The following is a 72,089-nucleotide window of genomic DNA, read 5'->3' as shown; positions in this document are numbered from 1 at the left end:
GCATAGTATAGACGTTGAGGAAAAATAGTGGAATGTGCTCTAGATAACTGTGTTATTTTCTGCAGAAGTGAGACCTGGCTGAGAGAAGTGATGGCAGTCTGAACTGGATGAAGAAGAAAAGCGGTGAGTCAGTGTGTTACCTGTACACTTACACTATATATTGTATACTATGATGCAAATACCAGATAACCACATTATCTCAATACTAAGCACAAAGTTGTGCCAAGCTAAACCCCAAAGGGGGAAGAAAAAAACAACTCCATATAATAATGAAAAAACTTACAGGAAATGGAGTAATTAGGTTTAAAAAAGAGTATTTAATTATGAGCATATATAGTAAAATTGGGTAAAAAGCACACAAAAATAAAGTTGAAACAGGATGATGTGAAAGATCACTAGTGCCACACACCCCACTATTGGCAGAAATAGGTAAAATCGGAAAGCGTTCTATCGCTAAAGTGCAGACGTTATATGACCATGTGGTCTTTCAGGTAGATATATGTAAAATGACACTTACCAACAACTGGCAACAGCTAAGGTAGATGGCACAAGGATGATCCAGCAGAGCCCCCATATTGTATACTATGTACAGAGCTCCTGTGTATAATGTCACTAGTGATCACGGTATTAGCTGTACACTGACACTATATACAGATCTCCTGTTTATAATGTCACTGGTAATCACTGTATTACCTGTACACTGACACTATATACAGAGCTTCTGTGTATAATGTCACTAGTGATCACGGTATTAACCGGAACACTGACACTATATACAGAGCTCCTGTGTATAATGTCACTGGGGATCCCTGTGAAAAAGATCCATGTAGGATCGAAACGCGTAGCTGGATCATTAGTGCCTTCTCTGTGCATACTGTTATCCACAAGGAATTATGCCTACTATGATATTTTAACTATTGGACAATAAAGAAAAATTTTTTTAAGTAGCTGGAACATTTACTCTTTGTATGCTGTGGATCCCTGTATTACCTGTACACTGATACTATATGCAGAGCTCCTGTGTATAATGTCACCGGTGATCACTGTATTACCTCTACATGGACACTGTATACTAAGTACAGATCTCCTGTGTATAATGGCACTCATGGTGATATTCGTATTGTGGTTTCTTTTATTAATGATCAGTATTGTAGTATTCGGTCACTGTGGTGGTAACATGTGATCTGGTCATGTGTGCGGTGGTATTTGTCCCTTGTATGTGATATTATTGACCATTATACCTAAAATTGTATTGGATATGGAGAAAGTGTTGGAGGAAGAGCTGTTGAAGTTGCAGTAGCAGTTTATCTCCGTTGAGGGCAGTGCCCCTATGTCCTGAAGCCAAGGCTGTTATAGACTGTTGAGGTTGGAATAAAAGGAACTGTTACATTTCTGGGCCAGAAGAGGCCGAAGTTTAAACGAGTGACTGTTTATAAGACTGTTTTCCTTTGTTTTGTTGTGCCTTTTTGTTGTGCCTTTTTCTGTTGACATAGCGGAAGACGATGCTTTCGGTAGGTCATTGACATCTCAGCCAACCCGGATTGCGCCATTGTGGACTGTGTCACAACTGGAGTTTATCTAAGTATTGGCCTAAGGGCATATTGTTATTAAAGGACCTGAACACTCTGTTTCCGGGGTCCTTACCGAGAAGGACTGGTATTCTTGAAAGGTTTTATGGATATGGACTGTCACACTTGTTGTTCCAGGGCCCATAACTGAAAAGGGATAGCTCTATGAAAGAGACATCAAGGACAACTCACCATCAGTGTTTTATATTATTATTATTTATTTATATAGCACCATTAATTCCATGGTGCTGTACATGAGAAAGGGGTTACATACAGGGTTATAGATATCATTTACAGTACACAAATTTACGATGACAGACTTGTACACAGGGTAGAGGACCCTGTCCTTGCGGACTTACATTCTACGGGATATTGGGGAAGAGACAGAAGGTCGGGGGTGTGGCAGCTCTGGTGGTGGTGAGGTGGCAGCTCTGGTGGTTGGTGAGGCGGCAGCTCTGGTGGTTGGTGAGGCGGCAGCACAGGTGGTTGGTGAGGCGGCAGCACGGGTGGTTGATTTGACATTCGACACAGGATATCGTGCAGTAGCACGAATGTGTTCTATTATGCAACATGTGGCTGTTCTAAAATTTATATAGGACTTACATCCAGGGAGTTGAGAATACGTGTACGGGAGCATGTGCTGGACTTTTGTGCGGCCAAGACAACGACCGACCCTTCCCTCCTTAAGACGATCCCACGACACTATAGACAGTATCATAATAGTGATCCCCTCATCATTTCAAGTGAGAGGGATTGATATTATTCATTTAGGGATCAGGGAGGGAGATTATAAGAAAATATTGGCACAAGTCGAAGCCAAGTGGATTGTTTTATTGGATACTATGACTCCTAGGGGCCTAAATGAGTCATTGTCATTTGTGTCATTCTTATAGATGTTTGCAGTTTGGAATCTACCCTACGTGTGTTTCCGCTTCTCTGGGATTTTCCTTACCTGTCTTTGTCCCCTTATTTCTCCCTCTTCCTCCATATGGTGTTGGTTTGTACCCTTGTTTTTAATTTCATTTTAATTGTTTTTAATCATTTGACTGTTTCTATAATTCTTACAGCAGGACTGATCTTGTGGTCAGATTCTCTTTATGACGGACTTTGGAAGGATGGACTTACCATGTGTTTGAATATTCACTCTATTGGCCAATGACGATACCAACATCCGCATAGCTACATAAGAGATCCAACGGCATTTTCAATATTTGGACAATTATATATGTGATCCAGTTATTACGTTATTATTATACTGTATACCTGGTACTATTGCGATATATTTATGGTATTATACCTTTGAAGTTGCGCTAGAAGGATTGAATGTAACGACATGTTATTTGCTATCTTAGTACGGTCATAGGTTGAGGTAATGGTGGTTGTGTGCATGCGTGCCGCGTCTCTGGTTTCCTGGTGGATGGTGACGTGTCTTCTTGTTTTGCTCACACGTGCGGGGATATTTTCTCTCCCCGCGTGTGCGCAGTAATACGTGGCGCCGAGCCGTGCCATTCAGGACCTGTGGGATGCGGTGTGCATGCGCCGCTCAGAAACCGCCGTGATTGGCTTTGCCGATACCATGTGACATACCTGCAGCGCCCCAGAGATCTGGTCGTTGCAGTATGACACTCTGCCGCTAAGGGGAGTGATAGTACGTCTGATGGCACTGAAGGAATTCTACTGACCAGGTATCACCAGCACACATTACACTTCACACTCCGGCCACTAGGGGGAGAAAAAGGCTTTATTTATTGGGCCACTCCTCACACTGGTAAAACTAGGGGTTGGGGAGGAAGTTAGTCAGAAGCTGACTGGGTTGGATTCAGGCAACATCCCGTGGCAGGGGGTGTTGCAGGGAGAAGATTCTGGGGGGTGCCTGTCAGGCGTGGGAACCTGGCAGGTGCCTAGCGAACAGAACGTTACGGAACTGCGCCTGCACACCCCGCGGCGGTATCCTAAGAAAGAGACACGAAGCGAAGGATATTGTGGAACAGTGAGAAACGAGATCAAGCACAAAGGAGAACCAGTAGGAGCCGTGCCCCGAGAACGGCAACACCTTACTGAGGCGCGTAGCCGGTGGCCGGAACACCGAGGAAGTAACTGACTCTATGCCTTACTTCAAACTCCACAGGACAGTTAATTATAGGTTTGCTGTCTACCTTAAATTTCCTACGAAGACATAGGGGGCAACGCGTGGAGAGGGGCGTCTCTAGGGTCCCGGAAAAGCTCCGAGCCTTCCCGTCATACGGGTGCGTCCTAGCCATAACATACCTGGGGGACGAGAAACTAGTAACATCTGGAACGAAATAGAAAGAGAATGAACTAGAAAGAACGAACGAACGAACTAGAACAGCAGTTGTGAGGACTATACCCAGGGCCGGCGTTAGGGGCAGGCACACCAGGCAGCTGCCTGGGGCCCCCACTCCCCCAGGGGCCCCCAGCTAGCGGCAAGTCACGCAGCCGCTATGGGGCCCCTGTGAGGCAGGGGGGCCCGCCTGCCGCCAGCGCCGACTCCCCCGCCGCATTGAACTATACCGGCGTCTGCCGGTACAGTTCAAAGCAATGATGGAGGAGAGAGTGTCACCTGACGCTCCCTCCCCCATCATTCCCCGCTCTGCCTCTGACACAGCAGGCGCGCGTCATCGCGTACTCACTGTGTCCCAGGCAGTGCCGCCGACACAGGAGCAGGAAGCAGCGCGGGCTCGGGGAGAGGTGAGGAGCTTGTGTTTTTGTTGTTGTTTTTTTCTGGTCTGTGCGGCCATTCTCGGGAGGAGAGAGGCGGGGAGGGAAGGGGGGATGTGAGCTGTGCTGTATACTACTGGGAGCTGTGCTGTATACTACTGGGGGCTCTGCTGTATACTACTGGGGGCTGTGCTGTATACTACTGGGGGCTGTGCTGTATACTACTGGGGGCTCTGCTGTATACTACTGGGGGCTGTGCTGTATACTACTGGGGGCTCTGCTGTATACTACTGGGGGCTCTGCTGTATACTACTGGGGGCTCTGCTGTATACTACTGTGGGCAGTGCTGTATACTACTGGTGGCTGTGCTGTATACTACTGGGGGCTGTGCTGTATACTACTGGGGGCTCTGCTGTATACTACTGGGGGCTCTGCTGTATACTACTGTGGGCAGTGCTGTATACTACTGGGGGCTGTGCTGTATACTACTGGGGGCTGTGCTGTATACTACTGGGGGCTGTGCTGTATACTACTGGGGGCTCTGCTGTATACTACTGTGGGCTCTGCTGTATACTACTGGGGGCTCTGCTGTATACTACTGGGGGCTCTGCTGTATACTACTGTGGGCAGTGCTGTATACTACTGGGGGCTGTGCTGTATACTACTGGGGGCTGTGCTGTATACTACTGTGGGCTCTGCTGTATACTACTGGGGGCTCTGCTGTATACTACTGGGGGCTGTGCTGTATACTACTGGGGGCTGTGCTGTATACTACTGGGGGCTCTGCTGTATACTACTGGGGGCTGTGCTGTATACTACTGGGGGCTGTGCAGTATACTACTGGGGGCTCTGCTGTATACCACTGTGGGCTCTGCTGTATACCACTGTGGGCTGTGCTGTATACCACTGTGGGCTCTGCTGTATACTACTGTGGGCTCTGCTGTATACTACTGGGGGCTCTGCTGTATACTACTGGGGGCTCTGCTGTATACTACTGGGGGCTGTGCTGTATACTACTGGGGGCTGTGCAGTATACTACTGGGGGCTCTGCTGTATACCACTGTGGGCTCTGCTGTATACCACTGTGGGCTGTGCTGTATACCACTGTGGGCTCTGCTGTATACCACTGTGGGCTCTGCTGTATACTACTGTGGGCTCTGCTGTATACTACTGTGGGCTCTGCTGTATACTACTGTGGGCAGTGCTGTATACTATTGGGGGCTCTGCTGTATACCACTGTGGGCTCTGCTGTATACTACTGTGGGCTCTGCTGTATACCACTGTGGGCTCTGCTGTATACTACTGTGGGCTCTGCTGTATACTACTGTGGGCTGTGCTGTATACTACTGTGGGCTGTGCTGTATACCACTGTGGGCTCTACTGTATACCACTGTGGGCTCTGCTGTATACTACTGTGGGCTCTGCTGTATACTACTGGGGGCTCTGCTGTATACTACTGTGGGCTCTGCTGTATACTACTGTGGGCAGTGCTGTATACTGCTGGGGGCTCTGCTGTATACTATTGGGGGCTCTGCTGTATACCACTGTGGGCTGTGCTGTATACCACTGTGGGCTCTGCTGTATACTACTGTGGGCTCTGCTGTATACTACTGTGGGCTCTGCTGTATACTACTGTGGGCTCTGCTGTATACCACTGTGGGCTCTGCTGTATACTACTGGGGGCTCTGCTGTATACTACTGGGGGCAGTGCTGTATACTATTGGGGGCTCTGCTGTATACTGCTGTGGGCTCTGCTGTAGACTACTGGGGGCTCTGCTGTATACCACTGTTGGCTGTGCTGTATACTATATGGAGGTCTATGGGGCACATTATATTATATGGAGGACTATGGGGGTGTATTATACTAAACAAGCAAAATGCAGCATATTCATTGGGTGATTGGATTGTTTATGCCGGAATAAAAATCCTTGTTCTCAGCAGCACATCGCCAGTGTAAACAGTAGATGTGCTGCTGATAACATGATACTGTACGGTGATCTGTTAGTGATCTATTAGTGATGGTTCTGTCCCCTTCATTCTTTCTCAGATGGTGGAAAGAGGCCGGGAAACAAGCGTCCAACGACTTCAGTATTGTCGATCACACTCGTTTAGCGGCCTGAGATCAGTGCATATAAATACAACCGAAATGCTTCTGTGTGATGTGCAATATGTTAGCATTTGGGGCCCCATTTTAAACTTTGCCTAGGGCCCCACTTTGCCTAAAACCGGCCCTGACTATACCGAATGCTCAGCAGGGTAGCACTACAACACACAGGCGCTATTGGTAGGCAACGATTTCCACCTGCAAAGGGAACTCTGGAAGTGCCCATCGGACCGGCCGGTCTCAGATAGCCCTGTTAACCGTGCTCTGGATTGCGGATCCTGAAGTCTTAAGTAAAGAGGTAAAGAGACTGCAACCTTGTGTCCTCATTATTGTCTGCACCTCACACCATCGCCATCTACATCACTGGGAAGCCCTGGGAATATACTTCACCTGTGGGAAGGTATACCATCTAGCTGCCATTCCATCACCCCAGCGGGCCCCAAGCAGCGTCGGTCATCCTGACCGAACACCACAGGTGGCGTCACGAAACCTTGACAGACTTCTATCACCTTTTATTGGACGCCCCTTGGCAGGGTTACGGACCGGGTCCAGCCACCGTGACAACCCCAGAACTGAGGCAGAAAGGACCGGTACCGAGTAACCTGTGGCCCTGTGTCTGGGGGCGATCCATACCATGTGACCATAAAAGGTCCTTGCTGTTACACTTTGGCATTCCCCTTGATAAAGCGGTGTAGGGAACACGCGAAACGCGCATCGGGGTCGTCTGGGGGTCGCCTAACACCCTATCCGGGGTCCTTGTTCTTCTGCCTGTGGTAAGTCCTCTCCTTGTAGAATTGTGTTTGGATGCAGTGACATCCCTTGTGAGAGAGAGGATCTTATCCTTTTGCTGTGATGCACTTTTGCATAAGCACTTTGAATGATTATGGATATATCTGCACAGTCGGGCAGTTGCAATGAGTGACCCATTTACCTTTCTGTCTCTTTTTTCTGCATTTTGTTTCATGTTTTATTAATTACTTTGTGGTGATTGTTGATTATTAGGTTTATTTATTAATTGTACCTGATTACTCTCGTTCCTCTTGTTTATATATTGATCTTTGAGTGGGTACTTATTTTTTGTTTTTCTGATGGGTTACTCATAGCCCGATTTTAAGACATAAATATGTCACTGAGGTATGTGTATCTATGGAGTTTATCTAAGTATCCAAGCATCCTCACCAACCGTTACACCGATGCCTCTACCTTGTGCCAGTCATTACACTGGCTACCCATCCACTCCAGAATCCAGTACAAAACTACTACCCTCATCCACAAAGCACTCCATGGCTCAGCACCACCCTACATCTCCTCCCTGGTATCAGTCTACCACACTACCCATGCCCTCCGCTCCGCTAATGACCTCAGGTTAGCATCCTCAATAATCAGAACCTCCCACTCCCGTCTCCAAGACTTTACACGTGCTGCGCCGATTCTTTGGAATGCACTACCTAGGTTAATACGATTAATCCCCACAGTTTTAAGCGTACCCTAAAAACTCATTTGTTCAGACTGGCCTACCGCCTCAATGCATTAACCTAACGATCCCTGTGTGGCCTATTTATAAAAAAAAAAAAGCAATCAGGTTCCTCGCATCATGTTCTCATTCACTTTATGCAGTTAATAGCCCTCTGTGTCTGTACTGCTACATACTTAGGCAGTTAACTGGTTCATGCAGCTTTACATGAACACCCGAGCCTTACACTATGGCCGGTCCGAATAACTAAAGCAATTGTTATCATCCACCTCTCGTGTCTCCCCTTTTCCTCATAGTCTGTAAGCTTGCGAGCAGGGCCCTCATTCCTCCTGGTATCTGTTTTGAACTGTATTTCTGTTATGCTGTAATGTCTATTGTCTGTACAACTCCCCTCTATAATTTGTAAAGCGCTGCGGAATATGTTGGCGCTATATAAATAAAAATTATTATTATTATTATTATAAGTATTGGCCTAAGGGCATATTGTTATTAAAGTACCTGAACACTCTGTTTCCGGGGTCCTTACTGAGAAGGAGCGGTATTCTTGAAAGGTTTTATGGATATGGACTGTCACACTTGTTGTTCCAGGGCCCATAACTGAAAAGGGATGGCTGTAAGAAAGAGACATCAAGGACAACTCGCCATCAGTGTTTTATATTATTATTATTATTTATTTATATAGCACCATTAATTCCATGGTGCTGTACATGAGAAAGGGGTTACATACAGGGTTATATATATCATTTACAGTACACAATTTTACGATGACAGACTGGTACAGAGGGGAGAGGACCCTGTCCTTGCGGACTTACATTCTACGGGATATTGGGGAAGAGACAGAAGGTCGGGGGTTCGGCAGCTCTGGTGGTTGGTGAGGTGGCAGCTCTGGTGGTTGGTGAGGTGGCAGCACGGGTGGTTGGTGAGGCGGCAGCACAGGTGGTTGGTGAGGCGGCAGCTCGGGTGGTTGGTGAGGTGGAAGAATGGTTATTGCAGGCTGTAGGCTTTCCTGAAGAGATGGGTTTTCAGGTTCCGTCTGAAGGATCCGAGGGTGGTGGATAATCGGATGTGTTGAGATGTGGAATTCCAGAGAATGTGGGATATTCGAAAGAAATCTTGGAGGCGGTTGTGTGAGGAACGAATAAGTGTGGAGGAGAGTAGGAGGTCTTGGGAGGATCGAAGATTACGTGAGGGAAGATAGTGGGAGATTAGTTCAGAGATATAGGGAGGGGACAGGTTGTGGATGGCTTTGTAGATCAGTGTTAGTAGTTTGAACTGGATTAGTTGGGGAATTGGGAACCAGTGGAGGGATTTGCAGAGGGGAGAAGCAGGGGAGTAGCGAGGAGAGAGGTGGATTAGCTGGGCAGCAGAGTTGAGGACAGACTGGAGGGGTGCAAGGAAGTTAGCGGGGAGGCCACAGAGGAGGGTGTTGCAGTAATCAAGGCGGGAGATGATGAGGGCATGCACAATAGTTTTAGTAGATTGTGGGGTGTGGAAGGGACGGATTCTGGCAATATTTTTGAGTTGCAGGTGACAGGAGGTGGCAAGAGTTTGGACGTGCGGTTTGAAGGACAGGGCAGAGTCGAGAGTTACCCCGAGGCAGCGGATTTCAGGTGCGTGAGAGAGCGTGATGCCGTTTACCATAATAGATAGATCAGGTAGGGGATACGCGAGATGGGGGAAAGATGATGAGTTTGGCTTTGTCTATATTGAGTTTTAGGAAGCGAGAGTTGAAGGAGGAGGATATGGCTGCTAGACACTCCAGGGTTCTGGACAGCAGAGAGGTGACATCTGGGCCAGAGAGGTAGATCTGGAATGAGGCAATCCAGGACAGGGCAAGGCCTTGATGCCAAGGGAAGAAAGAATCTGTAGCAGTAGGCAGTGGTCGACTGTGTCAAAAACAGAGGACAGGTAGAGAAGGAGGAGGATGGAGAACTGTCTGTTAGCTTTGCCTGTAAGTCATTAGTAATTTCGGTCAGAGCAGTTTTGGTGGAGTGGTGGGGGTGGAAGCCAGATTGGAGGTTGTCAAGGAGAGAGTTAGATGAGAGGTGGGAGGAAAGTTGAGCATGGACATGCTGCTCAAGGAGTTTGGAAGCAAACGGGAGCAGTGATATGGGGCAATAGCTGGGCATAGCAGTTGGGTCAAGGTTAGCTTTTTTGAGGATGGGTGTGATGGTGGCATGTTGAAAGGCAGAGGGGAAGGTACCAGAAGATAACCATAGGTTGAAGAGATGGGTTAGGGCTGGAATGAGCATGTTAGTGAGGTTGGGGAGCAGGTGGGAAGGGATGGGGTCAAGTGCCCAGGTGGTGAGGTGCGATTTGGAAAGGAGGTGAGTAAGTTCTCCTTCAGTGATGTTGGAGAGGGAAGTTATTAGGGAAGGGCAGAGGTCTGGTATATGGAGTGATTGGGGTGATGGAACAGTAAAGGTTTGCCTTGTTTGGTTGATCTTGTTTTTGAAGTAGGTGGCAAAGTCCTCAGAAGAGATGAGGGTAGTTGGAGGTGACAGTGTTGGGCGGAGGAGAGAGTTAAATGTGCTGAACAGTTGTTTTGGGTTCTAGGATAGCGAAGATACAAGGTTAGTGAAATAGCTCAGTTTAGCAGACCCCCAAGAGTTAAATGTGTTTATATACAGTGGGGCAAAAAAGTATTTAGTCAGTCAGCAATAGTGCAAGTTCCACCACTTAAAAAGATGAGAGGTGTCTGTAATTTACATCATAGGTAGACCTCAACTATGGGAGACAAACTGAGAAAAAAAAATCCAGAGAATCACATTGTCTGTTTTTTTAACATTTTATTTGCATATTATGGTGGAAAATAAGTATTTGGTCAGAAACAAACAATCAAGATTTCTGGCTCTCACAGACCTGTAACTTCTTCTTTAAGAGTCTCCTCTTTCCTCCACTCATTACCTGTAGTAATGGCACCTATTTAAACTTGTTATCAGTATAAAAAGACACCTGTGCACACCCTCAAACAGTCTGACTCCAAACTCCACTATGGTGAAGACCAAAGAGCTGTCAAAGGACACCAGAAACAAAATTGTAGCCCTGCACCAGGCTGGGAAGACTGAATCTGCAATAGCCAACCAGCTTGGAGTGAAGAAATCAACAGTGGGAGCAATAATTAGAAAATGGAAGACATACAAGACCACTGATAATCTCTCTCGATCTTGGGCTCCACGCAAAATCCCACCCCGTGGGGTCAGAATGATCACAAGAACGGTGAGCAAAAATCCCAGAACCACGCGGGGGGACCTAGTGAATGAACTGCAGAGAGCTGGGACCAATGTAACAAGGCCTACCATAAGTAACACACTACGCCACCATGGACTCAGATCCTGCAGTGCCAGACGTGTCCCACTGCTTAAGCCAGTACATGTCCGGGCCCGTCTGAAGTTTGCTAGAGAGCATTTGGATGATCCAGAGGAGTTTTGGGAGAATGTCCTATGGTCTGATGAAACCAAACTGCCACTGTTTGGTAGAAACACAACTTGTCGTGTTTGGAGGAAAAAGAATACTGAGTTGCATCCATCAAGCACCATACCTACTGTAAAGCATGGTGGTGGAAACATCATGCTTTGGGGCTGTTTCTCTGCAAAGGTGCCAAGACGACTGATCCGGGTACATGAAAGAATGAATGGGGCCATGTATCGTGAGATTTTGAGTGCAAACCTCCTTCCATCAGCAAGGGCATTGAAGATGAAACGTGGCTGGGTCTTTCAACATGACAATGATCCAAAGCAGACCGCCAGGGCAACGAAGGAGGGGCTTCGTAAGAAGCATTTCAAGGTCCTGGAGTGGCCTAGCCAGTCTCCAGATCTCAACCCTATAGAAAACCTTTGGAGGGAGTTGAAAGTCCGTGTTGCCAAGCGAAAAGCCAAAAACATCACTGCTCTAGAGGAGATCTGCATGGAGGAATGGGAAAACATACCAACAACAGTGTGTGGCAACCTTGTGAAGACTTACAGAAAACGTTTAACCTCTGTCATTGCCAACAAAGGATATATTACAAAGTATTGAGATGAAATTTTGTTTCTGACCAAATACTTATTTTCCACCATAATATGCAAATAAAATGTTAAAAAAAACAGACAATGTGATTTTCTGGATTTTTTTTTCTCAGTTTGTCTCCCATAGTTGAGGTCTACCTATGATGTAAATTACAGACGCCTCTCATCTTTTTAAGTGGTGGAACTTGCACTATTGCTGACTGACTAAATACTTTTTTGCCCCACTGTACTTGTACATGGTATCGGTAGAATGCCTCCATGGGGCTGCAGTTAGATGGGACAGGGTTAACTATAGTGGCCAACCCAGATGGGATGGGAGAACTGAGTGTTAGAGGCAGATGCAGAAAGTGACAGTTCAGTTAATGCGAAGGTAGGAGTGCATATACAGTAGGAATAGTGGGTTGCTAAGGACAACGTGAGCTCAATATTCGGGACAGCAGATTGTCATAGATACCTTTCATGTGATTCTGTCTAATGACCAACGGTAACCTTGAGATGGACATTGGGGGCCAGGGGCACACTCAGCTTGCGAAGCTAGATAGAAAGATGGACTCAGACTACATGTGGTGGAAGATATCTCAATCCAGAAATTCTGCTAGAGGTGAGGAAGATCTCCAAGGGCTAGGATAACCAGAAAGAGTGATATGCCACACCTATCCCGAGAACTAGGGCTAAAGTTGAATCCGGTACCTGTGGGAAAGATGTCAACCCATTGGGCCTTATCCTTTAAACCTGCTTGCAAATATTTTGTGAGCAGGTTTCGTGATGCAGTAACGGACCGGAGGCAGAGCAAGGGTTAACGGTTTTACTTCTAACAGGCGTATGCTCCATGCAGGGAGGAGGATGGGGGAACAGGGATATCAAGGAATAAGGGATAGGCAGTTTGGGGAAATGCAAGGGACAACAATAACAACAAGGTTCACGGTATAACTTATCCGGTCCTGATGACGTCCAGTATGCAATGTCCACAGGATGGACAATGGCACTAACAACGGTTAGCTTGTAGTATGTCTGGTGTAGTCCTTATGACGTCGATGAGCAGGGTCCCGGCATCGATGGTTAGTCTCCAGTGTCTTCCGCGGGTTCTTTGGTCCGGGATCCAGCAAAGGAAGAATAGCACAGTTAACAGAGTCGTCAGAACCTAACGTAGCTCGGCAGACATGGACCGTGGGATGAGGACACAGTTCATGGTAGCAACCCCAGTCTTTCTTAAGCAATGCACGCGCGGTACTCACGGCCCCTTGTGTTTTGGGAACCAACGGGCACTCAGCACATCTCTGATTACAGTCTCTGTGAGTACCACCTGGAACGCTGTGGCACGGGCCTTTACTGCTGCGGTGCTCAAGGGACGGACCACTCTCTTCCTTCTCCTTGCTGTGCGCTGAATGTTCCTGCGAAGTCTGACCACTTCAGTACACACTCACCCTCTTTCCCCTTAGCTATGCCCCCTACAGTCAAGTGCAAAGGTCGGTCCAGTCCCCTAAGCTTTCCCCCGGACAACAGAGGAGATGGCCCAGACAATTCCGGACCCAGCGCAAGAGAGGTACCCCTCGTCCAGTTCTTCTTCTTATACTCCCTCTCTCCTTTTGCTCGCCATTCCACGGACGAGAGTTCTTGTACTAGTTGTTGACACTCTTCAGTCTTCTGGATGATCTGTTGTCAATAAATTGGTCTTGATTGTATCTTTTGGGGGGTATTCCAGCTGTCATTCGTTCACTACGTCGTAAATCAGATGAAGTAGTGGAATCTAGTTGGGTAGTAAAGTCAGGTTGTACTGAAGAAGACAGGGACACGCCCACACCTAGCGGAGCAGCCATTTCGGTAGCCTCAGGTACTTGGTCTTCTTCTTCATCAGAATCAACAGCTGGAGAAAGAGGTATTTCAGGAACACTCTGATCAGGATCTCTTAACAAGCAAGGATGTAGCATATTCCGATGTATTACTCGAGTAGGAGCATCTTCCTCTCCCTCAGGTTGGACCTCATAGACAGTGCCTTCTGAGCTGATTCTTCCTTTCACCCAATACAGAATTTTCTTCCACCAGTACTCCAACTTACCCTGTGGGCGTTTGTCCCGTACTAGCACACGATCTCCAGCCTGGAGAGCTGTCCCTCGCAGAGGAGCTGTTTCTGAGTGCTCAAGCTCCTGAAACTTGGTCCAATCGAGTCGATGCAGCGTCTGCAGACGATGGCGATGTTCTCGAACCCAGGTGGACACCCCCGTCTGTGGGTAGTCCTCCTCTGGGTCCAAACCCAGCTCAGTGATCTCTCTCCCTGGCCGCCCAAATAGTAGGAAGTAGGGTGTGTATCCAGTTCTATGATGTACTCGGTTGATGTACACCCAAACTAATTCAGCCACGAACTCAGGCCAGCGAACTTTTCTGTCATCCTCCAGTGTTCTCAACATCTAGTAAAACAAACTGCGGGGGCACCACAGGATATATACATCGGATCCAACCTCGGCCTGTAATAGAAATGATACACAAATATCCAAGAAGAAAGTATAGGCCATAAAGAGGGGATCACCACAAACACATGGATCTTAAATAGACATTTTTATTGGGTACAAAAAAACTCTCAAAGGACATTAAAAACATTAAAACAGTCACACATGTGACATGACAAAAAGTTACATAAGCTCATAATAAAGCTTAAGGCCAGAACCATAACTCAAATGTGTGCAAAGAAAGTGTGCGGTATCCAAATAAATGACCACTCACGGTGGCTTTGTTTGCCCCTGACGAAGCCACCATAAGTGGCGACACACGTCGGGTCTCTCCTGCCTTACCTAACTCTATGTGTGTTATCTCCATCAGCGCCATATCTGCCTCGTGATATCTTCCAGGGACAGCCTCCTTACCGAATGCTCAGGTTTATATCTTGTTTACGCTGTGGGGGATCTCCCACTTAGTTCCTTTGTTTATTGGCATTTATTCTTGGCTTATTCAGGATCCCTTGCCCGGTGCCTAGCATTTGGTAAGCTTTCTATTTCTTCATTTGGACTTGGCACGCCCATTATAATTGAGGATACATTTTGGGTGTTTACGGCATTTATAGTGTGTGGGATGTTAGTCATCAACTGCTGGTAGCAGGTCATTTATTTGGATACCGCACACTTTCTTTGCACACATTTGAGTTATGGTTCTGGCCTTAAGCTGTATTATAAGCTTATGTAACTTTTTGTCATATCAAATTTGTGACTGTTTTAATGTTTTTAATGTTCTTTGAGTGTTTCTTTTTTGTACCCAATAAAAATGTCTATTTAAGATCCATGTGTTTGTGGTGATCCCCTCTTTATGGCCTATACTTTCTTCTTGTATATTTGGATTCTCAACATCTGAATCAAAGTTCGATTGAACCGTTCACAGGCTCCATTTCCTTGTGGGTGATATGGTTTCATCCGAAATTTCTCAATGTGATACATAAGCTATAACTCTTCCATCACTCGTCCCTGGAAACAGGCACCTTGATCAGAGTAAATTATTTTCGGGCAGCCAAACACTTGGATGAAATTTCTGCAAATGGCTTGTGCCGCTGATTCTGCAGTCTGATCCCGGGTCGGAGTCACCACACAAGATTTGGTAAAGTGGTCAGTCATCACTAGACAATGCTCATATCCAAGGTGGGCCGGGGGCCTATGGTCAGGTAATTTATCATCAACACTTCCAAGGGAGCAGAAGTCACGATGGTTTGCGTGGGCGCTCTCTGTTCTGGGGGTTTAGCCAACTCACAATTCCTACACTGCCGGAAGTCCTTCACAAACAGTTGATAGTATCCAGTAAGCCCCAGGAAAGCTTGAACATCCTTTATGGTTTTCGGGGTGGGCCAGTTCTGTACTGCTGCGATTTTCTCATGAGACAACCAAACCCCTTCAGCAGAGATGACATGTCACAGGTATTCGATCTGAGTGCGGAGAAGATGATACCTCCGAGGCTTCACTTTCAGGCCGTGCTTCTGTAGACGACTCAACAACTGTTCCAGCCTTTGCAGATGTTCTTCAAAAGTGGCTGCGTAAACGATGATATCGTCCAGGTAGATGAGAGTGGCCTCAAAGTTTAAGTCGCTTAGACACCTCTCCATTAGTAGCTGAAAGGTCCCGGGGGCATTGGCAAGGCCAAACGGCATCTTGTTGAATTCAAATAACCCCATAGGCAGTATGAAGGCAGTCTTTGCTCGGACATGGGCACCTGCCAGTATCCACTGGCCAAATCCAATGAAGAGAAGTACTTCACATTTCCTAGTGCAGATGATTCTTCAATTCTTGATAGGGGATACGAGTATCGCACGGTGCAGGCATTCAATTTCCGATAGTCCACACAGAAGTGCAAAGTTCCATTTTTTTTCCGCACCAGGACAAATAGGAGCAGCCCATGGGCTTTGGCTCTCCCAGATAACGCCACTCTGTAGCATTTGTGTCAACATTCCCTTTACCTCCTGCTATACATTTGCGGTGGGATCTGTCGATCGTGTTCTCTAACGGGTGTGGTGTTTCCAGTCGGGATCTCGTGGGTTATTGCTGTGGTGCACCCGAAATAATCGTCGTGTCGGGCAAATACGTTCTGATTCCGCCCCAGCAGGGCCTCCACCCGTTGCCCCTGTTGCAGTGTGAGCTCTGTGAGTTAAGCCCGCATTTGCTCTAAAATTCGGCGTCTCTCTTGCAGATGTTAGGGTCCAGTTCAGAGGACACGTCTACGGCCACTGTCCAGGGATCTCCCTTTTTCACTGTCAGCTGGATGGCTTTTGATGGTATCAGCTCTTCCGGCATACCTAGAATTTGTGTTACTTCACTCGGGTGGGAACTTAAGACTTTCCTCTCCGAGTTTGACACAGCGCACTGGTACATTACCATCATGGACCGTGGACACAGCGACAGGCAGGTATAGTTATATTGTTGTTTTTTTTATTGCAGTAGATCGAGGGCGTCGTATGGATTAGCTGTATAATAAAGATGGCAAACTGTGTTTAGTGTTTTTTTCATTAAAACACTTTATTCTGGCTGTGTTTTTATTTAACCTATAACAACTATAGGATTAGTAATGGACAGGTGTCTTATTGACCCCTCTCCATTACTAAGCCGGGTTTGATGTCACCTTACAATACAAAGGTGACATCAGCCCCTAAAGTATTACTCCACTTGCCACCGCTACAGGGCAAGTGGGAAGAGCGAATCTAAGTGCCGGAATTGGCGCATCTTAGAGATGCGACTTTTCTGGGGTGGCTGAGTGCTGATGTTTCTAGCCAAGGGAGGGCAATATCCATGGCCCCTTCCTATGCTATGACTATCTGCTCACAGCTGTCTGCATAGCCTTTGCTGGGTATTAATAATGGGGGGACCCCACATCATTTTTTTTTGGGGGGGATCGCCCATTTTAATAGCCAGTAAAGGCTAAGTATACAACTGTGAGCTGATATTAATAGCCTGGGAAGCTCCATGGGTATTACCCCCTTCTCAGGCTATAAACATCTGCCTCTACTCGCTGGCTTTCCCTCTGCTGGTTCCAAACATTGCGTGGGAGCCCACACCATTTTTCCCCCAAAAAGAATCATTAGTTTGCACACACACTGTACTAATTGTATTGGTCACTGACATCTATATATCTACCTATTCTTCATCTATTTAGTGTATGTAAACAATGTCTTCTCTCCTGTCGGCTCCTGCAGTGATTTTACAGAGGCCGGCAAATGAATTACCAGCTTTTCTTCTATCTTTCTGTGCAATATAAATACATATATATGTATGTGTGTCACTGACATGTATATATACGGATATGTGTTCTATGTGTATACATGTATTCTAGCTTTTGTATTATAACATGTCAGTGTGATTTTACTGCAGGCGGATATGAATTGCCAGCTTTTCAAAGGACACCGGTGCGTAAAAATCGCACAGCACTCGCATGGTATGATTGCTGTGTGATTTTTTTTCTCGCACCCATTGATTTCTATTGCGGGATGCAATCCGATTTTTGATGACAATGGCAGCATGCTGCGATTTTTTTCTTGCCCGATCGTGATCCGATCTGAAAAAAAAAAAACGCAGATGAACACACCATCATAGATTAACATTGGTCCAAATTCAATCTGATTTTTTTGAATTTGTCCGATTTCATTGCAAGTGGGCAAGAGCCCTTAGACCTGGAGTCAGCAATGTCAGGACAAGGTGTAGGGTGACAGCAGATCATGATAGCACTGTTCTTCATTAAGTTTCAGCTCTATCAATGCCTACATGTACTACACTGCAGTATATCCAGAGCCCCGCAGCGGAGTATTAATATCTATCATATACTGTATCACAAGGAGCATCTTATTTCTTGTAGATGGAAGGTTTCATAAAACAAAATTCAATATAGAGTGAACTACTCTTATGAGAGCCATCATGTCTCCCCACGTGCACATTGCTTCCCCAACTTCTATGACGCTGACGGGTCTTAAGGATTCCTGCTGTTAATTTTTTTTTTTTTGCACTAAACAGTTTTGTAAAATTCTACCAGACTTTTGTAGATTTTAATCTTGTACTAAATAGTTTACAAAGGATTTTCAGGTTAGTTTTCCACTAAATACAGTGAGCGAGGATGCTGCCATTACTCCTGTGGAGTTTACATGGAGCTGCAAATGTACAGTGACTGCTAAATAAGGCTAGGTTCCCACGATGTGTGCTTTGTAAGTTTTTGATGTTGCAGAATTTCTGCACCAATTAGGCTACGTTCACATTAGCGTTGTGCGCCGCTGCGTCGGCGACGCAACGCACGCAAAAACGCGGCAAAACGCACGCAAAAACGCTGCGTTTTGCGACGCATGCGTCGCTTTTTGCCGAAATTTGGACGCAAGAAAAATGCAACTTGTTGTGTTTTCTTGGTCCGACGCATGCGGCAAAAAAGACGCATGCGTCGCACAACGCAACAAAAAAAACCGCATGCGTCCCCCATGTTAAATATAGGGGCGCATGACGCATGCGTCGCCGCTGCGTCGCCCGACGCAAACTAGCATAATGCTAATCTGAACGTTACCTTAGTTAAATTCCAGTAGGTCACTTGTGCCTTCTCATTACATTTTTGAGTGTGTTTTCTTCACATTATTTTTTATTATTATTATTATTATTATTATGTTTTTGACTCTTGTTGGTAAGTAAAGTTTGGATATTTCCTTGCATTTGACTTTATCGAAGTTTTATCAACTATATATTTATCAACTATATATTATATGCTTGGATAATGTTTTTTTTTTTTTTAACCTGCAGATTTTTCTTATGCCATTCAAGTCTATGGGAAAAAATCCAGAAATAAAATAAATATTTACTGCAAGAGAAATTGACATGTGGATTTAAAAAATGCATCGCAGGTCAGTGTGTGCACAGTGGGCAGGAGATTTCTATAAATCCTATCCACTTTGCTGGAACTGTGAGACGCTGCATCTTTTACTCAGCAAAAAATATGAAGTTTCAAGAATACATCATGGGAATGTAACCTAACACGTTATCACCGCGGTCGTGAACGTGAGGAGTAACAGAGGCTCGCCTCCTAATTCTAGAGACTATGGGAGTTCCAGGTGTGGCACTCCTAGAAATAGATTTAATCTCCTATTCTGTAGATCGTTAATGTATTTGATGGAAAACATCTTTCAATATTTGACCCGAATATTATTTGCAGATTAGAGAAGAACAAATTCAAAGTCAGCAAAATGGTTGGAAACCAAACATTATTTTGCTGGATTATTTTGACAGCCAGGAAGGTGTCATCTGTCTAACCACCACAGCTCCTTGGTGATATTGATGAACAAATGTGCTGGGATAAGGTGTTATCGGAGCATGCTCGGGTGCTAACCGAGTGTCTTAAAAAATATGCTCGAGTCCCCGCGGCTGCATGTCTCGCGGCTGTTAGGCAGTCCCTGCATGTGATGCGGTTGTTGAACAGCCACGAAACATGCAGCTGCGGGGACTCCAACATGGTTTGCAAGCCGAAGTCACTGAGTTAGCATCCACACATGCTTGGATAACACCTTATCCCAGCATGTTCACTCATCACTACTTAGTGGTCCTTCCAGTCTTTGGATCGTCCCGTGCCAACTATGCCTCATGCAGTCAGGTGACCACAAATCCTATTCAGTGTCGAGATATCTGAAGACCAGAGAGGTTGGGCAAAGCACCAGGCATGGAGATGCAGTGGCAGGATAGGTGTATATAAGCTTTTAACCCCTTCAATGTATATTATGAGATCTGAAGAATTCCCAGAGAATTATATAAATGAAAACTACCACCTGAAAGAACATTTAGACTGAAAGTATGTCCTAAAAGAGTTTTTGGAGATTCGCTCTACTGCCGATATTACAGTTTTTACCCTTGGACAAGTACAGCTCGGCTCACATCTGCATCAGAGACTCCGTTCTGAGACTCATTTGCCAGAAAAGATACTGTACGACGTGTTGTAAGATGACGGACCCTGTTAGAAGTCATTGGGGTCCATCAAATGTCATTGGTGTCTATTGTGTGATGGATCTCAAATCTTGTCATTTTCGATTTTCTACTCCTATGACAGAATAGAAAGCCAAAAACGGCAACGCCGATGTGACACCAGCGTAACGTAATGACGGCCATCTAGTCTCCAATACAGAACAGTAAAAGCAGTGAACAGACAGATGTAGTCACCGGTTACCTAAGGTGGCGGTGTTGGCAAGTACCAATCTTTTCCATTCCGGTTTGAGACTTATTCAATGAAGTTGTAAGTTGGTCACTCAAGATGGCGAGTCATTGGCACCAAATATTTTGGTCTAAGGCCATAATCACATCAATGACTTATTTTTCCATGTCTGCAAATTATGGAGCAGTTTTTATCAGTGAGCTGGATCCACTTTCAATCTCTTTGCTCCGTGCCTCTGTTTTGCTACCAAACATATGTTGCCATCCATATGTCAACTCTTAGGTACCCCAAGTATTTCCTTGGAAAAACTGATAGCACGCTGTTCATTTCTTTGTGCAGTCCATTTTTTCCCCTCCATCAACTCATTAATTTAAAAAGGGGTTGTCCAGAATTGGGATACAAGTATGTGACTTACATACTTCCGGCCACATTCCAACTAGACGTGTGCAGCCTTGCTCAATGCACGATTCTAGTCGGCACATGACCACATGTATGTAAATCAGCTCTCGTAGCCGGCAAATCCTAACAGCGCATAGAGTGGCTGCAGACTCGTACCCCAAGCGTGGACAACCTCTTTAATTGGCAAGTTTTGTCCTCCAAACCAGCGACAGTAGGATTTTTTTTATGCAGACCAAGAATTGAACATGAAAACGCTCACTGTAAAGACAATATAGTTAAAGTCAAATTTCCTGAAATTGAGGTTTTACGCGGCTCTAAAAAAACAAACAAAAAAAAACACACCAACATTTCAGAAAATGTATATAAAATGTATAATGTAGATACAAATCATACATAGCAGACGTATCAGAAATGGAGCCTAGAAGTCAGACTTGTACCAACTTACCTATAAACCACATACATTTCCCACATTACACTGTAACAAATAAGATTTTAACTTTTACACGTGATTTTTAAAACAATATCCCTGAAGCAGAAACGTAAACCCTTTCTCTATTATTCTCTTCTGTGTCAATACAAAAAAGGCACTTTTTAAAATATCTAAATATATAAAATGTATTTACAAAGAGTTCCGGGATCTATACATTCAGAAATATATACAGACAGTGGAGGAGTGCTGGGAGAGCGAGGTTTGCTGGCCGGGCATTTTAATGGAAAATATCCCACCACTCCATGATGTTAACATTGGGGTTTAAAAAGATTGTATGGGATTAGGAAGAGAAGCATCTGGTACTGCATTTCAATCAGATGTAGTACTTTGTTGGCAAGGGAACCCCCCTCCCGCCTCCCCAAAAAAAAAATTATATATAAAAAAAAAACAACAACAAAAATTATCTAATGACATACAACCATTTCATAATGTGAATTTTTGGATTTTAACCGCTCAATGCTGCCACTGGCAAAAAAAAATAAAAATCACTGACTGATGACTTGTAGGTGGCGGATCGGCAAATTTCACACATCTAGTGCAAAATAGTTTCAGTTATTAAACAAAGAATAAAAATAAAATAGGATTTGCAGATGCGATGTGTGAACTCGACCGAGGAAACGGTTAATAATACAAAGGCTTTGAGCAAAATCGATAGATGAGAGCACAATGAAAGTATAGATCTGGTTACTGGGGGACATCAATTACTTGTATGTGATCAGACTTTTTTTTTTTTTTTTTTGAGGTTTCAACATTTTTCACACACACAAAAAAAAAAAAATCTGGCAAATAGCTTACATAGAAAATCATTTTCCTTTTGTACAATGTGCGTAATTGCTAAGCCTAGCACAAATTTCCTGCCTAAAAATAAACTAAAAAAAAAAAAAAAAAAAAGAAAAAAACGCACTGGCCCAGGGAACCAACGTGGCATCTGTGGTATCCTAGGCAAGCAGCCGTTTTCTATTCATGGACCCTTCATCCAGTGGTGTCTTGTTATATAAATTATGGTCCCTTCAATTGGCACCACACATCTAGAGAACAAAAAATTAAAACCTCACCAATATCCACATGCATACTAGACTTCTATATATTATATATGTAATCCGCTCATGTGTATATACACCTATACAAACAAGTTACAAAAAAATATATATATATTGCACTTCTTATGTACATAGTCGTTGGGTTTTCCAGACAAATCCCAATTTTTGTTCTTCACATACAAGGGCAATTTTAGGGTATTTTCTTAAAGGACGTAAAGCCCTTTTTTTTTGCAGTAGGCTCTTCTTTGCCCAATTTGACCTTGTCCTTGACCGAACACCTCAAACCTGTACGAAACGGTCACATCTTGATATAGTCATGTGGCTCAGTCTTGGATCAGGTTACACAAAAAAACATCTTTTTTTTGGTCTTCTAACATTTGCCGAGATTGACAGGTCTGGCTCATTGCTGGTGAAGTCCAAACTAAGGAAGGTGGGGCGAGGGCGGACATTTTGTAGATGGGTCTAGTTTCCTACAAGAGAAGCCGACCCATTCTAGAACATCGCGCCTTCATGTCCAGTCTAAGGGCACTGGGGTGGAATGGGGTAAAAGGTTAGATTTCAGTGAGCGTCAGCTTGTACGATCCTCCGGACTCTTCGATCTGGAGCTGGAACGTGTCTTCATTTGAATAATGTCGAATTATGTTGTCATCCATGTTAACCAAGATTCTGGGAGAAAAAAAAAAAAAAAAAAAGTGAGGACGATAATAAATAATAATACGTGAAAGTGATAACCAGTACAAAATCGAGAACACCTCAATTTATTCGAAAAGTCATTGCCTATTGAAACGATAAAATTGTGAACTTTACATTTTGAAGGTTTTCTTTAAAGTAATTAAGTCCAGTTATATTTTAGAGCAGATGGATATACATTTCTTTGGAGAAAATTATTTATTCTACCTGTTAATTTTCATATACTGTGATGAGCAGCTTAACTATGCACCGCCCACTGGACTAGAAGCCAAGAATGAGACGAGGTTTAAGACCGCCCACTTGACTTCTGAGCTGAGAATGAACAGGTGTTTGTGGGAAAAGATTCAGGACAACTCGTATGAATTCATACAAATATGTACATCAAGCTGCTCAGCTTATCTTGTTCTAACACATGTTACCTGCAGATTGGACAATACTTTCAATAGGACGGGATCTTTTTAAGCAAACAGGATCTGAACTGCATATTCCTTATTGTCATAGCAGTTTGACTTTTTTTTTTTGAAAAATCGCTTTTTATTATGGAGGTCCTTAAGTGCCCAAACTGCTGAGGTCCCAATAACTCAGCAGCAAGTGTTTGATTTATCAGCAGCGCCCCCACAGGAGAAGTAAAGTATTACATACTTGCATAACATGTATACAAGGTTGTGTGTAGCTCTCAATTTATATAATAACATGGGAAAGGATCAGGATTCTGAACGGTTTTATTATTCAACCATCACCTTTCTCCAAAAATAACTCTCCCAATTGATTCACAAAAGAAATGTTGAACAAATGTTATACCAGAGCAAACAGCATCTCCGACCATCTCAAATCTCCTCAAGCACACTGGGACACTTACCCCTTTTTACATTTCTTAAAGATTTTTCCGATTTTCTCAAAAGGAACTTCATATTTTTCAGAGATCTGGAAAAGAGGGGAAAAAAAAGTTATTGAAATAAAAAAAAAAACCTAAAAAAGGTCCCCTTAGCTAGACCAAAGCAAGTCATGAGCTTATAGTCAGGCAGAAGAAGTGGACTTGGCAAGAAATAGTGCCACGAATGAAGAGGCTTGGAAAATGCTCCGATTTTACCCCGAGGACTTAAAGTAAAGCTATCAGTAGAAACAACCCTCCTATGTCGTCTATATGGGCATGCAGATCATAGAAAGTTGACTAAAATGTTACCTTGATATCTGCAATCTGACATCTTATTCCAGAGAAATCCACGTTTTTTCTAATATGTAAATGAGCCGTTAAGATCTATGGGCCGGACATAGATCTCCCCGAGAATCTGCCTCCACAGCTCATTATAAATGAAAGGAGACATTACCAGTGTGAGATGTGCAGATCAGGAGAGCAGACTGTCAGTCATTACATGTCCCACACTGGTAACACCCCCTTTCATTTCTAATAAGCTCTGGAGACAGATCTATGTCAGCCCATAGATCTTAAGAAAAATATGGATCTCTCTGGAATAAGATATCGGATCGCAGATATCAAGATATCATTTTATACAACTATGAGCTACATGCCCATATAGACGGCTTAGGAGGGTTGATCCTACTGATAGATTATCTTTAAAATGGACAGCAACAGATAGTATCAGTAAAGGTTTAGGTGACATTATGTTCCTGAGATCAACAAGATCATAACACAGTTTTTGGAGGGTGAATTGTTCTGACAGAATCTCTTTGAAGGAAATCTGACAATAAGACCAACCCACCTCACCCAAACTATTTATATGGACATGAAGATCTTTGGAATGTTAATCCATTGACACCTTTAGATCTTCTATCTGTTCTTACATTCTCAAGTAATTAGCTTTTGTATTTATATGCAAATTAACGATTATGTGCTTTGGGAGTGGCAGAGCACTTAACTAGTATATGCCTCCTGAGAGAGTGTTACCCCACCCAGAACCAGCCTTTTTAACTTAATAGCTTACTGTCCAATTTCAGGTCTCAGATGTCAAGCAAGGACAGCAAGCTATCAACCAAGATACAGAAGCCCAGTGCAGTTATTATCTCATTTGCATATTAAGTAAAATGCTAAATTAAAATCATTAGTCAATTCAGAAACAGATTGAAATGTAAAGGAAGGGTCGATGAATTTACATTTCAGAGACTTGCATGTCCCCAATATGTGGGGTTGTGGGATAGATCTTACAAGCGGATTCCCTTTAAAGTATGTAGCAAAAGTTGAATGAGGGAGAAAAAAAAACCAAAAACATATAACTAAAAGTCAACGGCCGTAAACGTTAAAGGACTTTATAAGAATTAAATTATATCTGGTTACATCACTTACCGCTTCCATCAACCCTTTTAGAGATGGAGCTTTCAACATAAGGGCATCAAAGACTTCTTCGGTTTCTCTCCTCACGTACAACAGCACTGAAAGGGGAAAGCAGAAAGAATATGTATTCATGGAAAAAAATAAGTCACAACATCATAAAGATAAGGACTAGAGAGGAGCGAACCCAAACTTAAAAGTTCAGGTTTCGTATCGGGGGTGTCTGGTGCTAAACATCGAACAAGGACATCTCCTGGAAGTCTACTGTAATGGAGGGGGAGAGAGATTTCCTCCCCAAAGATCCAAAAGTTTGGGTCGCCATTGTTTTCAATGGGGTTTTGGTTCAATTCTGGTACCTGAACCGAGCTTTGGACTAAAGTTCGGGTCGGGTACCAGAACCTGAACTTCTATGGGTCCGCTCATCCCTAATATAAAAAAAAATCTAATAGAAGAAAAAAGGGAGAATGCCATCATTGTTGATCACTGGGGTCCACCTTTAACAGAACGTAAATCTCAGCTTTCTAATTGGAAAGACAGGAGGAAAGCGACAAACAACGGTATAACTACCTCTCTTTGGTTCGTCCACTCTTGGCATCTTGGCGGGGGGTGCGGTGTAGTCTTCGTCTTGTGAGAAAGGCACTCTCTTCATCCCTGAGCTGAAACCAGAAAAAATAATGAACACGATGTACCAGAGTGTAAAACATTCACAGAATATAAACAGTAAAAAAAAAAATCCCCAAACTTTGTTATAAAATCTACATCACTATTAGAATTACTCCATTTAAAGGGGTTCTCCATGAAGAAGAAAAAAAAAGAGGAAAAGACATAAATGACATTGTGAATACAATCATACATATCGTTCATTAGCAAAATGACATTTGTGTCGTCTAGCGAGGTAATAATTATAATTGGACGTTAAAATGTCCCTCGGTCTCGTTACAGTGACAGATTCCGGTCCTAAAATGTTAGTAGGACAGGAGCTCAAGAGCAGGTGCAGTAGGAAGGTCACTTAGAGATTACCTAGGTGACATGCTCATGAGCTCCTGTCTTTGTAATACTCTAGGACAGGCTTAGAGAAGTGTAACGAGAAATTAAAGTGAGCCATTACCTCGCTAGACAAAAATCATTGATCGGCTAATCAAAGCCATCTAGGAATTTATTCAGGACAACTTTTTTTTTTCTATGCTGGAGACCCCCTCTAAGAGGAGAGGCTCTACTCACATGAGCCAGGAGATCTGTAAGGGTTTGTTATGGGCTTCACAGTATTTTTTTTTTTATAGCGCTAACAATACAATCTACATCACATATTGGGGGAAGCGGAATTGTAGCATGGCGGATTCTTCTTTAACCCAGGGGAGATGAGCGGCTGCCAGAGATTTTTGTAGCGACTTACTCCCTCCTCCCCATTCAGAATATACGCACATTCATGTGTATGGGGGAAGAAGTGCAGATTTTGTCATTTCTGACTCCTGTTTTAGGATATCCTACAAAAGTTGTAGCTCACCTTTCACCTTCCATTTCATCCGAAGACAGCGGGAGAACCTGGAGAGGGAAAATATAGAATTATTTAAGGGAATATATGGTCTTCCATTTCTAGGAGTACGTCTGTATGTGGGTATAACGTATACCCCTGCCCCTGGACCTTCATGGGTCAGGGCACTTACATGAGTGGTGCGCTGGAGATTGGCAAAGTGCACATCCGGGATGAACAGGACAGGTTGCGTGTCCAGGTCCTGCATGGGTTTGAACACGGTGATGTCCGTCCTTTTGTGGGACGGAAGAAGAGCCCCTTTCACATCAGTAACTGTGGAAAACAAAGACGTGATGATCAGACCACCGACAACAGCTCGGAGGCTCCCTCCGGCAGATGATGTGCCAGGAAATAAGGAGGCCGAGCAATGACAAATCCTATCACCAGAAGGGCTCCTGGTCATAAGGAGAAGCGTTCTTGTGATAAACAGTAAGAAAATCCTTCACGTGACAGTCTCACGGGAGCATAGAAAAGTCTGCTTACACCCAACACGTATAGTCCTCCTTAACCCTTTATTGCACACTTTGCAAGGATCCTTTTTAAAAATGTTTGACCCCTTAATCAGTAGGAAGGTCTATATATACACACATACCCAGTCATGAGCAAAAAAGTGTTGGCACACTTGAAATTGTTCCAGAAAGTTAAGCATTTCTCACAGAAAATTGAAACTACACATGTTCTGTTATACACACAGGAAATAAATTGTATATTGGAATAAAAAAAAAAAAAAAAAACACAGCAAATTGGACATAATTTCACAAAACCACAAAAATAGGCCAGACAAAATTGTTTGCACCTTTCCAAAATGTGGGTAAACAACTTCGTTTTAAGCATGCATTGCTCATTCAAAGTCAGCTGTGGCAAGCAATATGAAAATCACACCTAAAACCAGATAAAAGGGGAGAAGGGGACACAATATTTACATTATGTGTCTGTGTGTGCCACACTAAGCATGGAGAACAGAAAGAGGAGAAGAGAACTGCCTGAGGATTTGAGCACCAAAATTGTTGAAAAATATCAACACTCTCAAAGTTAGAAGTCCACCTTCAGAAATCTTGATGTTCTTTTGTCCATGGTGCACAATGTATTCAAGAACTTTACAACCCATGGCACTGTAGTTAATCTCTATGGATGTGAACAACAGATAAAAACTGATTTCAGATTGCAGCGCAGGATAGTCCGGATGGTGGATAAGCAGTCCAAATCAAGTTCTAAAGACATTCAAGTTGTCCTGCAGGATCAGAGACATAAAAAAAGATAGACTGCAGTTTGACAAAATGTACGTGAGCAAAATCCTTCTGGGAAATAGTCTTGTGAACAGATGAGACCAAGATAGAGTTTTTTGGTAAAGCACATCATTCTATTGTTTACCGAAAATGGAATGATTCCTCCAAAGAAAATAACAGTACCTACAGTCAAATATGGTGGAGGTTCAAAGGTGTTTTGGATTTTGGGGTTTGCTGCCTCTGGCACTGATTGCCTTGACTGTGTGCACAAGATCTCAAGAAATCTGAAGATTACTGAATAATTTTGGGTAGCAATGTAGTGCCCAGAGTCAGAAGGCTGGGTTTGCGTCCTAAATCATGGGTCTTCCAGCAGGACAAATTACCTCAAACATACATCAAAAAGCACCCATGGATGGAAACAAAGCACTGGAGAGTTCTGAAGTGGCCAGCAATAAAGTCCATTGAGCACATGTAGAGCGATCTTAAAACTGCTGTTGGGAGAAGGTGCCTTCAAATGTGAGAGACCTGGAGCAGTTTGCAAAAGAAGAGTGCTCCAAAATTCCAGCTGAGAGGTGCAAGAAGCTCGTTGATTGTTATAGGAAATGATTGCTTACAGTTATTTATTCCATCCAAATATTAAGTTGAGGGCGCAAACAATTTTCTCTGGCTCATTTTGGTGATTGTGAGAAATTATGTCCAAGTTACCCTTCCCTGTGTGTATTGGACCACCACAAAAAAAAAAAAAGGAAATAAACGTGTAATTACAATAATTTTCTGGAACAATTTCAAGGGTGCAAACATTTTTTGGGTGTGTGTATATATGTGTACACACACACAGTGTTGCTTACAATTTACACTGTAAAACTGGATATGGATGTTGCCCGGAGCTCATGATGTGCAATTTCGGGTTAAAGGAGTTGTCCGAGATTCTGACAAGTCTCACAAATATGCCAAACCTTGTAAAATAAAAAAAAAACAACATTAAAATAAAAAAATATGATGTGCTGCTCATATCAGGGTGCACATATATTTTCAATAGCCTAATTTCCCCTAATCCCCCCCATACACACTATTCAGTCATGTATGCATTTAATAGGAGAGGCTAGTAGGCTGCGGACAGTGAGTCGCAGCTGTGGATTATTTCCCCTGATAATAAAAAGGATCTGGAGTCAAAAGTCAACATATCCGATCCTTCTATCTCCTAGCTCATATAATGCTGGGAGTCAGGACCACCCCACACCCCCCGTACACACAGGAGACCTTGCCCTTACGTGTATGGGGGCCATAAGTATACTAATGTTTTCTTATTTTACAGCCCTGGCCTAGAGGAAAGATTTGTCAGTATCCTGGAGAACCTGATGAAAGAGGACTTGTCAACAGTGGCCATTTTTTCCTCTTTTTTTTTTATTCCTGGTGTTCCCCCATGTTTTTTTCTTCTTAAATAATAAATAAGTACACCGTTCTACAGGAATTAATTTCTTAGTACATATTTTCAGCAATCAGAGCTCCATATTCCAAACACCGATATCACACAACTTTATCTAAAGCTACATTTTTAATCACTATACTGTAACTGCCCACAGCCACCACTAGGGGGCGCTGAGGAAATTACTGAAAACTCCCCCTAGTGGTGACAGAATTTTTTTTTTTTTTTAATTAAATTTGTCAGAAGATAAATTCCCTGTTTAATCAGAGATTAGAATATAAATATACTATATAGAATAAAATGATAGGAAACACCTGTATACACAGCTGAGAACAGCATCAACCAACTATAAAAAAGGCGGTGTTACAGCTCCTCCTCCCTTCACAATGACCCTGGCATATGCTCATTAGATGCTTCAATATAAAAGACGGGGTCTATGTCAGTCTGCGGATGTGAATATCCTGAAACAGACTTAAAAAAAAAATCTCCAGATGCCAATGTGAAAATTACAAGATTTCTCATTTTTAATAAAGTAACATGGAGTATTTTTTTTTTTTAAGTTTTGAAAAAGTTTAAAAACAAAAACCCGATTTAAAGACCAAGTTATTTGCGATGACACGTTCCCGCAGAACTGGTTTATGTGGAGTACTTGGAGCTCAGACCACTATTAAGATATGTATAGAAAATAAGCAATACAGTGTTTGGGACCTAAAGCAGATGGTAAAAGATAGAGATTCCCTTTAAAAAGTGACAGTTTTTTTTTTTTTAATTCCATAAAGCAATAGTACACATGAAAATATGACACTTTATAGTATATCTGATCAGAACTCTGCTTTTTTTTTCTCCTCCAGGACTGATCACTCACTTTCAATTCATGGGTAAAAGCTGTATTCAGTGAAGACAGATTTTTCCCATTAGGCCGTAATCACACTAAACGTAGGGGAAAAAAATAAATAAAAATAAAAATCGGTCAGAGTCTCCCTGCCGAGAGTCACACGAGTGTAATGCGAGTGTCATAAGTGTCTTACTTCACCTACAGTATGTGATGTCCGCGTGAGTGCGGCGGGAAAATTTCCCACGGTGCTCGAATTGACGTCAGAAAGGTGAAGGGAGTTCATTAGCTGTGAACTCTCGGGACCTGTCTGACGACACTGCAAGAAGGAGAACTTTCTCACGCTCGCGGTGCCCTCAGACAGGGAATAGGAGTTCACAGGGAGACACTGAGCACACAGTGCTCAGTGTCTCCGCTGGATGTCAGGCTGTATGGTTGCATCATGCAACCATGCAGCCTGCCGTCTAGATGTAGTGGAGCTAGACCCGTCGTGGGACAAATGGATTAGCAGCATTTCTGCAGAAAGATGAGGAATATTGTTTCTTTTGCAGATGACAAGGGCGTTGAGGGAATGGGTGAGGTCATAAGTTTGGTTTAATTAAGATTTATTAAAGGAGTCTGTGTCATTCTTTCAATTAAAGGACTTTATTCTGGGTGTCTGTTTTCATACAATGTAACGGGGGCGTATTATTGACGCCTCATCTCGGGGTTTGATATCACCTTTTGTATTGTCAGGTGACATCAACCCCCCACAGCTATCACCCCACTTGCCACCACTACAGGGCAAGTGGGAAGAGGCCAAGTGCCAGCCAGAATTGATGCATCTTACAGATTCGCCTCTTCTGGGGCAGCTGAGAGCTGATGTTTTTAGCCTGGGATGGGGCCCAGTATCCATGTCTCCTTCCCAGGCTATTAATATCAGCCCGCAGCTGTCTGCATTGCCTTTGCTGGTTATTAATTATAGAGGGACCCTACATGTGTCACACACACTGTACTAATTGTGTTGTCACAGACATCTGTAGCTCTACCTATTCTATGTGTATATACTGTATGTAATCCATCTCTTCCATCCTGTCAGCTCCTGGAGCGATTTTACAGAACATGGCAGATGAATTGCCGGCTTTTCAAATGACACCGATGCGTAAAAATTGGACAGAACTCGCATGGTCCGAGTGCTGCGCAATTTTTTTTCTCGCACTCATAGGCTTGCATTGGCGCAGCTCAGCCAAGTCTCTGTGACAATCGCAGCATGCTGAATACTGTGGAGAAAAAACAAACAAACACAAAACTCTGCCCCATAGAATAACACTGGTCCAAGTGCTATGCGATATTTTCTCACATGGTATTCTATGTAAGTGTGACTCCGGCCATACTGAGATAGGAGATGACAGTTGGGATTTTTAAAATTGTATGAAGGGGGAGGAGCTAGCGGAAGACACCCAAATTCTACTGAAATGCTACCATTCCCATGGTAAGGTGTTGGAAAGATCAATATTATAAGGACATGGACGGGTTCTCATATCAGGGGTAAAACTGGTCATACACTCAATAGCTGTTGCATGCATGCTCGGTTGGGCCGAGCATGCATCTGTCAACATTGGTGAGAAGGGTTGTCCAGGATTAGAAAACCAATTTTTTCCAATAATAGCGCCACCTCAGTCTACAAGTTGAGTCTGGGTACTGCAGCCAAGATTAATTGAGGTGAATGGGGAGGAGCTGAAATACCACGCGCAGCCTGAAGACAGGCGTGGCATCGTTAATTGGGGAAAAAGAAGCAGGTATATATTTTATTTCAAATAAAATCCAACCCCTTATGATTCGGTCAGACAATGTCTTTATCTTGCTTGAGAACAAAGGAAAAACATACAAGAGGATTTTTTTTTTACTTAAAAAAGCTGGAGGGAGGTGAGTGAGACCCAAGTCCACAAGTCCAGTGTGAGAAGGTGGTACGGGGGAGTGAATGGTTTCTGGCGCCCGTATCATTCTTACTTACAGTTCATCTGGGAGGTGGGCTCACTACACTTGCCTTTTCTCTTGCTCTGCTTACGTTCTTCATCTCTTATTTTACGTTCCGCACCCTGAAAAATCAGACAGAAAAAAAAATAAAAAATGGCATCAGGTACACACAACTGACACACAAGTGGTGGGCGGATGTAGAAGAAGCAGGACCTCCTCCTGTGTGCCCAACAGTGGACTAAAGCCTGGCTCATTTTAGGCTCAGCTTATAAACACACCTTCACTTTTGGTCCAGTGAGAAGATACACTATTGCTTAACCCATTCACAACCTCAGGAGGGTTTTTTTGCCTTCACACATACGGAGGACGACCACAAATTTCCTCAGGAGCATTGACTCAATAGGAAACCATGTCATTTGTATGACAGGGCCGAAGCCCTCCTAGGTGGGAGATGCATTGTCTAAAGAAGGGGGAGTAATGTAGTGATGATGCACATGTCTATATGCTCCTATACAGCACACAGTATGGGGTGGATCTTGGTAAATGTGAACTTCTCAAAGGGAACCAGTCAGCAAGTTTTTGCTATGTAATCTGAGGGCAGCGTGAGGTAGGGGCTGAGACAGATTTCAGCGATATCTCACTTATTAGACTGTTTGCTGTTTCCATACAATGAATGTTTTATCACCAGGAGATTATCACTGCCTGGACTACAAGGCACGTGAGCCTTGGTCCAACCACGTATCCTCCCCTAATAAGCAGGTCACTGTCAATAGACAATGTGCATAGAGAGCCTGGTAAGGGCGGAAGCAGCTTTCTGAGGTCTGCTACATGTAAAAACTCACAACTGCTGCACCCAGTAAACAGTGTGATGTATAGTGGGAATCAGGGTCTCTTTGCTACATTATGCTGCTCTCAGATGAAGTAGCCTGGTGACCTTTCCCCTTTAAAAGGAGTAATGAATTTTTTTAAAATATTTTTTTCCTCTGTTTTTGGAATTTTGTCCTGCATGGAGTTATGAAACTTTGCAAATAAGTTCTGATATCAATGCAGCTAAAGGTCAGGAAATAAACTGGAGAAAAGGAGGGGTTTCCATGCTATTTTTAAAAAATGTTATTTATTTATTTATTTTAAATACACAGGACTGAAGACAAGTCTCCTAATAAAGTAATTAGCAAAGTATCATACCTTTCCATACTAGATAACATAATAATAATAATAAAAAAAAAAAAAGATTACTGCTCTTTAATATTGTGCGGTTATATATTTACTCAGTTTAGTAATGGTTTCAGGACTGTGCGGACCACACAAAAAAAAAAAAAAGTATATATTGGTTCTGGCCACTTGATGGCGCACTTGAGTTACAAGTGAAATTTCTACCATTATTTTTGGTACTCACCTTATCACAGAAGACTTTAATTTGGCAATAGGCCCTGTGTATTGGCTTGTTACTTCTATTATTGTAGCTGTAGGTGTCAATCTGAATGTTCAGAGGCAGCCCCTTTACCCCTTTCTGAGAGGAGAAATCTGTACTTAGGCAGTTCACAGATATAAAGACCTGGGGGAACAGAAGAAAAAAAGCCATTAGAAACAGGCACAAAATAAAAATAAATTAAAAAAGCAATATACAGGTTACATACAATTCTAGAATAAAAGCAACAACATGCGTGCAATACATATTTAGAATATATCATAATTATAAATATTTAGGATTTTGTTGTCAGGAAGTTTTGCATTAGAGCGCCACTTGCTGTTCTGTCATTTGTAATATTGCAGACCAGGGCTCAAATTAGAAAAAATAAAAATAAGTATACAGGATCTCGATAATCGGCGTGGGGGCTGTAAATGTACTTTAATATTTGGTGCAGTTCAGATCAAACATCCTTCTCCAATTACAGCCGATGACACCATCAGATTTCTACAAACACGATCATCCTTTACCTCCTCCCTAATCACCTAAATTGCCCTCAATTTCATAGCCGAGACTGAAGGAACAATAATTGCATTCCCTTCCTACCTTCCATAGAATAATCTCTTTCCTGAGAGCACAAGGTGCACGATGCAGATAAAGCTGGAATAATGATGGGACTTACATCTGCAGAGAACGGCCTCATGCTCTACGTCAGGGAGACTCCCATCTGTAGCCACGATTGCCAAGCAGGAGATTCGTATGCAGCACACACAGGCCCCGCAGCGGACCACGCACGCACACGGGCCCCGCAGCGTACCACGCACACAGACCCCACAGCGGACCACGCATGCACACACACACAGGCCCCGCAGCGGACCACGCACACAGACCCCCGCAGCGTGCCACGCACGCACACGGGCCCCGCAGCGTACCACGCACACAGACCCCACAGCGGACCACGCATGCACACACACACAGGCCCCACAGCGTACCACGCACGCACACAGGCCCCGCAGCGGACCACGCACGCACACGGGCCCCGCAGCGGACCACGCACACACACGGGCCCCGCAGCGGACCACGCACACACACGGGCCCCGCAGCATACCACGCACACAGACCCCACAGCGGACCACGCATGCACACACACACAGGCCCCGCAGCGGACCACGCACACAGACCCCGCAGCGGACCACGCACACAGACCCCCGCAGCGTGCCACGCACGCACACAGGCCCCGCAGCGGGCCACGCACGCACACGGGCCCCGCAGCGGGCCACGCACGCACACGGGCCCCACAGCGGACCACGCATGCACACACACACAGGCCCCGCAGCGGACCACGCACACAGACCCCGCAGCGTGCCACGCACGCACACAGGCCCCGCAGCGTGCCACGCACGCACACAGGCCCCGCAGCGTACCACGCACACAGACCACGCACGCACACAGGCCCCGCAGCGTACCACGCACGCACACAGGCCCCACAGCGTACCACGCACACAGACCACGCACGCACACAGGCCCCGCAGCGTACCACGCATGCACACAGGCCCCGCAGCGGGCCACGCACGCACACAGGCCCCGCAGCGGACCACGCACGCACACAGGCCCCGCAGCGGACCACGCACGCACACAGGCCCCGCAGCGGACCACGCACGCACACAGGCCCCGCAGCAGACCAGCAGGAACACAGACCCTGCAGCGTACCATGCATACAGACCCTGCAGCGTACCATGCACACAGACCCCGGAACGTACCACGCACACAGACCCCGCAGCGCACCACACACACACAGACCGCGCAGCGTACCATGCACACAGAGACCCCTGTAGCCAGGCTCGGACTAGTCCATAGGGTAACAGGGGAATCCCCCGATGGCTCCCTGTGCAAATCTGGGCCCTCAACCGCACTATATGGGCATTATTTGGCATAATTCAATTAATTCACTCTGTACAGAAAAAAGCAGCATCTCATCATTCATTAATCAAACTAACCTGTTTATTATTATATAGAGATATAAGTACATTTGTGAACGAGGGCAGGGTAATATTTGTATGCAGGTTAAAAGTGGGCCCCCAGAGTCAATGTTACTGGTGGGCCCTTAGCACCCCAGTCCAACACTGCCTGCATCTCACACGCAAACAGACCCTGCAGCCTACACAGAGACCCTGCAGTAAAAAGCAACTCCAGCAGTAAATAGTGAAATCCATTGGAACAAAGAAGCATTAGAAATTGCCATAGACCCAGCTCAAGTAGCACCTAAAAATCGCATGGATCCTCATATTTACAGTACTGTGGGGGCCGGACCATCACAGCCATGATCTCATCATCATCCAGTCTATCTGGGATTACATGAAGAGAAAACGATCTGAGCAAGACTCATACATAGAAGATCTGTGGTTAGTTCTTGAAGATGTTTGGAACAACCTCCCTGCTAAGTTCCATCAAAAATGGTGTTCAAGTGTAACCCGAATCGGTGCCATTTGGAAGGTAAAATGACAGTCCCACCAATTATTGATTTGATTTACATTTCTCTTTGGATTAATTACACTTCTATTTTTTAAAGCATTCTTAACTTTGCATCATCTTTCCACATCTGCCTTGAACTTTTGTACAGGCCTTCAAAAGTGACCTAAAATAAAAGTATTAATAATGGTCCATGGTGGACAACCCCTTTTTATTTTCATTAGAAGTATCTTCGAAAAAATAAACTACAGGGATCAGCTGTAATCTGCGGGGAGAGTCTGTCAATAAGTGTTGCATTAGCCTGCAGCACGCCCACAGGGGATATGAGGTATTACACCACAGGTCACAGAGAAATACACAGGAATGGTGTGCTCGATCCTCCAGAGAAAGGACACTCTTTCCTGACTGTGGGCAGAAAAGCATCTAGAAAACAACTGAAAAATGGACCGGTCATAAACATTACATTTAGTGACCTCAATATTACAGGCACACAACGCTGTACAATATGTATGAATATGTCCAGGGTGGAAGTGCCCTTTAACATGGGATATACCAGACCATAGGATTACAGGTGGCAGGCCTTCTGTGGACCATTCTTGGGTTACAGGCGATATAGACTTAGTAGAAAGTGAAGTGAGAAGCAGAAGAGTAGTAGGTATCTCTGAGGCTTCGGGAAAAAAAATACAAATTAGGAGGAGTATTGAGATAAAACTAACCTGTACACTGGACAGATTAAAAAAAAAAAAGTGGTAAAACTGGTTAGTGAAGTCATCCGTAAGTGACATTTATAGGCTATAAGCCATTGCCCTAGTATAGGCCCAACCCCAAGAAACAATCCTTAAAGCATCTCCAGCTTGTTTGGCAAGATTCTTCCATAGAGGTTTAACAAAAGCAAAGAACACAGCAAAAAACACAATAACCTGGTTCATCTTCATTCCTCAGGCATAGTGAAATAAACATAGTAATCTTTCAAATCGAGTGAGAGGAGTTTATCCATGTACAAAATGTCTCTTACTACTTGTACAAATACCGTATTAATAAATGAGGTCTGGAGATTCCCAGCAACTAACAATGGCTTAGAAAACCTTTCCACCAACGCAGTAGATGTAGACGTTCCATAAACATGTTCGTGAAGCAAAAAGTGCCACCCCTACTAGATTTACAGCAAAAAATAAATAAAGTCGTCTTCTGTTCTGCTAAAGCATGTCAATATGAATAGCAATACTGCTTCTGGATACCAGGAAAAAATACCTCTAAGAGTTATTCACACTAGACTTGTAGGTTCCCAAAAGATCTGAGGCTGCCTTGTCGTTGGTTGCTGGGCATTCATGAATTGGCCAAATTATGTGCCAAGTGTCTCAGTTTTTTTCCTAGTATCCAAAAGCAGTAATGCTATTCATATTTCATACTGACATGCTTTAGCACTACAGAGGGCAACTTTTTTTTGTTTATTATACATGGAAGTGGCTGCCCCTAGTATGCACCTGTTCACACTAGCTTGTAAGTGGCAGTCATTCTTTTGGTCATTTGTATATTTACAGCATAATTGATCATCTATGTCAATATATTGCTACCTGCATATCTCAGAGACACTACATGTGGGTGAATTTCTTGTAATCATGACCATGAAAGTCAGTATGAACTCACAAAAATCTCACATCTCCTAAGTAACTTTAGCGAACATGGGTGAAAGCCACACCTTATTTCTTCTCCAGAAAGGAAAGGAGGTTGAGAGTTGGGAATAAGCACTAAAACACTTCAATTTAATTCTCATTTTGGGACCCAATGCCCCATGTACGGCCCACGCTAACAACATTAACCTGTTCATATTAAAAAGGGCAAAAATATCAAGATGCAGAATAAATGAACATGAAAATCATTGGATAGTATGAGTCAATCAGGTTCCACACTTAGTTGCCATCACCCAACCCAAAAGAATATCAACATCACAGAGGCTGTCCCAATGGTAAGGGCCCAAATGGTAAGGGTCCCTCTGGAGGAGTTATACCATGCAACGTTTTGTTTTTTGTTTTTTACATTGGGGAAGAGAAGTAGCCCCAAAGTGTTAGAGTCACAATGGATCGAAAAATTAAAACCACCCTCCATCCAGGGACTCAGAACTGACTTAATATTTGCCATGTACAGTCACCTTTCTTGGCGCCCTCCATTTATTTCCCTACCACCAAGACCGATGCACCAGACCTCAAACATCCAGGATGGCCACCGAGTGCAGTATGATGACTGATCCATGCCTCCTGAGCAGAAGACAGACAGGGAAGGAGGAGTAGTTCAGGCCTACCACTACATCCCCCATGCTAAGGAGGCAGCCATCTTGGAGGACCAGAATGCCAGTCTCAGTATGGGAGAGCATCGACTACACATTGACCAATGTATAATTACTTTTCAGAGTCAGGGTGGAGGGTTGCTTTAAATGTTGTCGTCGTACTATACACACAAAATGTCACACCACATACATCGCCATTTCCCTCCCATTAGGTACAGTCACCCATATGCTGCCTCTCCCTCTCAGTTTCACAAAACAGCCTTTTATAAGATCACTAAAAAAAAACAGGCAACGCCTTGTTTTAAGAAAGGGCGTCTCATCGGTTCGGCATTGCTTTAAATTACATACCTTGATGTTCCCGAGTCACAGGACCAAGCCAATTAGTGGCTAATGAAAAGCAATGAATACCAGGTGATGCATCTGACGACGACACATTTACAGCGGTTAACCGCTTCGTCTACAGGTTCTCGGGATGGATGACAAAGGATCGAAGCATTTCAGAAATTATATATAGGTGTTAAAGATATTTCCCAAATTACTTGTGGTGCAAATCTGGAAATTATTGATGGACGGGTAATTAGAATGCGTGGAAATGCAAATCGTTCTAAATTTATCGTTGTGTCCTAAGAAGACGAGTCACAAATCCCAATAATGCGTGTCAACGGCAGCGATGGTAAAGAGCTCATTGCCCAATAGAAAACAAACTACCTAATGATGATCCATTTTATAACTAGAAGGGATCTCTGGGGAAAAAAAAAGGTATAACCTAACTTACTGATCGGTTGGGGTCTGACGGCTGGGACCCGCACCGAAGAGCAGGCCGAGGACATGCGACACTCAGGGGTCTTAGGACATAATCAGAGTGTGAAAAATAAAGTTTTTGTTGGCCACGTTTCTTTTTGGATAACAGCTCGATGAATTTCTTTGTATGCAAAACGTTTCTTATTAACAGATACTCAGTCGACGCATTTCACGGACTGTATATCCAAAAGGCAAGGTGGCACTACAACATAAAAACGGCGCAGCACCAGGTAACATAGTAACATAGTAGTAACATAGTAGTAACATAGTAAGGCCGAAAAAAGACATTTGTCCATCCAGTTCAGCCTATATTCCAACATAATAAATCCCCAGATCTACGTCCTTCTACAGAACCTAATAATTGTATGATACAATATTGTTCTGCTCCAGGAAGACATCCAGGCCTCTCTTGAACCCCTCGACTGAGGTGATGGGTGACCACGTGTCACTCAGATAAGTAAAGCATGACCTAATAAGATTTACATTAAAAATAAAGTATCCATCATCCAAGCATCACTCTACATCTATAGCTTTATTCCTATGCGGGTCACGATAATTTGGGTAAAACACAAGGATATTCATGTGGTGTACAGGAAGCCGCTAGATAATATATAACAGGTCTCCCGCTATGGGGTTGACAGTGTTTGCAGATTCCAGTGGTGTACCCCAAGATTTAACATCACATCTGTTAATATTAAAAAGACCTGTTTAATTAGTACTATCATTTATGGTTTTTACCAAGAGGGTGTGGCTCACAGGGTTCTTTGGGGGGGGGGGGTCGAGTGTCTTCAGCCTGCAATGCTCTTTGGGGGCATGTGTCTTTAGCCTGCTCTTTGGGGGCATGTGTCTTTAGCCTGCTCTGCTCTTTGGGGGCATGTGTCTTTAGCCTGCTCTGCTCTTTGGGGGCATGTGTCTTTAGCCTGCTCTGCTCTTTGGGGGCATGTGTCTTTAGCCTGCTCTGCTCTTTGGGGGCGTGTGTCTTTAGCCTGACCCTGTGAGAACTGCCCTCTAGGTAATGGATATAATTGATATATATGTATATATGAAGAAGAATGCTTTTTGGATCAGGGCAAAAACTGACCAATTCTGACAGACCCTCTTTAAAGGACAATGGTATAGAGGTGTAATCAAATCTCAAGTACGGTAAACATATAGATATTCTAATGACTTTCTACACCAGTAGTTGTCCTCTCATATCCATAGTGATTCTCTCTGAAGATGAAATAAAATTAATGTGTATTCATCTGAGATTTTTATTCTAGAAGAGACACATTTGATTAATTTAAAAAAAGAACAGTTTCATATGATTACATCATAGGGTGCTAGTGCGGAGTTATTACTCAGGGGGATCCTGATATGGGGACATGGGTGAGAACAAGTCCTTTGAGTAGGAACAGGTTAACGGAAGATTTCACTGCTGCTGTGTTATTTATGTCCAGTGTGGTTACTTAGTTGGGATGATGTAGTGCAGAAATAAAAAGATAAAATAAAAAATTATATATATATATATATATATATATATATATATATATTTTTTTTTTTTTTTTACAAACAATAGAATAATGTAAGCAACATCGACCACCATGACTAGAGTAAAGAGTGAGAACAATGACCGCCCCGTCTGAACGGTAAAGCCAAGTTCACACCTTTCAGAATCCGCAGCGGTTTACAGTGTATCAGTAAATGTGGTCTTCAAAATCCCATTCACATGAAAATAAATAAAATATGAGGCGGGTTTCAAATCCCCACCATACTCATTCTTCTATCTAATACTCAATGTTCTGCAGTGGAATAGCTTGAAATCTGCAGCTAAATCCACAAACAAGACATAAGACATGCAGATTTTTTTCTGTGGCTTTTTGACCAAATCTGAAGCTAAAAAATTTCCACAAGGTGTGAACATGGTCAAATGGCCAGTGGCGCAGAGGAGAGAGCGAGGACACCATTTCCATAGTTTCACCTTAAAAAGGGACAGGTGCACCTTATAAATGACTGCAAGAAGGGGTTAATCCACCTGCCTATAGCATTAACTTTTCCTTTTTTGCCCCCTTCTCTTTGTATTTGGTAAACTGATGGGAAAGAAAGTTCAACAGTCCTTGCCCTGTTTGTTCATGAACTCTCCCAGGCATTCACCTCTCTGGCTTCTTACAAGTAACCTGCCGGGCCCTTCACGTTAGAAGCCGCCAACAATACTCAAGCATCTGCGTGCCGGGAATCATTGAGAGAAAGAAAGAAAGAAGAAAAAAAGAATAAGTCTCCTTTCAAGGCATCAGCCTGGGAGATGTAGGTAGATGCCATTGTCGTGCTCCAGCGCCGGTAGTTCCCTTCCACTCCAGCTCGTGGCCGTCGAGCTCATGTGTACATAGCCGGCATGGAATAATATACTGGATTACACCACAAACAAATGAATTCTACTTGAAAGAGAAAACAAACAACTCTGAAAGATGTCTCCTGAGAAACTTTCCATTAGGTGGAGAGAGGCAAGCATTTTGCTCGCCGTAGCCCATGGGCTCTTAGCACTCTGTGTCTTCCAATAGCCGGATATTAAACCCCTCACTCCCCGAGCATGTATAATTACAAGAGGTAGTCTCACCAGCATGTTGCTGTCTATGCAAAGCGCAGCAGTCAAGATGAGTTTGTCATCAGCTGCTGTGCATAGGCAGTAAACGAAAGGACATCATACTCAGAGCTGTCTCTTTTCGAACAGCGCTTTTGCAGAGTGCAGCAGCCGATGATTAACATATATTGACTTCTGCACTCATCATAGGCACTAGGGGGGGAAAGTAAGGGGAAAGTAGCTCACCAGCCGCTCCAAGAAACAAAAGTGGGAATGGGAGTGAAATGTTGTGACCCTATAGAATTTGGCATCCGGGGCAATCACATGTGCACCTCCCTATTGACTGGTGCAATACCAGACTTCGCCCATGGACAAAAAATGAAGCAGTTTCTGGGAAACTGAAAAAATAAAAAAAAAAAAGAGACTATTTTTTAAATCTGAGACAATACCTTTCAAAAGGATATTCTACTGTAGAAGGGAGGGGATGGGAACAAAATAAAAAACTCCATGACAACTATGAAGCCATCTATAGGCGACAAATGTATGGCTGGTTGTTTAAAAACAGCCATGTTGGTCACATAAATGGACGTCATGTAAGGTGCAATTTTTCCTGCATCTGCGCCTTGGATTTCAGTCCCGCCCCAGGTCAGGGAGCAGACAATATGGTTTCCGAGGGCAGTCACCCCACTGTACCAGCTTCCTGAACAGTAAATCTGCGGTCTGTAGCAGGAAAACCCAGCTGTCATAGACTCGCAGGTTAATGTACATCCTGCACTCAGGGAGCTACCATAATAAATCAGATTACAATCGATCAAGGCGTAACACAGCAGGTAATTAAGGCGTAGGACAATTATAAACACAACACACCCTTTTAATTATGGTACAAATGTAGCAATATAAAATTAAAGCAGGACACGTACCTTGCCTTCATCGTTCAGGTCCCAGGTGAAAGAGATGGCGTTGTAGGCGATCTCCTCGATGTTACTGATTGTATTGAAGCTTTCTTTATAGTCGGCTGCAAAATAAGCAAACAGGTCAAAAACTGGGGAAATGTTCGTAATAAACAGAATAATATATGTATACAGGTAATGTATCTCACCTATATCGATGCACCTCTGTTTAGCAGTGTGCTGTCGAGAATGCCAATATTTCCAGTGGCGAAGCTGGTCTTCTCGGCTTTTATCATCAGCAAACACAACCATAATGACGCTCTGGAAGAAGAGGCAATATAGGCGGCTCAGAGTAAATCTAGTTTTTCTGATCTTGTGGTTACAACAGAACCAATAGCACGAGGCCGCGCAAGGGCTATGGGGCCTGTCAGCTGGGGGAAAGGTGTGGATGTTGCCCAAAAGCCCTGTCCTCTGCCTGGTGTTTATGTACGGCTGGAGGATTTGTATGGACCGGGCTCAACGAGAGTGGTTATCTGTTTTAAGCCACATTCACACTAGCAGTATTTGGCCAGAATTTTACCTCAGTATTTGTAAGCCAAAACCAGGAGTGGGTGATAAATGCAGAAGTGGTGCATATGTTTCTATTATACTTTTCCTCTGATTGTTCCACTCCTGGTTTTGGCTTACAAATACTGATGTAAAATACTGACCAAATACTGACCGTGCGAATGTGGCCTTAGACAGCAGAAACCTGACGCTTACTGCTCTAATCGCAGTAGTTAAGCCCCTCAGATGCTGTTGTGAACAGCCACCGTGGCATCTAAGGCTACTTTCACACTTCCGTCTTTTTAGATCCGTCACAATGCGTCGTTTTGGGGAAAAAAAAAAAAAACGCATCCTGCAAATGTGCCCGCAGGATGCATTTTTTTCCCCATAGACTTGGGGACGTCGCGTCGCGTCCGGCGCGCACTGGATGCGTTGTGTTTTGGAGGACCTTCGTTACGAAAAAAGACATTCAAGGGAACGTTTTTTCGTACGTCGCATCCTGCACTTTGGAGTGCGCATGCCTGGGCGGAGTTCTCTAGCTCCTCCCCGTGACTTTAGAATGGGCAGCGGATGCATTGAAAAACTGCATAAGCTGCCCACGTTGTGCAGAATTTCAACAACGCCCGTCGGTACGTCGCACCGACGCTTTGTGACGGCCCCGTACCGCCGGAAGTGTGAAAGAAGCCTAAGCGGTTAGATCTTAGCGAAAGAGACATCTGTCACCTCCATGATGCAATCACAGGAACCGAAGCAGTTTTTTTTTTTTTTTTTTTTTTTTTTTTTAACAGCAGCAGGGAGTCCCCAATTTATACATTTGCTATGGGGCCCCTCAGATTTCTATGCATGCCCCCAAGCAGAACCCATAATAAGTTCAAGCCTTAACACAGACATACATCCCAAATAACTAAAGAGGTGTTCTAGGATTACAAAAGTGGTCTTTTGTTTTTTTAATTAAAGAAAAACAAAAAAAACAAAGCCCATGGTGGTGCCTAGTATTGAAGTTCTGGCCCCTTCACCTAAATGGAGAAGAGCTACAATACCTGAAACTGGCCATAGACGAGAAGGTCTTTGTTTTTTGGAAAAATACATTGAACCTGAACTCCTCCTAGAGACTACAGTCTTTCAAAGTGCTGTTCAAATTGCTCCACCCTTCTCTATGCCAAAAGAGAAGATGTCGTAATAAGTGATTGGCAGCAATTTGTCTCCTCCCCATTGAAACACATAGGCATCTCAGCGAAGAGAGTATGTTTTATGGAAGAGGGGAAGGAGATGGCCATCTTGTCCATCTTACATTCGATATATGCAGTCAGATTTACCTCTACATATACAGATTAATGATGCAAGCAATTATATAAGCTTTTCGCATATCATTCTTCATTGCCCCAATAAATTCCAGATATGATAACCTTACCCGGACTTTGCTAATCGGATGGTGGATCCCTTTGTTACTCCCAATTTCCTTCAATGTGATTGGATAAAACTGACCCTTGTTCAAATAGGTCATAGTGCTGTCTCCCGGCTTCGGTCGGAGAGACTTTGAGGCTTCAAGTGTATATTCAAAATTATTCCTGTATTAAAATATAAAACAGTAATAAGAAAAACACTTTATATATACACGATACGCAACTCTTCTATAGTTTCCGGAGGCCATACTGGTCCTCTCAATTCTCACAAAATGACCACACAGACAATCAGTGGCTGAAGCACATCATCACCAGTGATTGGCTGAGAAGTTATTTCCTGTATATTACTAGGGAACAGGGAAGGGTTGACTTGAGAGGTGAGCAATCGATAAGACAATTATCAATGCTATTGGATTTTTCTATTTCTGACCCCCCCCCAAAAAAAAAAAAAAAAAAATTATATTATATTATATTATATTATATTATATTATATTATATTATATTATATATATATTATATATATATATATATATATATATATATATATATATATATATATATATATTTTTTTTTTTTTTTTTTTTTTTTTGGATACAAACTTTTATGTAGTCCTCATAACAATATAGATTTTTTTTTTACCAATCTTGAACTCACCCAGCAACAGGATCAAAAACATAATCATCGGAGCTCACGCTGCCCATCCGTAAGTTAAGATCAGATGGAAAGAATACCTTGAATATAAAGAGAAAAATAAATTAAAGGCAATGAAACAGTAAAAAAAGCACACAAAGAAACCCCCAAAACATAAGAAGCACATTAAAAAAAACAACATTACTTGTTCTACAGTCAGGAGAAGACTTCTTTAGATAATGCAGTAAATGACAAATTTAGACAATTAATCGAACCAGAAGCTTTTATCGCCTAGCCAATGGAAACGTGATAAGTAGTGGGTTGTGTGGGCTCATTTGCAATAATGGGGGACCCGAATTCTCCAGGGAGGTATTATATGGCTGACTGGTGTGCCAATAAAGCATGCGCAGGTCCACACTATTAAAACTCTATAGTATTGATGGTAATAGCCAAGCACATCGGATAGGTGAAAAATTATTCTGGCTGGAATAAACCTTTAAAAGTCTACCTTTATAGAAGTTTTAAGCTCCTAAGTCAAAACTCATTGGTAATAAGACTCCCTTTACCTCCTGAACATCTTCTTTGAAGGTTTCAGAGAATGTGGAGTCAGGAGTCCTCCTCTGAGAGTTGGGTGCTTGGTTGCTGGGGTTATAGTGGTCGGAAGGGACGTTTCGATCGAAAGACACAATGCGTTCCACAGCCTCAGAATGGTACGCATTTGGTGGCATGCCCACTGTGAAGCCATGGCTGTGGATTTCTGTTTTGATGGCATGAGTTGGCATTGATGTAATGGAGACTGTGGCAGTGGTGTCTGGAGCCAGGTGACCTCTTTTGTCCAGGTGATTGGTCACAGGAAGTAAGATATTAAATGGCACGCTGGTCTTCAAAACTTGCACTCTGTTTTCACCGTTGCAAATCAAAGAGGAGTCATTCACTTGAGGCAGACCATTCCTGGGGAAAAGGGAAACAAAATATACATAATTTTATGTCTTGACGTTCCAGAGCAGCAAATGGTCAAAACAGGGTAACAACAGGGTGAGGAATTCCATGAGAAGCATGGATGTGTGGGGTCCACCAGATAGAGGTGCTATAGGTGCCCCAACCTAGCCAAACTTATAGCCATGATTATGATTTATCAGACAACCGCTCAACATTTCCACAGCAGATAGGACGTTCCTATCGAATAGCATGGCCAAATTAAACGGGAAAGCCTATGGGGGTATTCGTAAAGTGACAATGTAAAAGCATGACCAGTTTCCTAACCAACCTTTTATTATGCTCTGCCTCTGTGTGTTCATGGTCTTGTTTGGTCGAGGAATGTCTCCGATCTCTGGGAACCTGTAAGATAGACACGGACCTTTATGAATAGCTGCACGAAGAGTCAATCACGCATCACTAACGTTACTAGGTCTAATGGGGTCTCAAAAATATATCCACCGATCTTATACAAGGATAAATAGTTAATAAGAGACAACTATAATAATACATAAAGAAATTCAGCCCCTTTCATGCTGTAACGCTACTGTTCCTTGCTGTAAGGTCTACAGAAATCAACGACAAAGGCGTCTTGCATTTGGTGTTTTGAGTTCAACAACATAAAAGGTGTTTGCTACATCTGGTGCTAATACACCAAGCTGGCATACAGACACATCATGGGCCCGCAAGCTACAAGTTGGGGACCCCTGCTATAGAGCTTGTACGTGCTGCCCTTAAGATTGCTGTTTTTTTTGCCAGTTTCAGTGCCCTGGTGCTTCTTCGATGTGGCAGACTCACCTTAGAGAGGACACGTTTCAGGCCAGCAGCACGGCCATGCCACCGGTTCGAACTGTCAATCAGGAGCGCCTGACACCCCCAGCAAACAAGAAGGTAGGATGATGAGGAGTGGTTCACTCCTCAAGACATAAGAAAACCCTTTTACGTTGATCATACACATTAGATGAACATCTGCCATAGCCGCCAATCTCCATGCAACTGGCCGACCAACAAATGGGGATCTCCTGATGCTTCCTCTTGCGGCAGATATCAAGCAAAAAAAAAAAGGGGGGGGGGTTTCAGGTTGAATTATAACATGCCTGATCTGTGAAGGAGAAAATCTGCAACCAGAGGCATCTGGAAAACTTTTTCTTCATTGAGAATAAACGCATGCTCAATCAATATGCATTTAAATGAGGAGAGGGTAGGTCGCGCTATCTGTTGGCCACCGAGTGTTTGCTCCACAGCTATTGAGTGTGTATGACCAGCAAGAAAAGAACTAGCTTAGCTGTAGCCATTGGGTCTGTAGACCTAGATATTACAACTAATCCATAAAACCATGATGGGCTGATAATAAAGGAAGGTGGTGATAACATGGTGCAAACACTTCATGTAATGATGGTAGATTAATCTTTTGCACCGTATGATTGACTACATATTGTACATAGATGTTCCAAGATAGGTTATAGGGATATACAAAGAGAACCATGCGTCACCATACAAGTACCTTATAGTAGTCATAGAGAAGACCAAGGGCGGCAGCACTATCTTCATCTCCATTGAGGCTCATCATGGCCTTGGTGGCTGCCGTCAGGGGATTCTGCAGGAAACTCTTCCAGGCCTCATCCTCGCTGTTGTTGTACCCACCTCTCTGCTGATACAGGGAGTCATTCTGGAGCACCAACACGGGCCGTTTACTGGAAGGACAGGGAACATACCGTTACCAGCTATACCGAAGTACAAATCGTGCACTGCATACGATTGACATTTTACACATGAAAAGTTCTACAAAAGGGAATGACCGATTCTGAAAGGAGTTGTAGTGAAAGCATAAAAAAAAACCCAGAAACCGCCGTCTTATTTGCTCTGATCAAATCAAGCTGGCAAAACCTGAAATACTTGACGACACGCGGTAACCAACTAATGTATAAGGAAATACATTCAACATCAGCATGCCATCAAATTTGTATTTATTTTGCTTACTTACATAGCACCATCATATTCCACAGCACTTTACGAACACTTTCCCCATTGGGGCTCACAATCTAATGTCCCTTTGGAGTGTGGAAGGAAACCCATGCAAATGCGGTGAAAAAAACTCCTAGGAGATGTTGTCCTTGGTGGGATTTGAACCAGTACCCCAGTGCTAACCACTGAACCAACACGGTGCCCATGATCCATGGTTACGGAAGTGATCAGTGAATGGATTGCAAATGCATCACCCATTTACATAGAACAAAACGATATTATCAGACTAAAAAAACTAGAATCTGTCATCAGATTAGTGGCAGCACAGGTGGCCATCTTTGCTCCAGGAAAGATACTAAAATAAATATTGTTCGGGGTCCCACGTTAATTAACCTCCTCCCCGCCACCTGTATCTTTTCCTAGAATGGAAAAAACTTAATGGGTTGCATCCCTTTTCATAACATCTGCCAAATTATACATATTTAAGAGAAAACCAATGACCAGTGAAACTCAGCTCCTGCCCATTACAAAAGGCCTCTAAGCACGGCCCCCAAAGTCTGTGGCCACCAATGCTGCCTTCATTGAGATGCTCAGGACTTGTATTTGCATAGAATGGTGGATTGTTTTGGGTTGGTCCAACAAAGGACTGATAACAATCAGCATAAAAAGTTTCACTCCACTTATACAAAATGTAAAAAGTTCCACCAAACTTTAAAGCCCAGATAGGAGATTCAATGCACGCCCAATGCAGATGTAGCCATGATAGAATTAGAAGGTCACCAAGAGCATTTAGAAGATAATCTAAAACATGTAAACTGGCGATTGACAATAGTGGCCATTGTATGGTCGGGCAACCTGGAGTTTCCAGACTGCACTCATAGAATGGGTGTACAGGGCTGTGTACGGAGCCTTCATTGTACATTCACTTTAGTAATGTTCCTCTGTGGCCACAGTTTACTGTTCATTTGAGGTTTAGGTCATTTGCACATCAAAAACATAGTAATAAAATGCAGCCAGCTGAAAGATGCTGAACTAAGATAGGGACATTAACATGCAATCCTCACTGGTTACCAGTCCCACAGTTACAAATGGCAGGTATGGTTATCCACAGGTCACTGCAAAATATTAACTGGAATCATGGGGCTATCAAAAAAAAAAAAAAAGTGGAATACCAACTGTACAACAATAGTTTATATAAAAGAGTCAAAGATCAGGAACCGCCAGACTATTCACAAGACTCGCAGCTTTGAGGGTGAAGCCACGTCTAAGGTGAAGTTCACATGTCTAATGATCATTCATTTGAAACAAGACAAGAAAACTAAAAGAATACGGATCAGTTTCATCTGGAAGAAAAATGAATTGTTATTTAATGGATCCATTTTCCAAAAAACTCAATGTTTAAAGAAAAGAAATTAAAGAAGGGTCTAGTTGCAATTATTTCTATTTCAGCCAGACAAAAATTGGTGCGTTTGCACAACGGTCCTGCGAAGATTGATGCTAGATCCATTTCAACTAGATGATTACTGAACGTCATAGAATGGAGGCCACCAACCCGATGTGAAACGGCTACTCTTAGCACGCCGTGACAGCCTGTGGATCGCGGGGCATGCTGGGAGTTGTAGTTTCACAGCAAACTAGAGTGCCACAGATTGATAATCCTCTTTAATAATTCCCCTTTCGTTGGGTACAATGGTTTTGATGTGATACATGGAAATGTCACCCCCATGCAAAAGACTAAGTTTATAGTAATAATCAGTGGGGAAAAAAAGGGTTTACTTTTTTTTTTTTCTTGACATCCTATGGATTTAAAACTATTCAGCATATCATGGCAATTTCCAAGCGGAAGCCGTCTACAGCATACTATGAGATTTGCAAAATCAACATCAATGTCATTATACGTGGACATACCAGTCAGAAATCAGAGGAAAGTCTGTAAAATTAAGGCACTTTTTATCCTATCCGCAAAAAAAAAAAAAAATTTGAGGCATCCATGATTTTTTTTTGAGGCTGAAAAAAAAAAAAAAAAGCTTAATTGTGGTCAAAAATTGTTTGTATTATCACAATTTTATAGTTTGCAGTGAATGCAGCTGATGTCTTCATATCAGAATTATGGGCTGTAGACGTGGATCATTTGTAATCATAATTGTTTATTATGGTTTTCCAATGAGTCTATACAATATTATCTGCCCTTGATTTTTTTTTTTTTTTTTTTACACATTTTCTCTGGACAGGTTAAGTTGGCCACCCCGATACCCTTATAGCACTCATAGTGATTGCCAATCTTCGTACCGACCCCGAGTGTCCAAAAAAATGTCAAATCCGATCCTCCCACACACAATTAATTATCCCAAACCAGCAAAGTCAGGATGAGCCATGCCATCAGAAGTGGATTGTGGTATGGCAGAAAATTGGGGTACTAGCGTATCCCCATTCCCCAGGAACGCACCCTGCGCCCGCACCGTCCTGGAGCCTGCACTACATGCTGCATTCAAGCCCTAAGACTAGAATAGCAACACAATACAGTGCAGATTGAATGCCTGCTAGGAGCTGCTGGCTTACCTTACATGTGAAGTAAAGTGATCCCCCGTCTAAATATGCCATGCTGCTCGGATTCTGGGTTTTGAGATATGACCTTGGGCAATGTTGATGTAATTAAGTTTTTCTAGTGAAAACTTAATATTTCATCTTACAATAGAGGCAGCGATTCACATGGTCTACTGTACCGAGATCAGCATTACAAAGGGAGCAATCCCTGAATCCTACACAACCGTGGTCAGGAAACCCATAGATTAATGTTACACAGTCATCACTACTTAACAGATACGATATACAAGTGCTTCTCACTAAATTAGAATATCATCAAACAGTTAATTTACTTCAGTTCTTCAATACAAAAAGTGAAAATCATTACATGGAGTCATTACACACAGAGTGATCTATTTCACGTATATATTTCTGTTAATGTTGATGATTATGGCTTACAGCCAATGAAAATCCATAAGTCATTATCTCAGTAAATTAGAATCATTAAAAAAACCTGCAAAGGCGTTTAAAAAGGTCCCTTAGTCTATTTCAGTAGCTCCACAATCATGGGAAAGACTGCTGACTTGACAGATGTCCAGAAGGCAGTCACTGACACACTCCACAAGGAGGGTAAGCCACAAAAGGTCATTGCTAAAGAAACTGGCTGTTCACTGAGTGCTGTATCAAGCATATTAATGGAAAGTTGAGTGGAAGGAAAATGTGAGGTAGAAAAAGGTTCACAGGCAACCGGGATAACCGCTGCCTTGAAAGGATTGTTAAGAAAAGGTCATTCAAAAATCTGGGGGAGATTCACAAGGAGAGGACTGCTGCTGGAGTCATTGATTGTTCAAGAGCCACCACACATAGATGTATCCAGGACATGGGCCTACATGTGTCGCATTCCTTGTGTCAAGCCACTCATGACCAATAGACAACACCAGAAGCGTCTTACCTGGGCCAAGGAGAAAAAGAACTGGACTGTTGCTCAGTGGTCCAAGGTGGTGTTTTCAGATGAAAGTAAATTTTGCATTTCATTTGGAAATCAAGGTCCCAGAGTCTGGAGGAAGAGTGGAGAGGCCACAATCCAAGCTGCTGGAGGTCTAGTGTGAAGTTTCCACAATCAGTGATGGTTTGGAGAGCCATGTCATCTGCTGGTGTAGGTCCACTGTGTTTTATCAAGACCAAAGTCAATGCAGCCGTCTACCAGGAAATTTTAGAGCACTTCATGCTTCCCTCTGCCGACAAGCTTTTTGGAGGTGGAAATTTCATTCTCCAGCAGCACTTGGCACCTGTCCACACTGCCAAAAGTACCAATATCTGGTTTACAAACAACAGTATCACTGTGCTTGATTGGTAGCAAACTCACCTGACCTTAACCCCATATTGTCAAGAGAAAGATGAGAGACACCAGGCCCAAGAATGCAGAAGAGCTGAAGGCTGCTATCAAAGCAACCTGGGCTTCCATAACCCCTCAGCTGTGCCACAGGCTGATCGCCTCCATGCCTCGCCGCATTGATGCGAAAGGAGCCACGACCAAGTATTGAGTGAATTTACTGAACACACATTTCAGTAGGCCAACATTTCTGATTTTATAATCATTTTTCATGCTGGTGTTATAAAGTATTCTAATTTACTGAGATAATTACTTTTGGATTTTCATTGACTGTAAGCCATAATCATCAACATTAACAAAAATAAAAACTTGAAATAGATCACTCTGTTTGTAATTCACTTTTTGTATTGAAGAACTGAAAGAAATTAACTTTTTGATAATATTCTATATCTTTTACGTAGTAGGACCAAGGTTGTGTATGATAAGAACCATAATATTCTTAACTTTTAGGTTATTTTAGAACAGCTCTTAAAAGCATGAGGTCAATAATACTATTCCTTGGTCCTGGTGTCAGTTTTTACAATCAGTGACTTCCATGTACGAAAAATAAAAACTACAAAGCTTCATATGTATCTGGCGCTCACCTTCTACTTTCAAATCATCGCTAAGTACATTGCTGAAGAACCGCTGGGATGAGTACAGGTCTATATGCAGGAATACACCGATGCTAAATTTCACCTGAATGTGCGATTAATGTGAAAAGTATTGCGGCGCATAGACCCACCAGGTCCCTGCGCTGCCAGACATGCCGTTGACCAATCAGAGGGCAGCAGCAGATGTTGGCTTGCCAGTGATGTCATGTACTGCCCGAACCAGCACACAAGTCAGCTCACGGCTCCTGCGACAGCTATGGAAGAGGACGACGCACGTCATGGGAGTGGAGGAAGGCGAGTTGAATTGTTTGTTTCTTTTTCAAATGGGCTGCAGAAAAACGGAATTGGCCCAGGATGGGGAACATTACACCAGGATGGGGAAAATGTTATATCTTGGGGCCTAGGATAAGGGAGAATATAACAGGAAGGAGCCAGAATGGGGACATTAATACATGAGGGCCAAACAGATGTCTTTATAGGATATAGAATGCTACAAGATCCCATACATCTGACCATTATGCAGGTGGGGGGGGGGGAGCAGGTCCAAATATTGCCTCGGGGCCCATCGGACACCACTGTCTATATCCATCCTGCTAGCTCCACAAAAATGAAAAATTTACTTTTAGCGTAGATTTAAAATAAAAAGTGTTTTTCTTTTACGGATGAGAAGTGACAACCTACAGGAATTCACGTACCACTTAAACTAGTAGCAGAGAACCACCAGATCTACTAGTCCTGCAATACACAAGTCCTTAGAACAGTAACTGTGTCCAGCATTCATCCTCCTTTCTACATGGTTTTAATTACAAAGCTTCTCCTTTACATTAGTGTTATGGGCAGCACACAGAATATGCACTGATGGCCTCTACGTGTGGCCCAAGATCTTCATGGACCGTAGGCTTTTATTCATATGAATGAGACCGTACAGTGTGCACAATGCAAGAGAAAGGGATAACGAGATAGATAGATCCGAGAGAGAGATAGATAGATCCGAGAGAGATATAGATAGATCAGAGAGAGAGAGAGAGAGATATAGATAGATCCGAGAGAGATACATAGATAGATCCGAGAGAAAAGATAGATAGATAGATACATAGATAGATCCGAGAGAGATACATAGATAGATCCGAGAGAGATACATAGATAGATCCGAGAGAGATACATAGATAGATCCGAGAGAGATACATAGATAGATCCGAGAGAGATACATAGATAGATCCGAGAGAGATACATAGATACATAGATAGATGCGAGAGAGATACATAGTTAGATCCGAGATGGAATCTATCTCTGTATGTTTCCTTTTCATTTGCACACAGGTTCCTCCACACGATATTGAAGTGAAAAAAAAAACAACAACAGGTGTTTTTGTCTTGCGCACCCTCCCATTTCAACATTCACTTGAAACTCCAAAATGCCTTGGAGGTAATCTGCTGTCTTAAAAAGGTGTTCACCAAGCCTGAATGATCACTTCAATAGCGAGGACTTGCCAGAAAGTCCTTTCCCACACACATTTGCAGAAAAGCTGATGAAACAAATCATAAAACAGAAGCTGCAGTGACAGAAAATATTGTGCACGGACTCTGCTTGTGTATGGTCACTGCTCCCTACATAGGTACGGATTACAATCAGTGATTAGAATGTTTTTATTAAAAAAATAAATAAATAAATAGAAATAATTGTTCTTTCCTCCCCTCTTGTCCATGGGGCACATCAGATATTAGTATCGGAAGAACCGCAAACGATTTTTCCTCTAATCCATTATAATTTCCTCCAAATTACACAAATCCAAAAAGAACACGGTCAGTTTTTTTTTTTTCTTACATTTTTGTAGCAACAGTAACCTACTAATTGGCTTGAAGAATGGATTATTAAAACAGCTATACAAAATCAAGATAACATTTACTTATCCAGATCAAAAACAAATCATGTAGAACAAAGTCTCTAAAATAGAATGCAGACATTTTCTATTACACATCTGTGAAATATTTTTTTTACGGGTTTTTCACATTACTACGTTTCATTTGTATTGCACTTTTATTTTTTTTTCATATATATTTGTATTATACTTTTTAAGTTCAAAATGGCATTATATAATTTGATTTATTGGTTAACAAAATGATTATATATATATATATATATATATATATATATATATATATATATATATATATATATATATATATATATATATATATATTTATTTTTTTTTCCTTAGATGTGTGTACATTTGCCCGCATGCGCAAAAAATATATTTTTTACTATAAAGTCGCTTCCTGTTTTGAGGATGACATAACATTTGTTGTCCTGAGCTGCTGTCATTGCCATTAAATTAGGTTTCACAGTCATTACTAGAAGTCATCATTTATCATATTTGACGCAACCTATTAAGTATAAATCCTAAACCGTGACTCATGAAATAGACAGGGAGGAATATAAGTCGGGGGGTGTTGCTTCAGGACTATTTCACACAATTTTATGGAAGCCTTTGATTTCAGGAGGAGAACTGGGATCCACCTCTTCGGCATTAGATCCTTGACTAGAAAGCAGAACAAACAAGAGAAGGGGAGGAAGATCTTACATGGAAATCATATATTTAAAAAAAAAAAAAAAATACGCCGCCCTCAGAGTCTTTGTTTGTATCAGTTTCTATGGATTTGGGGGACTAAGAACCGATGGCAGACACTAATTGTTTTACTATTATTCTTCTGCGACCAACGCCTTGCAGGGCTCAGGTTTCATCCAATTTTATCAACCTTGAAGACACTTTCACAAGGGGATCCTGCGTCTCTGATCTGTGATTCACGGCTGTGCCCCCCACGTCCCCCCGACCACAGATGTGCCGCTCCGCATGGGAACCTTCGCTTGGTAAAACATCACTAATGTGGCGTGCGCTTTATGTAAATAAACAGACGCAAAAAAAAAACCGCTACAGATCCGCGCGCTCATCACCTGTCATTCCCTCAGATGAGCTCACACTATTGTCTTCTGTGGTTTTACTGCTCATAGGATGCAGGTAGAGCGACCTCTGCACAGTAGCGGCTCTCATGGAGTTTCCTTTTATAGGGAATTCACCTGTTTGACATATGTTCCAGTAATCTTTCCCTTTACCACAGGTGCCAGTTATATGGCCCGGGCACAGGAGATGGGCAGGAAGGTCTAGGAAAGGCTTGGGAGAGAAGACACCTGGGCAGTGACGGATAAAAGCACAAGTTTGTTCACCTGCCTCCAGTTTCTTATTTTATGTATTAGAGGTTTTGGTCTCTTTTAGTCGCTGCAGCTTCTAATTTTCTTTTTTTTCATAACTAGATCCATACAACAGATCACACCTACCAGCATAGATCTCCTAGTGCAGGTATTAGTGTAGAGGCCAGACAGATCCTACAGATCAGTATAGATCTAAGAGCCACAGTCTTTACTATAGAGAGGAGACAATATACAGACCGGAGACATATGTTAGATCTACTGCACAGATCACATCTCACAGGACTATGGGGGCACACAGATCTATAAAGCTAAGTAACACACATGAGAAGAGATCCAGAGGGGGGGAAATCACAAATATTAATAATAATAATAATAATAATAGACCCTGCACCGATCACACTACCAGCAGTCCTCCTCCTCACCCACCCACTGTCGTGGAGGAGACTGCAGGGATCTAGGCGATCTTCGGGATCCCCGCTTGCTAGGACGCCATTGGGCAGCAGCAGGTGCACCTGTCCATCCCTACAGCCGGGTATCGGGGCAGCCGGACACCGGTGAGTGCCCCCGCACAGCTGGCACAGCACATGGCACACACGGCCCCGGATCACTTACTTGTCGTAGTCTTGTGTCATGCTGTCCCCGTGTCGGTGGAACTGGACTTTCTAGTTGGGACAGATCTGTCGCTGGGGACGGGAGCCCGGGCGCCGCACAAACGGGTTTAGTCGGCTTTTCTCGCTTTTTGAGCTTGGCTGTGATTGAGAGGGAGGTTTACTGACTGCAAAACTTCTGATTGGCTGGCGGCTTCCCCCTTAGAGGGGGCGGGGACTCTTTACAAGGCGGTGATTGGTCGCGGACAGAGGGACCGCCGCGCAACGTTCCAAAGGGATCGAGTTTCCTGAAGAAGCTGTCAGAAAGTAGTGAGAGGTCGCAGCATCCGACACCTCACCTGGACTCATCGGAACCGGTTCTGACATCCGGGCATCACCTCTCCGCCGGGCGCTGCCGCTCTGGGCATCAGCTGTCATCGGCACCGGGCGACATCAACTCTGGCTGTCGGCGTGTCACAGCTGGTCCGGGCACCGGCACCTCCAGACAGGAGCGCTGGAAATAGACTAGACTCTGGAAACGAGGGCATCATCTCTCAGCTGGACACTGGCAAGGTGGGCATCATATCCAGGGTGACCAATGGTGCGGAGAGTGCTGGACCCTGGCACCAATACTACAACTGGACCTTGGCACTGAGAGTACTGACCCTGTCACCAATAGAACTGGACCCTGGCACCAATACAACTGGACCCTGGCACTGAGAGTACTAACCCTGTCACCAATACAACTGGACCCTGGCACTGAGAGTACTGACCCTGGCACCAATACAACTGGACCCTGGCACTGAGAGCACTGTACCCTGGCACTGATTGTTCTGGACCCTGTCACCAATAGAACTGGACCCTGGCACTGATTGTACTGGACCCTGGCACTGAGAGTACTGAACCCTGTCACCAATAGAACTGAACCCTGTCACCAATAGAACTGGACCCTGTCACCAATAGAACTGGACCCTGTCACCAATAGAACTGGACCCTGGCACTGAGAGTACTGGACCCTGGCACTGAGAATACTGGACCCTGGCACTGAGAGTGCTGGACCCTGTCACCAATAGAACTGGACCCTGGCACTGAGAGTACTGGACCCTGGCACTGAGAGTACCGAACCCTGTCACCAATAGAACTGGACCCTGGCACTGAGAATACTGGACCCTGGCACTGAAAATACTGGACCCTGGCACTGAGAGTGCTGGACCCTGTCACCAATAGAACTGGACCCTGTCATTAAGAGTACTGGACCCTGTCACCAATAGAACTGGACCCTGGCACTGAAGGAATTGGACCCTGGAATTCAAGGCATCACTTCTCTGATGGACATTGGCAGTGAGAGAAGTGGGAAATGACATTTAGGACATCACTTCTCAGCTGAAAACTATTTACAAATCAAAGTATCTTGTTTCAGCTGGACATTGGCACCGAAGAAAAGGATATTGGCATGCAGGGCATAATACATCACTGGCATTCAGAACCTTCCATTTGAGCTCTACCCTGGCACTGAGAAAACAGGACACTGGTAAATCAGAGAGTCACAGGGAGACTTGGACACTGGCGTTTAATCTCATTCCAGCAGGGGTTTGGTTCGGGGGGGCGAAGCTTCTGAGTGGGCCCCTAACCATGTAACCCGGATTACAGCTATGGTGGAGCGCCCTAATAGTGGAGGAGAACCTCAGCAGATGACGGCGCTGTTACTGAAAATAATCTCTATATAAAGACAAACATGGATATTACCGCCATATGGTCAGTGGTAGATACCAGCCCTACAGAACATAGATCACAGCACAGTTACAGATAATGTCTTACCGCTGACGTCCTTTCTGATGGTTGTTCACTTTTCCCGTCTTTTCAATCTGGCCCAGACCGACATGACAACTTCTTCCACCCAGGACTCGTCTGCAGAGAATACAACAAAGACACGTCTGACTTCTCACATTTCCTGCACTGTCTCCATCTATCCACAAACTCCTCATCCTGCAGATACCTCAATACTGAGCTGTTGCTGCCATATGTGTCCCTGCACTGACTGTGTGGTACTGTGCGCCCTCTAATTTTCCTCCCACTGAAGTCCCAGATTTCCCTTTCATTGCACTTGTAAAGTAAGATGTCAACAAAAGGGCCCCACAAACACTAAGATACCCCCATGGTGAATTCCTCCACAGTACCCTCCACACACTCAGCATGATGATGCTACTGTACCCCACCCTGCAACTGTCCCGGAAAAGTGTGGTGACCCCAACACAGTATGATCGCCCGACTGTGACCTCCACACAGCCCTCCATGTAGTATAATGGCCTCACACTGTATATTGCCCCCATACAGTATGACGGACCCTGCACAAACTTTCACGCTGTATGATAGTTTGCAGACAGTTTAAAGACTCCCATGCAAGCCTCCAAAATTTTAATAGCCCTACATAGTCCTCGGTACACCATAATGCACCCTGTGTCACATACAGTGTAATGCACCCCATGTCCCATACAGTATAATGCATCCCCCCATGGTCCATACAGTATAATGTGTCCACACAGTACAATGAGCCCACCCCCTCCGGTCCTCACAAGATAATGCATCTCCACATGGTCTATACAGCATAATGCCACAGTATAGTGCATCCCCCCTGGTCCTCACAGCATAATGCATCCCCACATTGTCCATACAGCATAATGCCACAGTATAGTGCATCCCCCCTGGTCCTCACAGCATAATGCATCCCCACATTGTCCATACAGCATAATGCCACAGTATAGTGCATCCCCCCTGGTCCTCACAGCATAATGCATCCCCACATTGTCCATACAGCATAATGTGACAGTATAGTGCATCCCCCTTGGTCCTCACAACATAATGCATCCCCCCATGGTCCATACAGCATAATGCATCCGCCCATGGTCCATACAGCATAATACATCCCCACATGGTCCATTCAGCATAATGCATCCCCTCATGGTCCATACAGCATAATGCATCCCCCCATGGTCCATACAGCATAATGCATCCCCCCATGGTCCATACAGCATAATGCATCCCCCCATGGTCCATACAGTATAATGCATCCCCTCTGGTCCTCACAGCACAATGCATCCCCCCATGGTCCATACAGCATAATGCATCCCCGCATGATCCATACAGCATAATGCATCCCCCATTGTCCATACAGCAGAATACAACTCCCCATGGTCCATACAGTATAAAGCATCCCCTATTGTCTATACATTATAATACATCCCCCCCATGGTCCATATAGTATAAAGCATCCCCCCATGGTTCATACTGTATAATACATCCCCCTCCTTGGTCCATAAGTATAATACATCCCCCACATAGGCCATACTGTATAAAGGACCCCCCCATGGTTCATACAGTATAATATATCACCCCATGGTCCATACTGTATATGGCATCCCCCATGGTCCATACAGTAAAAAGCATCCCCCCATTGTCTATACAGTATAATATATCCCCCCATGGTCCTCAATACAGCTTTATCTGCACACTAGATGGTGGTCCGATTCTAACGCATCGGGTATTCTAGAATATGTATGTATGTACGTCGCGCTTAGCACAGCCGCGTAGTATATAGCACAGCCACGTAGTATATAACACAGACAGCCACGTAGTATATAGCACAGCCACATAGTATATAGCACAGCCCACGCAGTATATAACACTGCCCACATAGTATATAGCAGCCAGGCAGTATATAACACAGCCCACGTAATATATAGCACAGCCCACGTAGTATATAACACGCATCTGGTATTCTAGAATATGTACGTCGCACTTAGCACAGCCACATAGTATATAGCACAGCCACGTAGTATATAGCACAGCCACATGGTATATAGCAGCCACGTAGTATATAGCAGCCACATAGTATATAGCACAGCCCACGTAATATATAGCACAGCCCACGCAGTATATAACACAGGCCACGTAGTATATAACACAACCCACACAGTATATAGCACAGCCCACGCAGTATATAACACTGCCCACATAGTATATAGCAGCCAGGCAGTATATAACACAGCCCACGTAATATATAGCACAGCCCACGTAGTATATAACACGCATCTGGTATTCTAGAATATGTACGTCGCACTTAGCACAGCCACATAGTATATAGCACAGCCACGTAGTATATAGCACAGCCACATGGTATATAGCAGCCACGTAGTATATAGCAGCCACATAGTATATAGCACAGCCCACGTAATATATAGCACAGCCCACGCAGTATATAACACAGGCCACGTAGTATATAACACAACCCACACAGTATATAACACTGCCCACGTAGTATATAGCAGCCAGGCAGTATATAACACAGCCCACGTAAGACATAGCACAGCCCACGTAGTATATAACATGCCTCGGGTATTCTAGAATATGTATGTATGTATGTATGTCGCGCTTAGCACAGCCACGTAGTATATAACACAGACAGCAACGTAATATATAGCACAGCCACATAGAATATAGCACAGCCACGTAGTATATAGCACAGCCACGTAGTATATAGCACAGCCACATAGTATATAGCAGCCACATAGTATATAGCACAGCCCACGTAACACAGACAGCCACGTAGTATATAGCACAGCCACATAGCATATAACACAGCCATGTAGTATATAACAGCCCACGTAGCATATAACACAGCCACATAGTATATAGCACAGCCCACGTAGCATATAACAGCCCATATAGTATATAGCACAGCCACATATTATATAACACAGCCCATGTAGTATATAGAACAGCCATGTAGAATATAGCACAGCCCACGTAGCATATAACAGCCCACGTAGTATATAACACAGCCCACATGGTATATAGAACAGCCATGTAGTATATAGCACAGCCCACGTAGCATATAACAGCCCACGTAGTATATAACACAGCCCACGTAGTATATAGAACAGCCATGTAGTATATAGCACAGCCCACATAGCATATAACAGCCCACGTATATAACACGGCCCATGTAGCATATAAAACAGCCACATAGTATATAGCACAGCCCATGTAGCATATAACAGCCCATATAGTATATAGCACAGTCACATATTATATAACACAGCCCACATAGTATATAGAACAGCCATGTAGTATATAGCACAGCCCACGTAGTATATAACAGCCCACGTAGTATATAACACAGCCCACGTAGTATATGGAACAGCCATGTAGTATATAGCACAGCCCATGTAGTATATAGAACAGCCATGTAGTATATAGCACAGCCCATGTATCATATAACAGCCCATGTAGTATATAACACGGCCCACGTAGTATATAGAACAGTCATGTAGTATATAGCACAGCCCACGTAGCATATAACAACCATGTAATATATAGCACAGACATGTAGTATACAGCATAGCCCCCCTCCTCCCAAGAATGGCCCCATAGTCCAGTACTCACTGTTTTAGTTACAAAAAAAAAAATCACTCCTCAGCTCTCAACGTACCCGCGCTGCTCCCTGCTCTGGTCTCGGGGCTGCCGCTGCACTGCCTGATACACAGCGAGTGTGCGATGACATCATCGCACACCCGCAGCGGCAGTGTCAGAGTGGGGAATGATGGGAGAGGGAGCGTCAGGTGATGCTCTCTCCTCCATCATTTGCTTTGAACTTTACCGGCAGATGCCGGTATAGTTCAATGCGGCAGCGGGGAAGTTGACGCTTGCGACAGGCGCGCCCCCCTGCCTCACAGGAGCCTCATAGCGGCTGCATGATGTGCTGCTAGCTGAGGGCCCCTGGGGGAGCCGGGGCCCTAGGCACTGGCAGCTGCCTTACCCTAACGCCGGCCCTGAATGGGCCCCCCTGTCTTGCCAGGGCCCCGGCACTTGCCCGGGTACGCCGGGTGCTGACACCGGCACTGCTCAGAACCGAGGTCGTATGACCAAGTCAGTTTTGACCAATTGCTCAGTTGTAAAAAAGAAAACACTTTAATTACCCTCCCTGGGTCCAATACTGTGACTCCACAGCTGCCCCGGTCTCTGTTTATGGCTCGCTGCGGTGTCATCACTTTGACATTGCCTCAATGATTGGCTGCAAAGCACTCAACATCATATCACCACTGCAGCCGATCAACAGAGACAGGGCAGTGGTGGGTTCACAACATTGTAGCTCAAAGTGATTAATGATTGGCTGCAGCATTCTCAATGTGTAGTCACTGCTGCAGCTGGTCAGCACAGTCACAGTGCTGATGACACTGAGCTTAGTGATTGGCTGCAACGCTCTCAACTTGAAGTCACTGCTGCAGCCGATCAACAGAGACCAAGTAGAGGTAGGGTCACAATGCTGGAACCCAAGGTGGTTAGTAATTGGCTGCAGCACTCTCAAAATGACGTCGCTGATCAGCAGAGACCAGGGCAGCAGCGGAGTCACAGTGCCGGACTTTGAAAGAACGACTCAAGGATTTCTATGTGTGACGTTTCTCAGCAAAGGAGGACGGGTCGTGTGATGAATGAATAGTAAGAGCATCATGTATATCAGAGGTCCTGAGTGGCGATGAGCGAACATGCTGGGATAAGGTGTTATCTCAGCATGCTCTGGGGCTAGCCGAGTGTCTTCGGCGTGCTCAAATACTATGTTCGAGTCCCCGCGGCTGCATGTCTCACGGCTGTTCAACAGTCACAACACATGTAGGTATTGCCTGTTTTTTTAGGTAATCCCTGCATGTGTTGTGGCTGTTGAACAGCTGTGAGACATGCAGCCGCGGGGACTCGAACATAGTATTTGAGCACGCCGAAGACACTCGGTTAGCACCAGAGCATGCTTAGATAACACCTTATCCCAGCAGGTTCGTTCATGACTAGTGCTGAGTTATCCTTTATAATAATGAAAGGTGACACAACAGACAATTTGATTGAAGTCCAAAAACACCTACTTAATGCCGGAGCAATTGTTCTGCTGAGTGATGTGCCTAAAGTGGATTTTCCACAGAAGCCATTTATCACCTATCCATAGGATAAGTTATACTTGATTGCTCAGGGTTACCACCACCGTGACCCCACCATTCTCAGGATCCAGAGCCCTGGTTTTCCTTGAGCGGCGTAGCTGCAGAAGACCACTGCCACTGACCGACATAGCTGAGCACTGTGCTAAACACCTCCGACAGTCCCATTGACACCGATGTATCCATCCTGCCATAGACATGTCCAATCTTCCACCTGTGAACCCCTTCACTTTCCAGTGGTACCATTATCACTGACATGACCTGAGACCCTCCTTTTTCATCCTTTTTCCTATCCTCAGGAACAACATGTTGGCATATTCCTGCATCAAAGTGAGAGTAAATAAAAAAAATATGTAAAAAGAAATGACCAAAAGAAATAACACAAAATACAACACAATCAAAAGTATACATACTAAAGTGTACAGACATAACACCTATATGACATAAAATAACCCCACATATTTGGTATATTCATGAACGTACAGGGGTGGACACACCACTGGTGCAACCTGGGGCCAAGAAGGTGAAAGGGGCCACTTTTACCTCCAAACACATACATTGGTGCATTGTGATGAGATAATGGACCGCAAAGACCCCATATAGTGTTTTTGTACAGAGCCCCTCTTCTGTCTTTGTCCTCCCCTGTGAAGGTAGCCAGGTAAAGTATTATTATGTAAAAGGATATACATACACATACAGCGATTTCCTGTTTGTTAAGCAATCCCTGCATGTGTTGTGGCGGTCGAACAGCCGCAGGGACTCGAGCATATTTTTCGAGCATGCCGGACACACTCGGTTAGGACCTGAGCATGCGCAGGTAACACCTTATCAGAGCACGTTCGTTCATCAATAGTGACAGCCCAAATACAGCGCTGCTTCATAGTAACAGAGATAAGAGCCCAGTCGGGGGTAACAATTTTCAGATTTGCCAATCGGTGTGGGTCCCAGCAGTTGGGTCCCATAAGTAATCGCCTATCTAATGCATAAAACCGCTTTAAAGGGAACCTGTCACCTGAATTTGGCGGGACCAGTTTTGGGTCATACGGGCGGAGTTTTCAGGTGTTTGATTCACCCTTTCCTTACCCGCTGGCTGCATGCTGGCCGAAATATTGGATTGAAGTTCATTCTCTGTCCTCCGTAGTACACGCCTGCGCAAAGCAAGATTACCTTGTGCAGGCGTGTACTACGGAGGACAGAGAATTAACTTCAATCCAATATTACGGCCAGCATGCAGCCAGCGGGTAAGGCAAGGGTGAATCAAACACCTGAAAACTCCGCCCATATGACCCAAAACTGGTCCCGCCAAATTCAGGTGACAGGTTCCCTTTAAGTTAGGTACCTGTAAAACTAACATGAAGTTATAACTGATCCTTTGTAAACCAAGGATTCTTCTCTTCAGATGCCAAAATAAGAGTTATACCAAAATGGAAAACCAAAAACTCTATGGTGCTGCTCTTGCACAATATTGCTCCCTCGTACAGTTACTGTAGAGTCAGAGGACATGTGCTGCTCCGCTCAACTACTTCTGAATGTGGTAGCAGGTAATGGAGAATGAGGGACATAAGGTTCTCTTGATCATTGGGGCCCACACCCATTTAACAATTATAGGCTACCCAGTGAATAGGTGATCACATTTGTAGATTTCAAGTGGTTAAAGCACCACCCCGGCATTTTTAAAAAATTTTTATTTCACCGGCAGAGTGTAAGTTCCCTGCCTCTATTAATATACTCCCAAAGATCGCAGTAAGGCTCGGCTCACATTTATCCTGCACTCTGCGCTGAGTGCTTACACTGGGGTTTCCATGTAATATTTCTGATATATGTGATTCAGAGGGATCCCCGGAGGAAGATTCCCTATAATGGGGCAGATGGAGGCACTGTGGACGTCGTCTGGCCTATCATCCGGTGCTGTCCATCTTTTTAGGTTTGCATAAAAGCGCGGGTGGTCGTAGTGTTGTGCACTTCTGAAAAGAAGGACAGCGCTGAACAGAGGCCAGAGTAACTCTGCTGCCTCACTATAGTGAGTGGATCTCTCAGGGTTTCATGTAAATATCAGTGCTCAGTGTAGCGCGCCGGATAAATGTGATCCCAAGCGTTATGTACAATGTTCCCATAAAAACCTCTACTCATTCCACAAAAAAATCAAAAAGGGTGGAGGAAGAAACTTCCAGCAATTAAATAAAAAAGGAAAGTTATCTTTTTGTAAAAAAAAATGAATAAATTGTTTATTATTTAATGTACTACTGCACCGAATAATTTTTTTAATTTTTTTTTTATAAAAAACGATAACTTTCCTTTTTGATTTAATCGCTTGAGGTTTCTTCCCCCACCCTTTTCTATTTGCTGACGTCCAAGACTGAGACTGCTCCAGGCCACGTTATTTCATCCAGCAAGGTGCTGCAACAGATGGCGAGCTGACATTTTTCCCCATTATTTTCCCTCTGTTGTTTTCACAAAAAAATCAAGTCCTCACTCAGATCTGTCATCTGTTCACGGAAATATAGTGGGCTTCCACGTTACTTGTACAAAGGCTCTTGAAAAGCGAAATGGCTCCTCAGCCCTCAAAAGAAATTCAGCATATTCTGTGCTCCCAAATCCAAATGCCTCCCTCTCTTCTGAGCCCCAGTGTGCCTAAACCACATTTAGCATCCACATGTTTGGGATTACTGTAGTAATGAGAGCCCACCTAATTTACGGTGCATGTCTCCAGAAGCATGAGCTGGACATAACGTACTGGTGACTGTAAGATTCTGGTCACTACAACGTGCTGGTCACTTCAACATACTGGTCACTACAACGTGCTGGTCACTTCAACATACTGGTCACTACAACGTGCTGGTCACTTCAACATACTGGTCACTACAACGTGCTGGTCACTTCAACATACTGGTCACTACAACGTGCAGGTCACTTCAACATACTGGTCACTACAACGTGCAGGTCACTTCAACATACTGGTCACTACAACGTGCAGGTCACTTCAACATACTGGTCACTACAACGTGCAGGTCACTTTAACATACTGGTCACTACAACGTGCAGGTCACTTTAACATACTGGTCACTACAACGGCAGTTTGCAAGTTTCACTCAGCAACATCGACTGTTGCTTGTTTCTGGAAAATACCAATGGAGTCAAAATTGTCACTACACCTGTAGATAAATTATCAAACGGGAATAATTTCCAAAATTGGTTCACTTGAGTGGGGATTCTGCTCTTTTAGCATTTTGGGGCTTTGTATATTGAGTCCGCAAACTATTCTAGGAAAATCTGCACTTTAGGAGGCAAATAGTGCTCTGTCCCTCCCGAGTCTTGCCGTATGGCTAAGCATTACTGTACAGCCACATATAGGGTATTTCTACCCTATAAATGATAGTGTTGGCCCCCTTAAAAATAGTCTGGGTGAAATGGGGGATGAGGATGAGGAAAAAGTCAATATGCTAAATCACTTTTTTTCATCAGTATTTACACAAGAAAATCCCATGGCAGACAAAATGATCAGTGATAACAAAAATTCCCCATTAAATGTCACCTGCTTAACCCAGCAGGAAGTGCGGCGGCGTCTAAAAATCACTAAAATTGACAAATCTCCGGGCCCGGATGGGATCCACCCTCGAGTACTGCAGGAATTAAGTACAGTCATTGATAGACCATTATTTTTAATCTTTAAAGAGTCCATAATAACAGGGTCTGTACCACAGGACTGGCGTATAGCAAATGTGGTGCCAATATTCAAAAAGGGGACAAAAACTGAACTCGGAAATGATAGGCCAGTAAGCTTAACCTCTACTGTGGGTAAAATCCTGGAGGGCATTCTAAGGGACGCTATACTGGAGTATCTGAAGAGGAATAACCTCATGACCCAGTATCAGCACGGGTTTACTAGGGACCGTTCATGTCAGACTAATCTGATCAGTTTCTATGAAGAGGTAAGTTCTGGACTGGACCAAGGGAACCCAGTGGATGTAATGTATATGGACTTTTCAAAAACTTTTGATACGGTGCCACACAAAAGGTTGATACATAAAATGAGAATAATGGGGATAAGGGAAAATACAGTATGTGTATGTGGGTTGAGAGCTGGCTCAGGGATAGGAAACAAAGGGTGGTTATTAATGGAGCACACTCGGACTGGGTAGCGGTTAGCAGTGGGGTACCACAGGGGTCAGTATTGGGCCCTCTTCTTTTTAACATATTTATTAATGACCTTGTAGGGGGCATTCAGAGCAGAATTTCAATATTTGCAGATGACACTAAACTCTGCAGGGTAATCAATACAGAGGAGGACAATTTTATATTACAGGATGATTTATGTAAACTAGAAGCTTGGGCTGATAAATGGCAAATGAGCTTTAATGGGGATAAATGTAAGGTCATGCACTTGGGTAGAAGTAATAAGATGTATAATTATGTGCTTAATTCTAAAACTCTGGGCAAAACCGTCAATGAAAAAGACCTGGGTGTATGGGTGGATGACAAACTCATATTCAGTGGCCAGTGTCAGGCAGCTGCTACAAAGGCAAATAAAATAATGGGATGCATTAAAAGAGGCATATATGCTCATGAGGAGAACATAATTTTACCTCTATACAAGTCACTAGTTCGACCACACTTAGAATACTGTGCACAGTTCTGGTCTCCGGTGTATAAGAAAGACATAGCTGAACTGGAGCGGGTGCAGAGAAGAGCAACCAAATATAACAGAAACCATGGAAAGTCTACTTCTAAAGCAGATAGATGAAGCTGCAACCCATAATGAGGTCCTGGTTAAGGCGGGACTTTAACTACCCGGATAACAAATCTGCAGGTGGTTGGGCATCTAGGAAATAGCGACCACAATATTGTACAGTTTCACCTGTCTTTCACTAGGGGGACTTGTCAGGGAGTCACAAAAACACTGAACTTTAGGAAGGCAAAGTTTGACCAGCTTAGAGATGCCCTTAATCTGGTAGACTGGGACAATATCCTCAGAAATAAGAATACAGATAATAAATGGGAAATGTTTAAGAACATCCTAAATAGGCACTGTAAGCGGTTTATACCTTGTGGGAATAAAAGGACTAGAAATAGGAAAAACCCAATGTGGCTAAACAAAGAAGTAAGACAGGCAATTAACAGTAAAAAGAAAGCATTTGCACTACTAAAGCAGGATGGCACCATTGAAGCCCTAAAAAACTATAGGGAGAAAAATACTTTATCTAAAAAACTAATTAAAGCTGCCAAAAAGGAAACAGAGAAGCACATTGCTAAGGAGAGTAAAACTAATCCCAAACTGTTCTTCAACTATATCAATAGTAAAAGAATAAAAACTGAAAATGTAGGCCCCTTAAAAAATAGTGAGGAAAGAATGGTTGTAGATGACGAGGAAAAAGCTAACATATTAAACACCTTCTTCTCCACGGTATTCACGGTGTAAAATAAAATGCTAGGTGAAATCCCAAGAAACAATGAAAACCCTATATTAAGGGTCACCAATCTAACCCAAGAAGAGGTGCGAAACCGGCTAAATAAGATTAAAATAGATAGATCTCCGGGTCCGGATGGCATACACCCACGAGTACTAAGGGAACTAAGTAATGTAATAGATAAACCATTATTTCTTATTTTTAGGGACTCTATAGCGACAGGATCTGTTCCGCAGGACTGGCGCATAGCAAATGTGGTGCCAATATTCAAAAAGGGCTCTAAAAGTGAACCTGGAAATTATAGGCCAGTAAGTCTAACCTCTATTGTTGGTAAAATATTTGAAGGGTTTCTGAGGGATGTTATTCTGGATTATCTCAATGAGAATAACTGTTTAACTCCATATCAGCATGGGTTTATGAGAAATCGCTCCTGTCAAACCAATCTAATCAGTTTTTATGAAGAGGTAAGCTATAGACTGGACCACGGTGAGTCATTGGACGTGGTATATCTCGATTTTTCCAAAGCGTTTGATACCGTGCCGCACAAGAGGTTGGTACACAAAATGAGAATGCTTGGTCTGGGGGAAAATGTGTGTAAATGGGTTGGTAACTGGCTTAGTGATAGAAAGCAGAGGGTGGTTATAAATGGTATAGTCTCTAACTGGGTCGCTGTGACCAGTGGGGTACCGCAGGGGTCAGTATTGGGACCTGTTCTCTTCAACATATTCATTAATGATCTGGTAGAAGGTTTACACAGTAAAATATCGATATTTGCAGATGATACAAAACTATGTAAAGCAGTTAATACAAGAGAAGATAGTATTCTGCTACAGATGGATCTGGATAAGTTGGAAACTTGGGCTGAAAGGTGGCAGATGAGGTTTAACAATGATAAATGTAAGGTTATACACATGGGAAGAAGGAATCAATATCACCATTACACACTGAATGGGAAACCACTGGGTAAATCTGACAGGGAGAAGGACTTGGGGATCCTAGTTAATGATAAACTTACCTGGGGCAGCCAGTGCCAGGCAGCAGCTGCCAAGGCAAACAGGATCATGGGGTGCATTAAAAGAGGTCTGGATACACATGATGAGAGCATTATACTGCCTCTGTACAAATCCCTAGTTAGACCGCACATGGAGTACTGTGTCCAGTTTTGGGCACCGGTGCTCAGGAAGGATATAATGGAACTAGAGAGAGTACAAAGGAGGGCAACAAAATTAATAAAGGGGATGGGAGAACTACAATACCCAGATAGATTAGCGAAATTAGGATTATTTAGTCTAGAAAAAAGATGACTGAGGGGCGATCTAATAACCATGTATAAGTATATAAGGGGACAATACAAATATCTCGCTGAGGATCTGTTTATACCAAGGAAGGTGACGGGCACAAGGGGGCATTCTTTGCGTCTGGAGGAGAGAAGGTTTTTCCACCAACATAGAAGAGGATTCTTTACTGTTAGGGCAGTGAGAATCTGGAATTGCTTGCCTGAGGAGGTGGTGATGGCGAACTCAGTCGAGGGGTTCAAGAGAGGCCTGGATGTCTTCCTGGAGCAGAACAATATTGTATCATACAATTATTAGGTTCTGTAGAAGGACGTAGATCTGGGGATTTATTATGATGGAATATAGGCTGAACTGGATGGACAAATGTCTTTTTTCGGCCTTACTAACTATGTTACTATGTTACTATGTTACTATGACCAAGGTTATTAGAGGACTGGGGGGTCTGCAATACCAAGATAGGTTATTACACTTGGGGCTATTTAGTTTGGAAAAACGAAGACTAAGGGGGTGATCTTATTTTTATGTATAAATATATGAGGGGACAGTACAAAGACCTTTCTGATGATCTTTTTAAACATAGACCTAAGACAGGGACAAGGGGGCATCCTCTACGTCTGGAGGAAAGAAGGTTTAGGCATAATAACAGTTCTTCACTGTAAGAGCAGTGAGACTATGGAACTCTCTGCCGTATGATGTTGTAATGAGTGGTTCATTACTAAATTTAAGAGGGGACTGGATACCTTTCTGGAAAAGTATAATGTTACAGGGTAAATATACTAGATTCTTTGATAGGGCGTTGATCCAGGGAACTAGTCTGATTGCCGTATGTGGAGTCGGGAAGGAATTTTTTTCCCCAATGTGGAGCTTACTCTTTGCCACATGGGTTTTTTTTGCCTTCCTCTGGATCAACATGTTAGGGCATGTTAGGTTAGGCTATGGGTTGAACTAGATGGACTTAAAGTCTTCCTTCAACCTTAATAACTATGTTACTATGTTACATTCAATGGAAATTTGGTGCCACTTTTACCCATTTACCAGTGTGAAAATGCAAAATGTGGGACTAAAACAAAATTTTGCTGGTAAAAATGTAATTATTTTTTCTTCAGTGCCCAATGATATAAAATTCTGTGTCACACCTGTGGTATCAATATGATCACTGCACCCCTAGATGAATTTATTGAGAGGTGCATTTTGTAAAATAGGTTCACTTATGGGAGATTCTGCTGTTCTGGCACCTCAGGGGCTCTACCAATGTGACAAGCACCCTCAAACCAGTCCAGCAATATCTGAACTTGAATTTGGCGCTCCTTCCCTTCTGAGCTTTGCATTGTGCCTCAAAAGTAGTTTTCATCCATATATGGGGTAAATTGAAAAACTATTTTTGGGGTCCATTTTCTCCTGCTATCCTTGTGAAAATTAAATTAAAAATGGGGCTAAATTAACATTTTTGTGGAAATGTTTTCATTTTCACAAATCAACGTTGTAAAATTGTGTGAAGAACCTGAGGGTTTAAAATGCTCACCACACATTTAGATAAATTCCTTGAGGGGTCTAGTTTCCAAAATGGAGGGGTTTCCACTGTTTAGGCACATCAGAGGCTCTCCAAACGCGACATGGTGTCCATTAATTATTCCAGACAATTTTGCTCTCCAAAAGTCAAATCGCGCTCCTTCCTTTCTAAGCCCTGCCATGCAAACAAACAGTAGTTTTCCCCCTCATATAGGGTATCGACGTACGCAGGAGAAATTGCACAACAAATTTTGTGGTCCCTTTTCTACTGATAACTTTGGAAAATTAAAAAATGTGGGTCTAAAGTAGCATTTTTTTTATAATGGTGT

At 43.5% G+C, this 72,089-nt stretch overlaps 1 protein-coding gene across 2 annotated transcripts; it reads right to left on the bottom strand.

The window, feature by feature from the left end:
• Nucleotides 1–21,216: 21,216 nt before the first annotated feature.
• On the bottom strand, nt 21,217–56,734 carry GRHL1 (grainyhead like transcription factor 1). Of its 2 annotated transcripts, none has more exons than XM_069728082.1 (16): nt 56,597–56,734; nt 47,808–47,997; nt 46,596–46,666; nt 45,895–46,279; nt 45,353–45,429; nt 44,707–44,863; nt 42,959–43,070; nt 42,780–42,874; nt 33,737–33,895; nt 32,378–32,462; nt 27,034–27,173; nt 26,874–26,911; nt 25,937–26,025; nt 25,385–25,470; nt 23,942–24,006; nt 21,217–23,058 (listed from the first exon to the last, which is right to left on the bottom strand). In XM_069728082.1, exons 1-16 carry the CDS (start codon nt 56,614–56,616, stop codon nt 22,944–22,946), a joined length of 1,884 nt encoding a protein of 627 aa, XP_069584183.1. In that variant the 5' UTR covers nt 56,617–56,734; the 3' UTR covers nt 21,217–22,943. The 2 variants fall into 2 exon arrangements, with proteins under 2 accessions (XP_069584183.1, XP_069584184.1); XM_069728083.1 differs by having other exon boundaries at nt 32,411–32,462.
• Nucleotides 56,735–72,089: the final 15,355 nt, after the last annotated feature.

The sequence above is a fragment of the Ranitomeya imitator genome, chromosome 5 (assembly GCF_032444005.1).
Source record: "Ranitomeya imitator isolate aRanImi1 chromosome 5, aRanImi1.pri, whole genome shotgun sequence".
Taxonomy (NCBI): domain Eukaryota; kingdom Metazoa; phylum Chordata; class Amphibia; order Anura; family Dendrobatidae; genus Ranitomeya; species Ranitomeya imitator.
The sequence above is the reverse complement of the archived record's forward strand: the minus strand, read 5'-3'. Positions and strand labels throughout refer to the sequence as shown.

Bases quoted from the DNA above. Each gene is read 5' to 3' on its own strand.
- GRHL1 (XM_069728082.1), bottom strand. From the start codon at position 56,616: ATGACACAAGACTACGACAA. The intron at 42,875-42,958 runs GTGAGATACATT...CTTATTTTGCAG, and splicing joins ACAGAGGTGCATCGATATAG to CCGACTATAAAGAAAGCTTC. The intron at 26,912-27,033 runs GTAAGTGCCCTG...TTCCCTCTCCAG, and splicing joins ATCTCCAGCGCACCACTCAT to GTTCTCCCGCTGTCTTCGGA.